The sequence below is a fragment of the Molossus molossus genome, unplaced genomic scaffold (assembly GCF_014108415.1).
Source record: "Molossus molossus isolate mMolMol1 unplaced genomic scaffold, mMolMol1.p scaffold_m16_p_14, whole genome shotgun sequence".
NCBI lineage: Eukaryota > Metazoa > Chordata > Mammalia > Chiroptera > Molossidae > Molossus > Molossus molossus.
In genome coordinates this window covers 31214608-31286255 of record NW_023425349.1, presented here as the reverse complement: position 1 = coordinate 31286255, position 71648 = coordinate 31214608, and the positions used below count along the sequence as shown (strand labels likewise).

The 71648-nt window shown below is 42.0% G+C and overlaps 2 protein-coding genes across 5 annotated transcripts; both read right to left on the bottom strand.

The window, feature by feature from the left end:
* Positions 1–35676: 35676 nt before the first annotated feature.
* Positions 35677–50832, bottom strand: TRMO (tRNA methyltransferase O). Of its 2 annotated transcripts, XM_036261156.1 has the most exons (5): positions 50633–50832; positions 45441–45615; positions 41910–42067; positions 38470–39126; positions 35682–36098 (listed from the first exon to the last, which is right to left on the bottom strand). In XM_036261156.1, exons 1-5 carry the CDS (start codon positions 50766–50768, stop codon positions 35839–35841), a joined length of 1386 nt encoding a protein of 461 aa, XP_036117049.1. In that variant the 5' UTR covers positions 50769–50832; the 3' UTR covers positions 35682–35838. The 2 variants fall into 2 exon arrangements, with proteins under 2 accessions (XP_036117050.1, XP_036117049.1); XM_036261157.1 differs by lacking the exons at positions 45441–45615; positions 50633–50832 and having other exon boundaries at positions 35677–36098; positions 41917–42025.
* A 3115-nt stretch (positions 50833–53947) lies between these two features.
* HEMGN (hemogen) lies at positions 53948–66362 on the bottom strand. Of its 3 annotated transcripts, none has more exons than XM_036261613.1 (5): positions 66312–66362; positions 65404–65529; positions 63328–63421; positions 57659–59136; positions 53948–55612 (listed from the first exon to the last, which is right to left on the bottom strand). In XM_036261613.1, the coding sequence occupies exons 2-5, from the start codon at positions 65480–65482 to the stop codon at positions 55506–55508; spliced, it is 1758 nt and encodes a 585-aa protein (XP_036117506.1). In that variant the 5' UTR covers positions 65483–65529; positions 66312–66362; the 3' UTR covers positions 53948–55505. The 3 variants fall into 3 exon arrangements, with proteins under 3 accessions (XP_036117506.1, XP_036117505.1, XP_036117507.1); XM_036261612.1 differs by lacking the exon at positions 66312–66362 and adding an exon at positions 65656–65807; XM_036261614.1 differs by lacking the exon at positions 66312–66362 and adding an exon at positions 65660–65807.
* Positions 66363–71648: the final 5286 nt, after the last annotated feature.

The following is a 71648-nucleotide window of genomic DNA, read 5'->3' as shown; positions in this document are numbered from 1 at the left end:
TTGGCCCGAGGACGTTTACCACGAAAACCGATTAGGGCACCTTCTCCCGTTTAAGGGTCAAGGTTCCAGTTCAGACAGCAGAGGTGTAGGGGAGCAGGAAGCTGCAGGGGGGTGGGTAGTGGTGGCGCTCCTCTTTCTCCTGGTGATCTGTGTGCCTAGAAGAGGAACTTTGTTGAAATGAATTTGGACAATTTGAACTAAACACCCATGACATGAAGCAGTGGTGTGTTGTTGCAGTTTACTCAGCACATTCATACATAATCTCACTTACTAAGACCCTTGTGAGAATTTTCTTTTATTAAAATTAATTCTCTTCTTAATACAAAATTGGTACACATTCATTTTTTTAAGTTAGAAAGAAAAAAACTCAAAGGAATCTATAGTTCACCCAGAGAAGGTACAGTAAACACCACAGTAATTTTTTTAATTTTAGTTTTCTTTCTCTTTTTTTTTATCCTCACCCGAGGACCTTTTCTGATATTTTGTTCAGATAGAGTGGGAGGGAGGGAGAGAGAGAGAAACATCGACATGAAAGAAACATCGACATGGAGTGGTTGCCACCCACACGACCCAACCAGGGCCGGGGGCAAACTGCAGCTGAGGTTCATGCCCTTAGCAGGAACCGAACCCGGGTCTCTCCGGACCGCAGGTCGACGCTCTAACGCTGAGCCAAACCAGCCAGGGCTATTTATTTTAGTTTTCATTATTCTATGTAGGAGGCCTGAGCCCAAATTTTGACATTGAAATGCAGTGAGATCTTTTTAAAATATTTTTTTATTTTTCAATCCCAGTTGAAATGCTGTGAGATCTTGAACAAGTTTCTTCCTGCACTGGGTAGGCCTCAGCTCCCCTTTCACCATCACAGTCTCTAACTCCTCTTTTCTTGGTCATTTGAATCCAGGATGCACTTCTCCAAGGGCCAGGAGAGGGGCTTGGAGAGGCTTAGAGCTGAGGCGTGCCCTCCCGGCCACTTTACACGAGACTGAGGCCCTGAGGCCTTGCAACTCTAAGTGAGGGCCACAGACCAGCTGCGAGAAATGCAGTGTCTCAGTCCTTACCCAGATCCACTGGACCAGAACCTGCATTTCTGCAAGCCCCTGAGGTGATACATGTGCCCTAGGCAAAGAGGCAGAACTTTAGAGAAATGGCAGGGGGATGTGTTATGTTGTCGATCCAGAATAACTTCCAGGAGTCTCCTGTTTCTGATCCAGAACCCCGATACAGTGCTACCTTGTGGCTCTGTCTGCATAGAGGAGAGAGGAAGACAGGGCTGGAGTGACGCATTTCACCTCCTGCTTCAGGTGTACCTTCTGAGTCTTGGAATCCTAGCCTTCAGAATGCATCTCACCTCATATCCCCAGCCTTATGGTGACTATGACAATGACATTTTTTGAGAGTGTATCTGAAAGTATCTGGAAAGCTGGGGTGCCAGTTAGAGCCAGGGCAAGAACCCAACTCCTGAGGCACTTTATGGACCTTGCATTTTGGTCTTCATACCCTCCCTAAGCGACAGTCATTTGCCCAAGCATGGAATAAACTTGGCCTTTGATCCTTCAGCTCCAGCTCCAAGTCTGGGGTAGTTGGGGGTTTAGGGGAGAAGTAAAACTCTCTTCTCAGGACACAGTAGCCAGCCAGAAGGGGCTCTATCCCTGAGTCCGTTTGGGCTGCGGGATCCTCTAGTAGAGCATTTTAAGTGCCCCTTGCACAGCCCAAAACCCTGGGCATCTGAATGAGTCCCTGCCCCACTCCCCACCTCAAATACACACACCTCTCTGGAGAACTTGGTTTCTGTGCTCATTCTGTTCCTCAGAAGTGCTGACTTCTGGGGCAGGGGAGTGGAGGTGGCAATGACAGGTAGCTGGGGGGGGAAATGTCCTTGATTAAAAGAAGTTTGTGGGGGTAAATGGTGGGAGGAAAGGGCAACATCTGTAATATCAACAAGAAAGAGAGACAGAGAGAGAAGGAAGGAAGAAGGAAGGAAGGAAGGAAGGAAGGAAGGAAGGAAGGAAGGAAGGAAGGAAGGAAGGAGAAAGAGAAGGAAGGAAGGAGAAAGAAAGAGAAGGAAGGAAGGAGAAAGAAAGAGGAAAGAAGGAGAGGGAGGGAGGGAGGAAGAAAGGAAGGAAGGAAGGAAGGAAGGAAGGAAGGAAGGAAGGAAGGAAGGAAGGAAGGAAGGAAGGAAAAAGAAAGGGAAGGAGGGAAGGAAGTTCAAACAGGGGACTTGTCCCATAAAGAATGGGGCCAGAGCCCAGATTTACACAGCAATTCACTGGGAGACCAAGACTCTCATCTAAGTGCTCACATGAGTTCTCAATAATAAGAATAAATGGGAATATCATGAGTGTGTGTAGAGTTTCTATAGAGCTAAAGAAGGGACACATGACCCAAGCTCTCATAGCTAAGTGCCCAAGCTGGACTAGAACCAATCCCCCAAGGGAGACTGCATTTTATTATCATCTTAATGAAAGGCAATGTGACAATGGAAATGATCACATTGGGGTAGGTAAAGGTGGAGGTTGGGGGTGCAGTGCAGCTTGGGAGAATTCCCTCTTAGGGCCCGCATTGTATGGATGGCTAAACTGAACCCAGCACTGGTTTAATAAATAGTTTAGAACAACTTAGAGGACCAGGCAGTGTGGGCTAGTGCTTCTCAGCCCAAACTGAGCAGTGAACTAAAGAAAAAGGGTGGACAGGTGGGGTGGGGGAAGGATAGGAAGTCCTTAATGAGTTTGCCACTGGTCTTTCCCTGACCCTGCCCTCTCTCAACAGAGCTCCTGGAGTGGCCCTAGCTGCTCCCAGGAAAGGATGACTGCTCTTTAGAGTTCCCCCTGCCCCTTTGTCAGCCTGCAACCCCTCTTCTGAGTCTCAGATTTCCAGCTCAGCCCTGAAGGGTTAACTAGGTGCAAAAGCACGTAGTCAGGGATCAACTGTCAGCCCCTCCCAGGTGAGGAAGGGATTGGGAAGCTGGAATCAGGGTGGATCTCAGCTTTGGTGTAAAGAATCAGCTTATCTCTCTATCTGAGTGTGGGCAGAGCAGAACCCCAGCCATGGCTTTTCAGGCTTGGAGGCACTCAGCAATGAGAGATAAAGTGTGAGAACCATAGTCTCATAGAGTCCAACTCTGGCCTCTGCTGTCAGTCCCCAGCAGCCAGCCAGGACCTCCCCATGGGTTCTCCTCCCTCCTCCCTCCATTGTGCCCCACTGCTGAGCTCAGCCCTGGGGAGCAGGCTCCCTGTCTGCAGCAGAAAGCCCGAGCCCCTCATCAGTTACTCAGGACCCTCCATGATCCCTATGCCAACCCTGTGCCCAGCCTCATCTCCCATAGCTTCCCTTCCTGCACCCCTAGGCTTCAGCCAACTTGCTATTCCCCAGACATCTCTCTGTGTTCCTGTCACCATGAATTTGTTCTGACCATTACCTCTCCGGGAACCATCTATCCCCATCTTGCACCCCCAAGGCTCCCCAGTGGGAGGCTCCCTCATCTCTCTCCTAAATCACAGCACCAGCCTCCTAACAGGGCTCTCTGCTACCCTCCAATACTCCTCCCCCAGTCAGTCATTTGCCACACAGCAGCTAGTGTGTGATCCAGCTCAGACATCAACGGATCTTGTCCTCTCATAGAGGTCTAGACCTCAGGACCAGGGAATGAGACTAGGAGCATGGCGTGTCTGTGGGCAGCTTTGTGAAGGGTTTCTTTTATTATTATTACTGATTTTTTAAGAGAGAGAGAAATATAGATTTGTTGTTCCAGTTATTTATGCACTCATAGGTTGATTCTTGTATATGCCCTGACCGGGGATCAAACCCACAGCCTTGGTGTATTGAAACAATGCTCTAACCAACTGAGCTACTCAGCCAGGGTGTGAAGGGTTTCTTACATTATGAGCAAAGTATATTGAGTATGAGCCTTTTCAAAGTTTCCCCCTCCCATGTAACACTTTCCTTTTACCCTAAATTTTCATCAGAGCCTCATACAACTATTCAACCTTGGATGAAGTCTGCTCACTGGTGCTCAAAAGAAAGAACAATGTCCTATCATGGGGACTGGACACAGGGGGCTTGATGGTAGAACTGAGAGTGACCAAATGGAGCATGTTGAGGACAATGGTACAGTGGGCAACTCTGAACAGAAATAAAACAATACACCCTCTCTCTGGAATATCCAAGATGTGCCAGACACTACTAATTGTCTACTCTGCCATCTCCTCCCCTTTTTCTTTTCTTACAAGGCCCTGGTTTCCTCCAGGTTTCAGTTGATCACATGTTTAAGAGAAGCCTTACCCCTTGGGGTACCCCTGGCTCAATCTGAACTTGTCCAAGGTAAATGTGGTGATGACTCCATCGTTCTTGCCAGTGATTATTTAGAAATGGACACATACTTTCCAGGCCAATGATATGTCCAGAAAAGTCTGCTGGAGGCTTCTGGGAAGCATTTCTTTGTTCTTACAAAGAGACAGGGGAAGAGAAACAGCCCTTTGTCCCTCTGAGTGTTGTTGGAGTGTGACTCCTGGAAGTATGGCAGCCACGTTGGACCCAGAGGGAGCCAGCCTAGGAGAACAAACCAACCTGCTGAGGATGGCAGAACAGAAAGGGGACCTGGGTGCCTGATGCCATCAATTGAGCTGCTGAAAGAACCATCCCTTGAGTGATTCATTATACCTGTGGACCCCTACTGTTAAAGATAACAAATATCCTCCAAGTTTAAGCCTCTCTTCTGTGAGCTTTCTGTTACTTGCAGCCAAATGCATCCTAACTGATTCAGAAGATGAACCTTACAGGGAAGAAAATTTGATTCTTGATTTATTCCCTTTGATATTTCCTTTGCCATTCTTATAAATAAACATACAGCTGAAAGGTTACTAGTCTACCTCTTGTGTAAAAGGAGAAACCAAGGACCAGGGAAGATAACTTTCCACGGTGGCACAGTAAGATAACCTCTTAGGGCCCCATCCAGGGCTCTCTTTGCTATTCCTCAGCTTCAAGTGGCTCAGTAGTGGCAGAGCTGACCAATCATAATCCAGACATCGAGGAGTGGCTGTGTTCGGGGTGTACCAAGCACTTCCACATACGTTCTCCTTTGGGTCCTCACAGCGGCCCTGAGGAGCAGCAGGTTTTAGCTGCATTTTTTTCAGGTGAGGAACCTGAGGGCCAAGAAAGGAGAACAAGCTCAAGGTCACATGACCTTTGTCTGGGAGGGACTCAACCCAGGTGTAACAAAGTCCATAGCAAAATGAATCTGAGGATTTTTCCTCCCTGGATCTCGGAATCAGATTTGTGTGTATGTTTTGACTGGCGCTCCAGGGAAATCCTCTCTCTTTGGGCCTCTGAGTAGGGTGGATCTTCCACACGCCCCTCACTTATGTCCACGGAAGTGAGTGAGGCTTAAAGATAATGTTCTGAAGTGTATGGATCTGGTTGCTTCACATCCTACAAAGTAGGATGTTTAGTTCCAAAGCTGAAGGAGTCTGGCTGTTGCTTAAGACAAGCCCATCATGGGACCATGCTTCCTGTCACCCCACCCCGACCCTCCCAACTTCTGCCAGCGCTGGTCCCACCGAAGAGAAAGCTGCAGGAGCAGGCCCGTAGGTTACAGAACACCTGGGAGAGGCTGTGGGCAGCTGGGTAATTTCCAAATTAATTGTAGGAGAAACCTAACAAAACAATCTGCAGGCTAAGCATCCTGGGAGCTCTGCTGTGAGACTGACAGCCTGGAATCCAGCAGTACAATGCCGCCAACCACAGCCGGGAGGGCCCTTCCTCCTGGGGGAGGAGAGCTGACTTCCTTCCAACAGGGGCCCGTCTGGGCCTGCAGCTGCCCGATAGGAGAGCAAAAGCCCAGAACCGAAACAGTCTTTCCACTCAAATCCCAAACTACAATGAACATAAACAGCTTTCCTGAAACACTACTGCCAGGTTGGCCGGCCCAATGAGTTATATGCCCTGGCAGACACCTCGCTTCTTTGCAAGGGCCTTTCAGGTCTCATTTTGAAGATTTCCTCCTTAGTACATCCTCAGGAAACTTGAGTTGTCCCCACTGCCCTAGTAGACTACACACACATGCACAAAAAACCTGGAGTCTATGATATATTATTAATAAAGGTCAAATCTTACCTTTGTTTGGCTCTTTCCTGTTTTCTGAGAGGCTGCCTGCCTTCATTTGAAAAGCACTGATTTGAGTTCTGGGTCTGGTACCTGGAGAAGTCTCAGCCTCAACTTTCCCAGCAATAAAATGGGTACAACACTGCCTTCCCTCTCTAGTAACAATTGCAGTGGCTAACATTCAGTGAAATATGTGGCAAGCACTTAATGCTTTTCAGTCTCCAAAATCTCCCCTAGAAGGTAGTGACCACGAACTAGGAAATGGTGGGAGCAGAGTCTGAAGCCAGGCAGTGGCCCATCAGAACTTCTAAGTAATAACGCTTTGTATCAGGAGGCTCCTGTTTCTCAGAGGGGCACTAAGCTAGAAGTCAAAACACTCAGGACCTCACCCTCCCCAGCCACTATCTTTGTGTGTGACCTTGGGTGAGTCCCTTGCCTTTAGTGAGTCCCTTGCCTTTGGTAGTCTCATCTGTATACTGGGTAGGCGTGTATGACTGGGGGCAATCAGATGGCCTCCAGTGTCCCTTTGGTACAAAATCTGGTGAGTCTGAGTCCCCTCCCCTGAACACGAACATGAGAATGGAATAACATAATGTGAAAGTTTTTGTAAATTGTAGTTTGATAGTTTATTTTACAGACCATCTCCCAAAGTGAATGAGATGGAGGAGGTTTTATTGCACTCATGTTTATAGCATGGAGAACTGAAGTCCAAAGAGGAACCATCAGCAAGTAGGGTGCAGCCCACACTAGACTCTTTTATAAAAATCCTCACCCGAGGATATTTTTCTATTTATCTTCAGACAGAGTGTGAGTGAGACACAGAGAGAGAGAAAAACATCAATGAAAGAGAGACGCATCAATTGGCTGCCTTTGGCACAACCCAAACCAGGGCCTGGGATTGAACCGCAACTGAGGTGCATGCCCTTGACCGGAATCGAACCCATGACACTATGATCCGTGGGCTGATGCTCTAACTAGGGAGCCAAACCGGCCAGGGCTCAATCCACTTTCTTTTGGCCTTTATATCTGACATTAATATTAGGATTAACTGCTCCCAGAAGGAAGTGAGTAACATGCATTACAACCTTAAGTAAGAGGCGTACCTTTGGAGACCTCAGCCAACCCCCATCTGGGCTGAGGTTTCCTCAGAATTATGACCAGGACTTCTGCTTCAAGCTGTGTTTGGACACTATCTGAGAGGGCATGTTTCCTAACCTTCCCTTCTTCTGCACATTGAGAGCAAATACTCCAAGAAGAATCCAGAAACTACCTGACCCATGGTAAGATCTTTCTGACTGTGCCATAGAAAAATTACACAAGATCTGCCACATTTTTAAAAAAATATGTTTTTGTTTATTTTTTTAGAGAGAGAGAAATATCTATGTGAGAGAGAAACATCAATTGGCTGCCTCCTACATGGCCCCTACCGGGGATCGAGCCTGCAACCTAGGCATGTGCACCGACCAGGAATTAAACCGGGATCTCTCAGTCCATGGGGTGATGCTTCATCCATTGAGCCACACCAGCTGGGCAAGATCTGCTATATTTTTAAGTAGCACTGTGAGTTCAAAAAAGAAACAGCACAGGGGCCAGCTAGAGATGCCAGGATGGGTACCGGCATGTGTGAAGACAGCTTAGACAACGCTATGCTCACTGTGAGTCAGGAAGGAGTGTCATAAGACTTTCATAATAATTAATTTTATTTGAGGCTACATTAAAAGAAGTAGAGTACTCAGAGTAAGGAGGTGATGGCCCTGCCTGGCTTTGCCCAGTTCGGAGTGTCTTCTGGATTGTCTGGATTGTCCCTGAGCTTCACATATTTTAAGGGAAACTGATTAACTGGAAAGTATCATGAAAAGACAATCAGGATGGAGAAGGGGCTGCAACCTGTGTCCTTGGAGGAGCAGCTGGAAGAATTAGGTTTGTGTGACCTAAAGATAGTCAGACCACAGCACAGCTCCCTTTCTTTAAGTCTCTGAGGAGTTTCCAGGACAGAGACATTGGGGGGAGGGGGAGGAGCTCATAGATAGAATTAATACTATGTAGCATCAGATTTCAGTTAATAAAAGGAAGAAATTTCAAATAGTCATAGGTAGTAGTAGCCAAGCGTGAAACTGGCTGCTTCTGGTAATAATAAGCCCCTTATTCTGGAGAGATGTTCAAACAGAGTTGAAAAAGCAGTTGGTGGGGATGTTGTAAGGAAATCCATTCCCTGGGTGGAATCTGGGTCCAAAAACTTTTTGAAGACTCTACCAGCTCTAAGACCCTGAGATATCAGGCTTTGTATCTTGCTTTTGCCAGAACAAGTCAGCAACACTTGTCAAGGGAACTCTAGTATCTGTCCCTCCATTTATATGTCAATTATATCTCAATGAAGCTAGAAAATAAAATAAAACAAAACCTGCTCCTTCTATATTTTCCATTGTAGTGAGAGGAATTTCCTTTATCCTATAAAAGGCAGACAAATTGTATCAAGGTAAAGGCCCTGGGTAACACTGACATTTTGAGATGTGGGTACAGACATCTTGATGGAAGAAGCACTAGAACTTCTGTTTCCATCAGCAGCAAGGACCAAACACATTGAAGGGATTTTCCAATGGAAACAATTAAAATATCTGGGTAAAATATCTTCTAAAACCATTGCTGAGCAGGCAAGAAAAAATTTTAAATATCCACAGAAGCCCAGCCCAGCTGGTGTGGCTCAGTGGTTGAGCATCAACCCATGCACCAAGAAGTTGCCAGTTTGCCCTGGCCGGTTTGGCTCAGCGGTTAGAGCGTCGGCCTGCGGTCCTAATAGACCCGGGTTCGGTTCCCGCTAAGGGCATGTACCTTGGTTGCAGTTTGTCCCCGGCCCTGGTTGGTCGTGCGGGTGGCAACCACTCGATGTGTCCCTTTCACGTCGATGTTTCTCTCTCTCTCTCTCTCTCCCTCCCCTCTACCTGAACAAAAAATGGAAAAATGTCCTCGGATGAGGATGATAAAAAAAAAAAAAAAAAAAAAAGAAGTTGCCAGTTTGATTCCTGGTCAGGGCACATGCCCAAGTTGTGGGCCAAATCCCCAGTGGGGGGCCAATCAATGCAGGAGGTAGCCAATCAATGTTCTCTCTCATCAATGTTTCTCTCTCTCTCCCTTTTCCTCCCTCTCTCTCTCAAATCAATAAAGAAAAACTTATATATATATAAAAAGTTCATAGAAGCCCAAAATGAAATAAAAGCAGGAATTCGGGGAGGTGAGCAAGCCTTAAAGGCAGCTCTTGTCCTGAGGGTATCTACCAAATCCCAGAGGCCCAGTGCTGTTCTGTAAGCTTCGTGAGGTGCAGGAGACAAGAGATACAAATCTAGGGCCTGTTCTATAAGAATGTACAGGAAGACTATACAAAGTTGGGATTCCCAAAGGCTTATACACTCAGGGTAAGGGTGAATGAAAAGAAACACATTTCTTTTTGCTTCATGTATCCTGGACTAGAAGCTGAAGAAGCTGGTAATCTAAAAACACCAAATGGCACAGCCAAAAATGGCCCCCAAAAGCCTGCTCTCCTTAGCCAAACAAGCAGAGAAGGGGCAGCTTCCCAAGACAGGAAACTGTTGGATAATAACTGCTCTAGTTCAGCCAATCACCACAGAGAAACTGTGACCCCACCCACACCCACACCCAAAGGTCAAGTGGGGAGCCTGGACTCAACATATGCTGTTGCAGTAGACTAAATGATGGTCCCCAAAGACATCTAAGTCCTAATCCCTGGAACCTGTGAATGTTAATTTATGGCAAAAGGTCTTTTCAAGTGTGATTAAGAATCTTGAGATGGGGAGATTATACTGGATTGACCAGGTAGGCCCTAAGTAATCACCACTGTCCTTATAACAGGGAGGGAGAGGGAGATTTAACACAGAAGTAGGAGATATGACAACAAAAGCAAGAGATTGGAGTGATGTGGCCACTAGCCAAGGAATACTAGCAGCCTCTAGAAGTTGAAAGAGACAAAGAACAGATCTCCCCTGGATCTTCCGGAGGAGCCATCCTTGCCAAAACCTTGATTTTAGCCCAGGGAAACTGATTTTGGATTTCTGACCTCCATAACTATGAGAAAATAAATATGTGGCATTTTAGGCCACCGAGTTTGTGGTAATTTGGTTTGGCAGCTACAGAAACTAATATATCTGTCTACAAGAAACTCACTTCTAATATAGCAATATAGGCAGATTGAAAGTAAATGATCAGCCCTGGCCGGTTTGGCTCAGCGTTTGGAGTGTCGGCCTGCGGTACAGAAAGTAAATGATCAAAAATAGGTGTCATGAAAACATTAGTTATAAGAAAATAGAAGGGTTTGGCTCAGTGGTTAGAGCGTCGGCCTGTGGTCCAGAGAGACCCGGGTTTGGTTCCCACTAAGGGCAAGTACCTCGGTTGCGGTTTGTTCCTGGCCCTGGTTGGGTCGTGTGGGTGGCAACCACTTGATGTGTCCCTTTCATGTCGATGTTTCTCTCTCTCTCTCTCTCCCTCCCACTCTATCTGAACGAAAAATGGAAAAATGTCCTCGGGTGAGGATAAAAAAAAAGAAGAAGAAGAAGAAGGTAGAAAAAGAAGAACAAAATAGCCCTGGCCGATTTGCTCAGTGGTTAGAGCATCGGTCAGTGGACCAGAGAGTCTGGGGTTCAGTTCCCACTAAGGGCATGTACCTCAGTTGCAGTTTGTCCCTGGCCCAGTTGGGTGGAAACCAGTCTATGTGTCTCTCTCACATCAATGTTTCTCTCTCTCTCTCTCTCTCTTCCTCCTGCTCTACAGAATTTATTTCAGAGATGCAAGGATAGTTCAATAGTAATAAAATTAATCATTGTAATCTACCATATTGACAGGCTAAGAAAAAGATCTCAACCATATCAATCAAAGCAGAAAGAGCATTTAACAAAATTAACACCCATTCATGATAAAAATTCTCAGAAAAAAAAGAATTGAGGGGAACTTCCTCAACTTGATGATCCATAGCTGATTATACTTAATGGTGAAAGACTGAGTATTTTTCCCAAAGATCAAGATCAAGGCAAGATGTCCATTCTCGTCACTCTTACTCAGTATAGTAAAGGAAGATCTAGCCAGTGCAAAAAATGATAAAAAATGAAATAAGAGGCATAGAGACTGGAAATGAAGAAATAGGTCCGGAGAGACCCGGGTTCGGTTCCCACTAAGAGCACGTACCTCGGTTGCAGTTTGTCCCCGGCCCTGGTTGGTCGTGCGGGTGGCAGCCACTCGATGTGTCCCTTCACGTCGATGTTTCTCTCTCTGTCTCCCTTCCTCTCTCTCCCTCCCACTCTATCTGTACAAAAAAATGGAAAAATATCCTCGGGTGAGGATAAAAAAAAACAAACAAAAAAACTGTCCCTATTTTCAGATGACATGATTATCTACATTGAAAATCCCAAGGACTCTACATAAAAAAAAATCCTAGAACTAATAAGTGAGTCCAGCAAAGTCACAGGATACAAGATAAACATACAAAAACTATATTTCTATGTACTAACAATGAAAATGTGGATATCATCGGGAGGTTGAGGGAAGGTGAAGGAGGGTATAGGGAGGATAAATGGTGATGGACAGAGACTTGACTTGGAGTGGTGAACACACAATACAGTGTACAGATGATATGTTGTAGAATTTTGCACCTGAAACCTGTATACATTTGTTAACCAGTGTCATCCCAATAAATTCAATAAAAAAAAAATTAAAATGTAGACAACAAAATTAAAAATACAATACTATTTAAAATCATTTTAAAACTGAGATTTAAATCTAACAAAACATGTACAGAACTTGTATGCTGAAAAGTATAAAATGCTGGTGAAAGAAATAAAATCTAAATAAATGGAGAAATATACCACGTTCATGGTTAGAAAACTCAATATATGAAGATGTCAATTCTCCCCAGATTGACATAGGGGATTAATGTAATTCCTATCAAAACCCCAGCAGAGCTTTTGTTGATATAGACAAGATTATTCTAAAATGTATGTAAAGACAATGAATGGAATTAGAACAGTTAAAACAACTGTGAAAAAGAAAAAGTATACCTTAGTCATTTGGGGCTGCTATAACTGAATACTATAGACTGGGTGGCTTATAAGCAATAAAAATTTATTTCTTACAGTTCTGGAAGCTGGAAGTCTAAGATCAGGGTTGCCAGCATGGTTGAGTTCTGGTGAGAGCCCTCTTCTAGGTTTCAGACTACTGATTCTTGTATCCTTACATGGAGGAAAGAGGACTAGAGAGCTCTCTGGGGTCCTTTCATAAGGTCACTAATATCATTCATGAAAGCTCCACCTTCATGACCTAGTTACCTCCTAAAGACTCCACACTTCCTAATACCCTCACATTGGGGTTAGGATTTCAACATATACATTTTGAGGGGACAAAAACATTTAGCCCATTGCAAAGTGAGAGGAATCACTTACCCAATTTCAAGACTTCTTATATATTGCAGTAATTAAGACTGTGCCATAGGTAGAGGAACAGACTGTATCAATGAAAAAGAATAGGAAACCAAAAAATAATAACAAAAACCTCAACCTAAGTCTCAGACTTTATACAAAAATACACTTTAAATGGATTATGGCTTAAGCATAAAATGTAAAACTATGAAACTTTTGGGATGTAGGACTAAGCAGGCAAAAATTTCTTACGACTTGACAACAGAAAAATCTATAAAAGTGAAAATTGCTAAAGACAACATAAAATTAAAAATGTTGTCTATGAAAGACCCTCCTAAAAGGAATACAAGACAAGCTACAAACTGGGACAAAATATTTTCAAACCACATATTTGACAAAATACTTATGTCTAGAATATATAAATATATTCCCAAAACTTAATAGTAAGAAAACAAACAATCTAACAAGAAAATAGGCAAAAGATATACTGCACCGAAGAGGATATACAGATGGCAAATAAACATGTGAAAAGATGCTCAACATCATTAGCCATTAGGGCATGCAAATTAAAACCATAATGAAATATCACTGCATACCTATCTCAATGACTAAAATTAAAAAAAAAAATAGTGACAACATTAAATGCTGGCAAGGAGTCAGATAAACTGAATCACTCATACATTGCTCGTGGGAATGTAAAATGTACTACCACTCTGGAAAACAATTTGGCAGTTTCTTGTAAAGCTAAACATGCAACAACCACACGATTTAGTAATTGCACTCCTGGGTATTTATCCCAGAGAAACAAAGACTTTTGTTCACACTGAAATGTATACATACATGTAATAGCAAAACAACAATAACAACAACAACTGGAAAAAACTTAGATGTCTTTCAATAGGTAAACAGTTAAACAAACTATGGTACATCCATATCATGGAATACTACTTAGCAATAAAAACAAACTATCAATACACACGACTCGGATGAACCTCCAGAGAATTATGCTGAGTGGGAAAAAGCCAATCCAATAGTTACATGCTGTATGATTCCATTATATAACATTTTGAAAAAATTATAGTGATGGAGTACAGTTTAGTGTTTGGCAAGGGTTAAAGAGAGGGTGCAGGTGAGAGTGAAGTGGGTGTAGATATAAGACAACAACATGAGGGATCCTTGTGGTGACTTAAATGTTCTGTATCTTAAATATATGCATGTTGCTATCTTGGTTGTGTCATTATACTATTGTTTTACAAGATGTTACTAATGGGGGAGATTGGGTAAAGGGTACATAGGATCTCTCTGTATTATTTCTTACATGTGCATGTGAATCTACTATTATCTAAAAGCATTATATTTTAATATACAATATGTAAGGTTAATCAAATAAACCTTGTATAGCTGTAATACTATCAGACAAATACATTTCATGGGGGAAAAAAAACCCTTACTAGAAATACAGTAGGTCGTTTCATAATAACAACTTTAAAATCACCAGGAAGATAATGATTCTAAACTTGTATGCACCTAACAACATAGCTTTAAAAAATAGAGTGCAGCCCAGCTGGTGTGGCTCAGTGGTTGAGCATCAACCCATGCACCAAGAAGTCTCCAGTTTGATTCCTGGTCAGGGCACATGCCCAGGTTGTGGGTCCCAATCCCCAGTGGAGGGCATGGAGGAGGCGGCCAATCAATGTTCTCTCTCATTGACGTTTCTCTCTCTCTCCCTCTCCCTTCCTCTCTCTCTAAAACCAATAACAAAAACAATTTTTTAATATAAGAAATACTTAAACAGCTCAATTAATAAGCCCAAGGTCATTTATGGAATATGACACCCAACAATAGGAGAAAACACATTCTGGCCCCTCTACTTGTAGTCCAGTTCTTATTCCTCTCTACACCCCCTGCTGTGGCAGAGCTTCTTTTAAGTTCCAATCTCTTATGCATGAATGATCTGTTAAATGTTACAGGTGAATTTGTCTTTTTTGGGGTGTGTGTGTGTGTGTGTGTGTGTGTGTGTGTTTTATAAGCTTTTAATATTAGCACTTAGCTGTATGTTTTGCACTGTATTTTAAAGTAATTTCCTGTCTCTAGTTATGCTGGCATTCGGGCATAGAAATGGATTAACTGAATAGGAAGAGTTTAATATTACAAGGACAAAGGAAACAAAAGAGCAATTTGGAAAGTTTAGGTGTGTATACTTATGTACAGGGTGGCGCAAAAGTAGGTTTACAGTTGGGAGTACGTGAAACACAGTTTACTCTTACTTATTATTTATAACTGTATTATTTCCGTTCAACAATTGTACACCTACTTTTGCCCCACCCTGTATGTGCTGTATCAAACTAGTTTCTAGATGGTATTATATACTTTTCTAGTATCATATAATATATTGAAGATACTTCTTCAGTACAGTATGTATAAATCTTTTAGGACTCTGTCCTGTTTATTAAACTTACATAAATCTCAGCTGAAATAAAAAGTTACCAGTGAAGGTTGTTGAATCCAGGGTTGCCAGGGTGTGTGACTCCAGGGTCACCATGCACACACCTGTCACCTGGAGGAAAACTTCTGAAAAAAGAAATTTTCCACTGGGTTCAAGACAAAAAGATGGCCTACTCTATGCCAACAAAATCATTATACAAGAGTTTAAAAGGTTAAAACTTCTAAATCTGAACCATTCTCCAACATAGTCCATCTCTTTAGAATAACCATTGTCATGGCCCAGATTTTACCCTTTACAAAACATCTTTCCTCCGTTATCCCAGTCCCACCCAGCCAATGCTTGTCTGGCGGAATCTTGCTCAGTGATGTTCCCTGGGTGTACTCTGTATGTCCCACAGGGCACTCCAGTCTGTAGCCCACTCACATCCAGCCAGCCCCGAGGCCCTGCAGAATCCCCCCAGGAGAAATGGATCTTTGTTACCCCATAAAAGCACTCACTACCGTGGCTGTTTGGCTCTGTAAGTTGGAGCCTCTAGTACATTCATTCATCTCTTTATCCCTCGGTTCTTAAGAATCCACTAACCAGAGTTTTTCAACCTCAGCACTATTGAAATTTGGGGTGAGATTATATTTTGTTATAGGGGAATGCCCTATGCATTGTAGAACATTCGGCAGTATCTCTTGCCTCTACCCACTAGATGCCAATACTTTCCCCCTCTTTCCCTCCAACCTGCTGTCTCCAGACATTTCCAAGTTTCCACTAAGGCTTAAAATCACCCCTCGGTAAGAACCACTGCCCGAGGCTATAAGCACCTTGCGAACAGGGCCGTGCCTTATTCACTTTGTATCCCTACTGTCTAACATTGTTCTGGAACACAGGAGTTACCAGTGTAGAAAACCCAACTTATGAAGCACCTACTATGTGCCAGATACAGTCTGATATGTTTAACTGCTGACCACCCTTCAGTCATTCACAGGCCATGCTGTTTTTTGCAATATCTACATGCAACCAATCTAGTATTAACTTGATATTTTACTTTACATGGACTTATTTTATCTCTGATCAGCCACCCATCATGGTATCTATAGTACCTGATATAGAAAGGGTGTTTTGCTCAGTGGTCAGAGTGTCGACCCGCAGGCCAGAGAGACCCAGGTTCAGTTCCCGCTAAGGGCATGTACCTCGGTTGCAGTTTGTCCCCGCCCTGGTTGGGTCGTGCGGGTGGCAACCACGTGATGTGTCTCTTTCATGTCAATGTTTCTCTCTCTCTCTCTCTTCCTCCCACTCTATCTGAACAAAATATCAAAAAATGTCCTCGGGTGAGGATAAAAAAAAAAAATAGAAAGGGTGAATAGAAAATATTTGTAGACTATAAATAATTTATCTTTCTAACTCAGAGTATCAGCTTCATGGAAAAAAACTGATCCCCTGATTACCTAGTCAATTAGGGAACTCTCTCACCTCTGTAACAAATAAACCCAGAATATTGAAACTTTGACACAATGGGATTTTCTCTCCCACTCATGAAGAGTCCACCCGGGATGTTCCTGGTGCCAGATGACTGCCTTGCGTGACAACTCAGTGCAAAGGGTCCTGGGAAATGGAGTCGCTGGCTGGCCAGCCACTTCCCAGTGATGACTCAACACTGTGGAACCAGGTGCACTCATCTTGTTAGACACCTAGCTGGCCCTGCTTCAGGTCCTGTAAGATACTGTCAGCTCACATCTCAGACGTCTGCTTTCATCCCTAGAATGTCCTCTCCACAGCACCCTATCATCCAGGCCAGCTAACCACACCTCTGATGTACCCAAAAAGGAGTAGAGTAGGGAAACTTGTCTACAATGAGTTCTCAAATCACCATGCCACCCCATCCCACCCACCCTTTGCCATTAGACAAAGGTAAAACCAAGAGCAGAGGAAGGACATACTCAGGATTACCTACCAAGTCAGGTGCAGGACAGACTCTTAGCTGTCTGCATTAGGCTGGCAGCAGGGGGGCCCATCCACCCACCTTCCATGGAAGCAGCCCAGTAAATGAATGCTGATGCCAACACCCTGCTCCTGACACCTTTGCTTGGATCTAGGCCTTTTCAAAAGGAGCATTTCAAATAGGAGCCATCAACACTTATAGAGGGTGGGTCTTAATCCACAGAGGATCATTAGCTTCACCCAAGTGATGGGACATCCATCAGCACCTCCCTTCTTCCACCAATTATCCATCTGCTAATTATCTGAGATTAAGAGTTGACATGAAGTGACATGGTCATTAACCACATATTTGCACGGTTTATTCACGTTAGTGGGGCTGTTCAGTCTCACCCAGCCAATGGACACGCCCACAATGCTGCACAACACATTTACATCTACTTAGCTGTAAGCAGCCAATAAAGGACTGCAGGATGTGTTTACTTCCAAAGGGACTTGGCTCTTGGCAAAAGCTTTCTTGCGGGCACGTTGGGTGTCTTGGCTTTCTGGCAGTACCGACCTCAGCTTAACTCGGAGTATGCATTCAGTCATTTGTCAAACATTCATTAGCTCAAGCACAGTAGCAGCAGGTACGACACTGTCCCCAGAAGGTTTTACCTAGGTGAATGAGGTTTTACACTGTTCCTACAACTTCAGAGGCTTATTTCCAGTCAAGGAAACACATGGAAGCAGAGAGAGCTAAGAGACACGAGAGGGGGGAAAGCAGAATGCCTGGGAATGCAACACCAGTAGGAGAGATCAATTTGGTCTGAGAAATCAGGGGAGGCCTCACAGAGGAGGTAGCATTTTCAGCATAGAGCCAGATAGAGAGAAGAACTACAGGCTGAAGGAACTGCAAAAGCAAGGGGCAGAGATGTGTGAGGAGAACGGGGAGAGATCTAGTGTGGGTGGTACACATGCCACAGGTGGGAAGAAGGTGGCCAATTAGACTGGGCCTCATCATGGGGAACAGAACGTTGACTATTCTGCTAGGTTTAGAAATGCTTCCTCTGGGTACAAGGAACAGGAAAGGAATTCTGTTTTGGTGTGTATGTGTAGGTGGGCATGTTTTCATAAACTTTTTCTTGAAGTATAACACACATAAAATGCTAACATTTTTACTGACCATACCTATGTAAATAGCAGCCTGATAAAGAAACAAATCATTACTAACACTCCAGGGTTCTCTTTTTCACCCTTTCGGGAGCTCCCCAATCACAAGAGAAATCACTATCCTGACGGTAACACCATAAATTAGTTTTCCCTATCTTTTTTATTTTGTTTATTTTTTGTTAATCCTCACCCAAGGGTATTTTTCCATTGATTATTTTAGATAGAGTGGAAGGGAGAGAGAGACACACACATTGAGAGAGAGATACATGGAGTGGTTACCTCCTGGACGACCCCGACTGGGACCAGGGATAAAGCCTGCAACCCAGGTACGTGCCCTTGACTGGGAATCGAACCCAGGACCCTGTCTGAGGGCCGATGCTGTAACTGCTGAGCTAAACCGGCCAGGGCTTCCCTACCTTTTGCATTTGGCTTAACATAATATTTCAAGACTCATCCATGTTGCTATACATACATTAAGTTTGTTCTTTATCATTGCTAATATCCCATTTCATGAATGTATCACAATTATTAATGAGCATGTGTAGTTTCCAGTTGGGAACTGTCAATCATTTTGCACATGTCCTTTGGTGCTTTTATGGATATACATCGGTTGGGTACATATCTAGGAGTGAAAATGCTAGGTCATGAGGTATGCACATATCTACCTGAATAGACACTGCTAGTTTTCCAAAGTTTTTTGTCTATTTACACACACACCAGGAATGCATGGGCGTTCTGGTTGCTCTATGTCCTTGCTAACACTTGGTATTGGCAGTATTTTTATGTTTTATTTGTTTAGAAGGGAGTAACACGATCTCACCTAGATTGAAGGATAGTCACTCTGGCAGCCACACAGAGTATGAGGGTAAGGAAAGGGAGTTAATACAAAGGGAGCAGTCACGAGGTCAGGCAGTAAGGCCCAGGAGAGGGGTCATGAAATCAGTGGCAACCCAAGCAATAAAAAAGGCTGTTTTTTAAAAGGCGCTGTCTATGCTGTACACTTGAAACTAATACAAAATAATATTGAATGCAAACTGTAATTGAAAAATAAACATAAAAAATAAAAATACGCCCTGGCCGGTTTGGCTCAGCAGTTAGAGCGTCGGCCTGCGGACCAGGGAGTCCCTAGTTCTGTTCCCGCTAAGGGCATGTACTGGTTGCAGTTTGCCCCGGGCCCCGGTTGTGGTCATGTGGGTGGCAACCACTCGATGTGTCTCTCTCACACTGATGTTTCTCTCTCTCTCTTCCCCCCTCTCTCCCTCCCACTCTATCTAAAGATACATGCAAAAATGTCCTCGGGTAAGGATTAAAAAGATAAGTAAAACCCAGTGGTGGGGGGAGGCACTGTAGGGTGGAATACATAGATCAAGGACACAAAATAGAGTGGAATTTAGATGGAGATGGAGGACGATTTTTATATGGGTGGCTGGCTGGGCGAAGGGTGTCATGTTTGAAGGCAGGAGAAAACATCCTAGTTTGGTACACACTGCGTTTGAGATGTAGGATGATGAGATGGAGATATCCAATAAACTGTTGGTTATATGGCTCTGTTGCTAAGGGATGAGGTCAAGGCTGGAAACACAGAGCTAGGATTTATCATCACAGAGGTAGGGGTTAAAGCCAGGGGTGTGGTTGAGATTTCCCAGGGTGGTTGTGTGGAATGAAAGAGAAGAGAGTTGAAGACCAGCCACCTACCTTTAGGGGATGAGGGGAGGAAGAATGAGAGACAACATCACTTCCCCCTGAAATGCTGGCAGGGGCTATGAAGCATGAGTCAGGTGGGGTTCATCGCACCAGCCACAGTTTTGTCCTGAATGAACTTACATCACTAACCTCAAAGCTGCATTGCAAAATCCGCATCAGATTGCGTACTCTGGCAGCGTCCTAGGGGACAATGGGCACCAAAGACTCATGGCATCTTAGGCCTGGGAGTCCTCCTCCCAACCTCCACAATATCTCTGCCAATTAGTTATCCAGCACCCCAGGCAGGGAACTCATAGCTTCCCACGGCAGCCCATTCCACCGCTGAGCCAGCAAGGATGTCAGAAAACCTTTTCTTACAAATGCAGTCATGCGATGCTGGAAGTCGAAGGAAAAGATAAAGCTACACTCCAATGGTAATGACCTCAGAGTAAGATGCAAGGACTCTGCACTCTGGAAAATCTGTTTCTGTTAATGTACCTGCCAGCATCTTTCTGTTGGGGCCGGGGTCGTGGCGTTTGACTCCCCACAGGAAGCTGCAGTGATTTCACCCCCATTTGCACATTGGATGGGAATGTGGTCATCGCTGCAGGCATTCCTCTGGCTTCATCAAGCAGTGAGTACTGCCCTGGAACGCGGCCAGTCTCTCAGGACTGCAGCATGCTTCAGCACAGACCCACCAGGCTGGACACGCGGGAAGAACGAGTGGCTGCTAGCTGAGAGCGAGCCCACAGCGAGCAAGGTGGGCACAATGCCATTCTAGTCAACATTTTTTTCCCTAAATATTTACCTGCACCCGACCCTGTCCACACAGGGTCTCTGGAGAAGGAAGACAGGACTATGAAATGGCTCCCACCCTTGGGGAGACTGGTGAAAGAAACAGGCATGCTAGAAGGAAAAGGGGCTGAAACTTTTTTCCTCTCTGTTTTTATGCTTCCAAAATACACGCCCAGCCCTGGCCGGTTTGACTCAGCAGTTGGAGCATCGGCCTTCGGACCAGAGAGTCCCAGGTTCGGTCCCCACTGGGGCACGTACCAAAAAAAAAATACACACTTACAGAGCCTCTGCATAATCTGAAATATGGAGATATGGTTTCTGAAAAGACATCAGAGGAAACCTGCCCTTCAGCCTCAATGGAAAGGGTCTTATCTGCCACTGTTAACAACGGACACAGCATAAAATTCCAAAGTGTTCATCCTTGGATACCAGTTTGCCAACTGAAAAGACATATATCATTTTCTCCTGAGTACAAGATATCCATTCCATTAGGAGACCTCAGACTGATAATTCTTAGGAATTTTCCAGAATCTGAAGACTTTGGAAGTGGATAGCTTCTACTGAAGATGACAGAACAAGATTAACTTTCTGATTCTACAGAATCCTTTTTCTTTCCCTTTGCTTTACCCATCACCTTGCCTACTGTTGTAAACGGATGCTCTCTATTTTCTTAATATGATCCCCATTATCTTCATCCTGATACTTTTGACCCCCTGTGGTTGTTAAAGATTGCCCAATCCACAAGCATGGAATCCCACAAGCACAGCATATGACCAGGGGACTCACTTCAGTGAGTGAGGTGCGGGAGTAAACCCATGGGCATGGGAGGCACTGCTTGATATCCCATATATATATTTCTTATTAATTAATTAATTTTTGTTACAGATGTTTCTCCTTTTCCCCCACTACATCTCCCTCTCCCCCAGCATTGGTGCCTATGCCATTGATTATGCATAGATGCATTTAAGTTCTCTCATTTATCTCTTCCCTCCACCCCGCCTCCCTCCTCTGAGGTTTGTCAGTCTGAACCCTACTCCTTTCTCTGTCACTGGGTCTATTTTGTTCATCAGCTTATTTTGTTCATTATATTCCACCAATAAGTGTTATCATGTAGTATTTGTCTTTCTCTGATTGGCTTATTTCGCTTAGCATAATACTCTCCAGGTCCCTCCAGATTGTCTCAAAGGATAAGAGATCTCTCTTTCTTACAGCTGCATAGTATTCCATTGTGTATATGTAGCACAGCTTTTTTATCCACTCATCTATTGATGGGCTGTTTCTAGATCTTAGCAATTAGTAAACAGTGCTATGAACATAGGAATACGTATATTCTTTCTGATTGGTGTTTCAGGCTTCTTAGGATATATTCCTAGAAGTGGGATCACTGGGTCAAATGGCAGTTCCACTTTTAATTTTTGAGGAAACACCATATTGTTTTCCATAGTGGCTGCACCAGTCTGCATTCCCACCAGTAGTGTACTAGAGTTCTATTTTCTCCACATCCTTGCCAGCATTTCTTCGACGATTTCTTGATGGCAGCCATTCTGACAGGTGTGAGGTGATAGCTCATAGTCGTTTTAATTTGCATCTCTCTGATGACTAGTGACATTGAGCATTTTTTCATAGGTATCTTGGCTATTTGTATATCCTGTTTGGAGAGGTGGTGATTTAGGTCCTATCCCAATTGCTTTTTTTTTTCTTATCCTCACCTGAGGACATTTTCCCATTTTTTGTTCAGATAGAGCGGGAGGGAGAGAGAGGAACAGAGAGGGACAGAAACATCGACGTGAAAGGGACACATCGAGTGGTTGCTACCCGCACAACCCATCCAGGGCTGGGGATAAACTGCAACTGAGGTACGTGCCCTTAACGGGAACCGAACCCGAGTCTCTCTGGACCATAGACCGACACTCTTACCACTGAGAAAACCGGGGCCTCTCCTGATTTCTTAATTGGGTTGTCTTCTTTTTGTTGAGTTGTATGAGTACACTATATATTTTGGAAATTAATCACTTATGTGATGTATCATTGGCAATTATGCTCTCCCACATAGTGGGTTCCCTTTCCATTTTGATGCTTGTTTCTTTTGTTGTGCAGAAGCTCTTTAATGTAATTCCATGTTTTAATTTTTTCCTTTGTTTCTCTTGCCTTAGACATTGTATCAGTGAAAATTCTGCTGTGTGTGATGTCTGAAATTGTTGCCTTAATTTTCCTCTAGGAATTTTATGAATTCACAAGTCACATTTAAGTCTTTTATCCATTTTGAGTTTATTCTTGTGTATGGTGTAAGTTGGTGGTCTGATTTAATTTTTTTGCATGTAGCTGTCCAATTTTCCCAACACCATTTATTAAAGAATCTGTCTTTACTCCATTGTATGCTCTTGCCACCTTTGTCAAAGATTAATTGAGCATAATGTCTTGGGTCAATTTCTGGGTTCTCTGTTCTGTTCCATTGATCTATATGCCTGTTCTTGTGCCAGTACCAGGCTGTTTTGATTACAATGGCTTTGCAGTATAATCTGGATATCCCATATTGTACCCAGAGGCAGCCAGCTTCGTATAATGCTTCAATGCCCTTCTAGAGGCATACTGATGCACCATCTCTGAGGCAATACCCTGAAAGCATGGAGGGGCATCTTTCAGGATGCAGTATTTATTGACTCAGAGACCCCTATGGTGGTGTGCCCCCAGCAGGAAGGATAGATAGACTGGGAACCAAGGGGTGGAAGCAGCACAAATAGAGCAGCTTTTCCAGGGTTTCCCCTCTCTGCACAGCAAATCCCCAAGGCTACTGTCCTGGTTTCTGGTGGTTGATTCCCTCCTAGTGTCTCCCTTTGTCTTATTCAGTAGATTCCCTAATAAGACCAGTCCAAATTCAGGCTCAAGAATCTCCACATCACCCCAGGCCCAGCCCATGCCCCATCCCAAAGTACAGCCCACTCTTATCTCAAACCCTGGCCCAATTCCAGCCCCTACACCTTCGGCCCATCTTCAATTTCTTTCCCACTCTCTCGCCCCCAATTAGGGCCTGTGGAGTGTCCTTGCCTAGACCCCATCCCAAAGGAAATTCAGTCACTGGATTAGCACTTACTACAGAAACAGTTGGAATATTTGTGGTGTTTGCCCCTTTTGGTACAAATATCTCAAGACAGCTTTAATCCTCTAGCTCCCAACATTCTTCAGTGCAATGTTGCCTTTCCACCCCAAGTACCTGACTTCATACTTGCTGGAGAATTTATTAGCAATGAGATCTGGAGGCAGTTGGAGCACCACCTTTGTAAGACCTTCATCCAGGGCAAACTAGCTGGAGTTTCTCTGCCAAAGGGCAAACATAAACCTTAACAGCCCTTCGTGGTGAAGTCAAAGCAGCAAGAAAGAATCTAGGTCAGACGACACTGAGGCATCCAGGAAGTTTCCATGTGAGGGGCCTGCCTGGCAAGTGCCAGCTGGACAATAACCTACAAAGAGTCTGGAGCAGTCTGAGGAAGGGTCCCCAAATAATCTAGGTATTTAGAAAACTACCCCAGGAGGCATCTAGTGTCTGACTGTGAGGAGACAGAAAGTGACTTTTATGTCACTCAAGGAATGATTTATCAAGGGATTCAAGGGAAAGCCTAGACCAGAAGCAACTGGAAAACATCCCCAAGATTTACTTGGACAAGAAGTTGGGTAGATGTCTCCAGCAGGAGCTCTGTAGATGTGTATAGTTCATGGCTTGTTGCCAACTGTACATTGCTCCCCCCTGTGAAGTCCTATAGCCACTGGAAACTGGAAATTCTGCACTTCAATAAATCAGGAACACTGCCTGAATACTTCTTGGAAGCTTTCATCCCTTGACCAGGCATTAAAACAGGTACTGGAAGCCCAGAGTATATGATTTGGGGTATAGTAAAGGTAGAGCTTACCTACCTCTCAAGGTCCTCAAATCCATAAAATTGTTAAGTTGATAGAGACCTAACCATGACCCCTTCCCCCGTCTACCATTCTCTCTCAGCCACACATGTTTCAAGAATGGCTAAGCCAAGGTTGCTTAGCTCTTCAAAAGAAACATTTACAAATCACAAAAAATCAGTCCCCATCCTGGACAGTTCTTTTCCTGCCTCCTCAGCTTTGAGCAAGGAAGGCCAGAGGGCCCTGAGATATTGGTCATGGTTCACATAAGGTCCTTAGTCCAAGGAGAACAGACAAATCTTTTAGCTCCTCACACCCATCCTCATGGATAAATTGTAGCAAAGTGGGGCTGTATGGTGAGGGTGGGGGGACAAGAGAGACAGTCCAGAGCCACTTCAAGTCAAACAATGGCAGGACATGACCCAAGTGATGAGAATGGAGTTGTGGCCCAACAGACTCCAGTCACAGAAGAGCAGTGCTCCAGAGGCGAGAAGAGAGAGGAGTGTCTGAAGATCACCACAGAGGGAAGCATCTTCTTGGAGTTTCCATTTTAGGTATAGGATGTTGGAGATTAATTAGGGATTCCTTCAAGAGCCAAAGAGCCCAGGAAGACTGTCAGTCCTAAGCCACATCTGGAAGATGTCCTAAGAGCCAGCGAGCTAGGAGATCCACAGAAACTGAATGGTTGAGTGGTCAAGGGGCTCCGGTGACCAAAGAATGCCTCCTAACCCAAAAGTGTTGGGTTTCCCAAGATCTGGAATGGCCAAGACTTAAAGAACAGCTTGCTGTTGAACTGAGACTCAGATTGGAGGTAGAGCTGCAGAGCCAGCCTCAGGATTTTTCCACTGAAGAGCCCGTTGCCTCAGACACCCAGCCTACTTCATTTCCTTGAATCTATAAATTTTAGGAGTTGACATCTTAATGATACCACATTGTCCAATTCATGAATATTGTAGGTCTCTTCATGTAGTTAGATCTTCACTTTCCCTCAGCAATATAATTTCCTGTGTACAGATATTACAGATATTTTGGTAAATTTACCCAGTATTTCATATTCTTATGTAAATGGAATTTTTATTTACATTTCCAGTTGTTCACTGCTAATATACAGAAATAAATTGATGTTTTTGACCTTATATTCTGGGACTTTGTTAAATTCACTAATTCTAGTGTCTTTTTTGTTTATTCTAAGGATTTTCTATATAGGCATGTCATGTGTAAACAAGGACAATTACATCACTCTCTTTCCCATCTGTATGCCTTTTATTTATTTTTCTTGCCTTACTGCATTAGCCAGTAACTCCGGTACAACACTGCATAGAAGTGGTGTGGACCTCCTTGTCTTAGAGTGGAAAGCATTCAGTTGTTCACCATTAAGTATGAAGTTGATTGTATGTATTTTGTAAATGCCCTTTATCAGACTGAGGAAGTTTCCTTCTATTCCTACTTTTCTGAGATTTTTCACCATGAACGAATCTTTGGTCAAATGCATCTATTGAGATGATCATATGGTTATTCTTTTTCAGTGTGTAAACATAGTGAATTACATTGATTTAATGTTAAAACAACCCCACATTTCTAGGATAAATCTTATTTGGTCATGATACATTATCCCTTAATATACTGTTGGGTTAAATTTCCTAAAAATTTGTTGAGAAATTTTGCAACTATACTCATGAGAGCTATTAGTCTGTATTTTTCTTTCTTGTACTATTTTTGTCTTATTTGGTATCAAGGTAATGTTGGGCTCACAGGATGAGTTGGAAAGTATTCCCTCCTTTTCAATATTTCAAAGAGTTTGTTTAGATTTTCTTTCTTCCTTAAGTGTTTGGTAGAATTAACCAGTAAAGCCACCTGCACCTGAAGTTGTCTGTGTGGGGTTTTAAACTACAATATCAGTTTTTTAATAGATATAAGGGCTATTTGGGTTATTTATTTCTTCTTGGGGGAATTTGTATCTTTCTTTTTTTTTTATTTCATCTAAGTTTTAACATTTATTGGCATAAAGTTGTAAATAATTTTCCCTTTGAAAATATATGGAATCTATAGAGGTATCACCTCTTATTCCTGATATTGCTAATTGGTGTCTTCTGTATTTCAAATCATTTTGGCCAGAAGTTTATCAATTTTATTGATCTGAAAAAACCAGCTTTTGGTTTTATTGACTTCCTCTATTTTTTTTCTACTTCACTAATTGATGCTCTGAACTTTATTATTTTCTTCTGCTGCTTCCTTTGGGCTTAATTTGCTCTCTTTTTTGCTACCATTTATTGGAATTGTAGCACACAGCAGAAACAAATGCTTTGGTTCACTCTGTGTTTTATACAGGAATTAGAGATGTGATTTAAGGGAGAGAGGTAGTGGTGAATTCCATTTTAGTTCTGCTTTCTGGATTGTCCATTTGTATATATGAAACTGCCATTTGTAGATTCTCCTAGGCTAGAGACCATGAAGTTAGTGTTTAAGAAGGATGGTTCTGCCCTGGCCGATTTGGCTCAGCGGTTAGAGCGTCGGCCTGCGGTCCAGAGAGACCCAGGTTCAGTTCCCACTAAGGGCACGTACCTCGGTTGCAGTTTGTCCCCAGCCCTGGTTGGTCGTGCGGGTGGCAGCCACTTGATGTGCCCCTTTCATGTCGATGTTTCTCTCTCTCTCTCTCTCCCTCTCTCTCTCTTCCTCTCTCTTCCTCCCACTCTATCTGAAGAAAAAATGGAAAAATGTCCTCAGGTAAGGATAAAAAAAAGAACGTTGTTCTGCAGTTTGACATACTCAGGATTTATATCCTAAGTCTTCTGCTTTCCTAGCTACATAATCTTATAAAATAACTTACTGCCCCCTGAGCTTCAGTTTGCTCATCTATACAATGGAACTATCTTTCCTCATGATGAAATAACCCATATAAAATGCTCAGCTGCATACCTGACCCATAGTGCTTGATAAATGTTAGCTATTATTTTTTATTACTCTTTCATGACTTTCATCACAAAAATCCATCCTGCCCTAAAGATCTTTATTATTTTCTTCTGCTTCTTACTTTGGGCTTAATTTGGATTTAAGGATTTTTTTCATGTCAACCGTTCTGTTAAACTCCAGCTTTCCACTGCTTACGAGTGTGGAAGCTAAATTTATAAGCTAGCTTTTGCTTTATAACAAACAACCCCAAAATTAGTGACTTAAAATAACATACATTTTCCCCCTCATAATTCTATGTGTTGAGTAGGCAGTTTTTCCAGTCTCGGCCAACTCAGATAGAGCTGGATAATGTAAGATGGCCTTACTTATGTCTGGTGACTGGTTTCATATCAGCCATGTATTTGCAATCATCCAGCAGGCTAACCCAGGCTATTTCATTTGGCAGTAGTAGATTCTCAGAGGAAAAGAGGGTAAGCTCTAGTGACCAAGCTCCTCTCGCTTATGACCCAGGGGACATTTGTGTATGGCTTCACTGATCAACCCAATTGATGTCAATTGTTTTCCCCTTGCTTGGTCATTTGTAAGCACTGCTTACTCGTGCTGTCCTACGATATTGAAGATATCTTTGAATGAACATTTTATCTTGGAAAATACAGGATATTAGGTACGAATTAATAAAGAAAAATCTCCAGCTCTGATATTTGGGGGTCCCTGCTTTGAAGTCCCTGAGGTCTCCTGGATAACCTGCCTAACACCTCTGGGACTCACTCCTGCCTATTCTCTCTGACCTCAACTCCTCCCCCAACCCTAGGCAAAGCCAGAGTCTCCCAATCTATTGACAGTCCGACTCTACCTCCATACACAAGCTCTGCTCTGCCACCTGCCAACATGCCAGCCTACACTTCCTTCTGGTCTGAGTTGTTTCCGTAGTGTAGTGGTTATCACGTTCGCCTCACACTTCCTTCTGGTCTGCCCCACCCCTACCCCAGCATAATCCCCTTACCCAGTAGGCACAACTGATGCCCAGCTCCAAGTCTCTTCTTTCCTGCTGACTGAGCTTAGAGTTTCCATTCTGACAGTGGGAGGACCAGCCCTGGGGATGCAGGGAAAGTGATACCCTCCAATCAAATGGCCATGAGCTCACTAAATGCATGTAGACAGAGAACCAGTGGGTGGAGCTGATGAGTGGATCCTGCAAGCAGAGACCCATCCCTCAGTCCTGATTGGATGAATAGCACAGCTCTGGCGAGTGCTGGGCTAAGGCACTCTTGGAGGCTCAGCCCTCTGCCAGCAACACCATCGCATGGGCGCCTATCTTCTGCCCAGAGGCACAGTGCTTTACCCAAAACCCTGTCTTTGGAACCACAGAAAACGTCAGTGCTCCCAGTGCACCCTCAGGGACAAACTGCCCCAAATTGGCTCAGTTCCACAACCACTGTATGCCCTGGGTGGTTTCTAGTTCAGGGATCCTATGTGATACTCCAGGAAAAAGTAAAAATGTCTTTAATTTTATTTATAAAAACAAATACAAAAGTTTTTGTGTGTGTGTGTGTGGGGGGGGTATAGTTATGTATTTAGATATATAAATCTAACTAGTTAGAACATTTTATTCTCCTTATGCTCCATGTATAAAAATGATGTGTGCTCATGATTAGGAAAAATAAAATCCACAAAATACTGAAGAGAATAAAATGAAAAGTTCCCTTCCCCAATGAGCCCCAAAGACCACTTCCTAGAGGCAACCACTGTTAGCATATTTTTGTTTACTCTTCTAGAAATTTCCTCTATATGTGTAACATGTGTTTGTATAATCTTGTTTTACACATATGAACAGGATAATACATACTTACAGATAGTCCCACCCTGGCCGGTTTGGCTCAGCGGTTAGAGCGTCAGCCTGCGGTCCAGACAGACCCTGGTTCAGTTCCCGCTCAGGGCATGTACCTCGGTTGCAGTTTGTCCCCAGCCCTGGTTGGTAGCGCGAGTGGCAGCCACTCGATGTGTCCCTTTCACGTCGATGTTTCTCTCTCTCTCTCTCTCTCTCTCTCTCTCTCTCTCTCTCTCTCTTCCTCTCTCTCCCTCCCACTCTATCTGAACAAAAAATAGAAAAATGTCCTCGGGTGAGGGTAAAAAAAATAAAATAAAAAATATAGATAATCCCTGCCCTGGCCAGTGTGACTTGCGGTTAGAGCATCAGTTGTGCACTGGAGGGTCTTGGGTTCAATACCCAGTCAAGGGCACATACCTAAGTCCAGCTTAGGTCCCAGAAGCAAAATTAACCCATAATAATCTTGCTAAGATACCAAATGAGATAACATGTTTAAAATTGCTTTGTAAACCATAATGTCTTTACTGGTGTGAAGAATTATCCGTTCTTGCCCTGGCCGGTTTGGCTCAGCGGTTGGAGCGCCGGCCTGCGGTACAGAGAGACCTGGGTTTGGTTCCCGCTAAGGGCACACACCTCGGTTGCAGTTTGTCCCCGGCCCTGGTTGGTCGTGCAGGTGGCAGCCACTCGATGTGTCCCTTTCACGTCGATGTTTCTCTCTCTCTCTCTTCCTCTCTCTCCCTCCCGCTCTATCTGAACAAAAAATGGAAAAATGTCCTCGGGTGAGGATAAAAAAAAAAAAAAAAAGAATTATTCGTTCTTGATCTCTTATCTTGTGAGATGACATGGAGGGACCTAGAGAGTATTATCCTAAGCAAAAAAAGCCAAGCAGAGAAAGACAAATATCACATGATCTCTTATTTGTGGAATATAATAAACAAAACAAGTTGATGAACAAAACAGACCAAGAGACATAGAAGTAGGGTACAGATTGACAAACCTCAGAAGAGGGTTTTGGGGGGAGGGAAGAGATAAACCATAGAACTTATATGCATGTATGCATAACCATGGACATAGACGACAATGATGGGAACAGGGCAGGGTGGGAGGAGGACTGGGAGGAGGGTGTCAATGGGGGAAAAAGGAGAAATATCTGTAACAAAAATAAATTAATAAAAAAAAATTATTAGTTCTTTAGTGTTTAGCATGTGGGTATTTTTTTAAAATAAAAATTGTTAATACTGATTAAAACATTTTACATAATTTGAATTCCATAAAGAATTCATGAAGAATCTGAATAAAATTCTCAAGTAATTTACAAAGCAGAAAAGGTAGATAACACTGTTACATCTGATACTCCTTTTTTTGTCAGCACAACATTAATACACATTGACTCAAAGTTGGTTTGTGTGGTGGCCCCCTGCATCAAAACACAGTGTGTATATCACTGAGTTTTTGCCACCCGTGGGCACTAAAAAGGCTTTTCATATGCTTGCTATGCACAGTCACATGTACTGACCCAAACCTTGACTCCTCTGAGTTGCACCTGCTGGAACTTATACAGGCAGAGAAGGGGCAGGGTGGAATAGAGAGGATGCTAAAGAGTCATTTGAGTTTTTTTATTGTTGTTAATCCTCACCCAAGGACATTTTTCCATTGATTTTTAGATAAGAGTGGAAGGGAGGGAGGGAGAAAGAGAGAGAAACATCGATGTGAGACACATTGATTGGTTGCCTCCTACATGACCCTGACTGGGGCTGGGGATTGAACGTGCAACCCAGATACATGCCTTCAACCAGGAATTGAACCTGAGACCCTTCAGTCCCCGGGCCAATACTCTAACCACTGAGACAAACCAGCCAGGGCTGAAGAGTCATTTCTAACTATCTAGATTAGGAACCTTATTTCCCTAACAATGACAAAAAATTCCCTATTACAGTTCATTGAACTTTAATCCTTATGACTTGATTTTTTTCTGTCACAGAGGTTAAACTTACCTCAATATACTTTTCACACCATGATTACAGCTTTATTTTCTTATTAAAAAATGCAAAATTTTCCCGAAATATCTGGGATGAAATCAGGAGAGATGGTAGAAGAGAACAGAAAGGGTGCTAAAAAGGATGATGTGTGAAAAAGGGACCTAGCTGGTGACTGCATGCATGGGCAGTTCATGGTACCTGCGCAAGCCCAGAAGGGAAACAGGTGGGAAGAAGTTGCCTTGGGCATGTGGCATAATGTCAATTAGGTCCTTAAGGTGGGGACACTTTGCGATATCTCCCTTAGCAAAAGATCCTATAACTTGCTAAAAAGCAGTCCTTTAGCCCTGGCCGGTTTGGCTCAGCGGTTAGAGCGGTCCAGAGAGACCCAGGTTCGGTTCCCGCTAAGGGCACGTACCTCGGTTGCAGTTTGTCCCCAGCCCTGGTTGGGTCGTGTGGGTGGCAACCACTCGATGTGTCTCTCTCACATCGATGTTTCTCTCTCTCTTCCTCCCGCTCTATCTGAAGATAAATGCAAAAATGTCCTCGGGTGAGGATTAAAAAAAAAAAAAGCAGTCCTTTAAAAAAATACACACACACACATATATATATGTATATATACATTTCTGTAATTCAAAAAAAGAAAAAAGAGGCACCTATACATTAGATTTTACGGACCCCTTGATTCCCCTGAGTCTTCTTGTCCAAACTGGAGCAAAGTAGTAAAGAAAGGGTTTTAATGATTGTAGGCCCAATAAAAATATTACCTAAGTTTAGACCATTTAAGAGTTTAGAAAAATTCTCCCAAGCATTACCCTTGTAACAACTCTGTGAGGTCAGAAAGTTGGAGATGGATGCAGTGACTTGCCCAAGGTCACACAGCTAGCACAGGGCAGAGCAGAAACTAGTACTTGAAGTTTCTGAGGCCAAACTTAGTGTTCTCCACATCTCCCACCCTGCTTCCCAGGAGGTTCTATGCAGATCTGATGGGAATGGACATTTCTGCCTTTATTCCTCTCTCTATTCTTCAGTTAGTGGTCAGGTTCCCATGAACATCACTCTAAGTAAAGTGGCTTGTAAGGAATGAATGATCTTCAAATAAACCAGCTGGGTTTGCTGAGCATCTACATCTGCACAGGCAGTAGAGTCAAGCAAGAAAGGGAGCCAACTCTGGGGCAAGACTGGGTGGGTTGACATTTTCGATGCATGCTGACCAATTGTGTGAGCTCCAGCATGTGACCTAACCTCTGATCAATGTATGAAAAGCATGTAGTCCAGTGCCAAAGACATGACAAAGGTTCAGTAACTAACAAAATTTAATTATTATTGCATCTTCATCTGCTTTCTTTGAGACTATATCATCGTCTGCCTTCTTTGGGACCATATCATAAAAAGAAAACTATCAACAAGAGGTGAATTCATTTCTTCATCTTCATTTTCTTCTTTTCAAAGAAAACTGTCACCAACATAAACACAATGATTGACTTGTACACACATGCTTATAGATTTGGATAAGGAGTCTTCTTGGTTTTGTATACATGCTAGAACAATGTATCCCATCCCTTAAACCAAGTTCCAATTAAAAAAATTAATAAATGACACTCATCCTTCCAAAATCTTCCTATATGTGATTGACAAGCATCAATATCTCTTGTGGAAATTACTGTGCTGAAAGCTGGGGCAGGAGGGCAGTAAACCTAAACTACCTGAACAGCTTAAACTCCTGGAGTTTATCTTCAAGCTAGTTAAAATAATCAGCTATCAAGGGCTCCACCTACAGGCACCAAAAAGGAAAGGCTAGCCCTGGCCAGTTAGGCTCAGCAGTTAGAGCGTCAGCCCATGGACCAGAGAGGCCGGGGTTCGGTTCCCACTAAGGGCATGTACCTCGGTTGCAGTTTGTCCCCGGCCCTGGTTGGGTTGTGCGGGTGGCAGCCACTCGATGTGTCTCTCTCACGTCGATGTTTCTCTCTCTCTCTTCCCCTCCCTCTCTCCCCCCAACTCTATCTGAAGATAAATGCAAAAAAAGTCCTTGGGTGAGGATTAAAAAAAAAAGACTTGCTTAAAACTACTTTCTTTCTGAGGGATGGAAGTTCAAGACCTAGAGATTAAAATGTCTTCACAACAGGACATTGGGGTCTCAAGGACTAGGGTGGAGAGAGGCTTTCAAAAATACTATGTGAGAAACAGCTGAAGAAAATAGGGGTGCTCACATAAGAGAGGACTGAAGGGTGGGAAGCTGGAATGGTACCTACGTGGAAATGAAATTAGCCGTATGCTATGTGGTCCCACTACAGCAGGGGTGGAGAGCCTTTTTTTCTGCCAACGGCCATCTGGATATTTGCAACATTATTCCAGAGCCATACAAAATTATCAACTTAAAAATTATCCTGCTATATTTGATCAGGCTAATTTGGTGATGCGTGTGACGCTGGTATTGATTTTGATACGGCCCTCAGGCCAGACGTTCCCTACCCCTGTACTAGAGGGTGGAGTTACTGAAGAACAGACTTAATCCAGTTACTGAAGAACAGACTTAATCCCATATAAAAGAAGGACATTTTAGCTCGCGGGTGTGGCTCAGTGGATTGAGAGGTCCTGCCCGGTTCGATTCCTGGTCAGGGCACATGCCCGGGTTGCAGGCTCAATCCCCAGTAGGGGGCATGTAGGAAGCAGCTGATGGATGTTCTTTCTCTCTTAAAAAAAAATCAATAAAAATGTTTAAAAAGATTTTTAAAAAAGAAGAAGAAGGACATTTTAATAATGAGCACTGTCCATACATAATGAGGACAGGGGTGAAAGATCCATCACTGAGGGGTTTAAGTAGGGGCTAGAAGGTCAACCACCAGGAATATTGAAGAGATCGGTAAGCTGGGAGAGAACTAAGCTGGATTATATTTAGGATTTTAGTTATAAAGTTTGAGTATGTATATTAAAACGCCAAACTGAACAGTCTTCTTGCTAGAAGACTGATTGGTATTATCCTCAAACTTATTTTTTCCATATTAAGTATCAACATTTTGTGCTTCAAGCCCTGATTCAGTCTCAAAACAATTTTAAGAGAAAAACATCAAAGTCAAAATTTAGGATAGACTATATCAATGTCAACTTCCTAGTTTTATCATTATACTATGGTTATGTAAGATGCTACCACAACTAGAAGCTGGGTGAAGGGTACTTGGGACCTCTGCACTATTTTTGCAACTTCTTGTGAATCTGTTATGATCTCAAAATAAAAAGTTTTTAAAAATCAAAGTAAAGATACTTCCCCACGACGTTCTAAGTAACCTCAAAGACAACCAGTTTGATTCAAGAGTACAGTGCCATCAGTCACAGATGACTCTGTGCAGGTATGTGCAGGCAGCAGGGCTCATTTCAAACCATGATCAATCAGCTATTAAGATTTACAATTATGATTAGTCATTTTTATAACTATCTAATTTGATTATACTGACCATAAATCTTGTTATCTGAGGTCACATCAATAAAATCACTTATAGGCAATATATTCTTACAACTGCTTCCTACGTGGTAGGTACTACACAGGAACTAGGTATATGCAGACTTAATTACTGTATTTATCTAACTATAATATGACAAAGTCCTTGTGTCTTCTTCCTTCATTAACTATAATTTGCAATAAGAACTGCATCTTGTTCATCTCATATCACCAAAATCTAACCCAAAAGACAGTCACAGAATAAATAAGAAACAAACCAGTAATTAAGTTATTTTCTTTTCTGGGGGTGACTTTTCTTTTTTTTTTTTTATCCTCACCTGAGGACATTTTTGCATTTATCTTCAGATAGAGTGGGAGGGAGAGAGGGAGGAAGAGAGAGAGAGAAACATCGACGTGAGAGAGACACATTGAGTGGTCGCCACCCATACGACCCCAACCAGGGCTGGGGACAAACTGCAACCAAGGTACATGCCCTTAGTGGGAACCGAACCTGGGACTCTCTGGTCCATGGGCCAACGCTCTAACTGCTGAGCCAAACTGGTCAGGGTGAGGTGACTTTTCTTATACAAAAAAAATCTGAGTCTCTATTTTGGAATCAGGATTAATATATATACATACACGTGTGTGTGAGAGAGACAGTGTCTGAAGTGAAGGTGTTTAATCTCTAAAGATCTTCTTCTTCTTCTTTTTTTTTTTTTTTTTTTGGTAAATGCCCCTCACAGGAACCGAACCCGGGACTCTCTGGTCCACAGGCCGATGCTCCAACTGCTAAGCCAAACCTGCCAGAGCTCTAAAGATCTTTATAATCACTTGTTTTTGATCTGTTAATTTCCTAAGATATAGTAACTCAGCTTGACTTAGAATGAAATAGAGAGGTCAGGCTTTTCCAAACAGGAAAACCAGGATGAATTGTTGAACAGGTCCCCTCAGCTTGAAAGTCCCTGCTAAAATGATCTCTGCCCAATTTTATCAAGTGCCAAGAACAATCAGCTTCTTTCAGAAATCACTGAGACAGCATCATTTTGGATTCTTCAAAATTTACCAATCAAGAAGCATCTGTGGCAGTTTTTTTTAATTTTATCTGTTTATTAAAATACATGTTTTTCAAATAAATATTTGAACAACTCAAATCAATCAAAGCAGTGAGACCACAAAGTGTTACTTCTTTCTGCAAAGAAGGCACATCATTAGCCTGTACAAAAAATCCACCCAGTCACAACCAAAGTCAAATAGGCTGTCTTAAAGATGTGATGGAAGCTACTTTACGATCCCAGAGACACCAAGGACTCCACAGGGTCCGTCATCTGAATAGGTTCAGAAGCCGGCTTGATCCTTAGAACCTCTGCAAAGCCATCACCAAACCAGCAAGTGACGTGCGCTGTGTCTAAAGTAAAGTAGAAAAGGCGGTCCTGGCAGAGCTTCCGTCGATATGCAGACCTAGGGTCGGCGGACAGTACAGCCTCAATGGCAAGCCTTGCTTCCGCTGCTGATTGAAAATACTTAAAAGAAGCCCGACCAACATCTGCAATGAGAACAATACAATTTAACGTTCAAAATCACGCAGGTCAAATTTTACTACAGTGAACTTCATTGAGGAGTTGGGTTAGTCCCTTGAATATTACTTGAAATGAAGAGGGCTGGAAAATCTACTCAGTCAATACAGAGAATGTCACCTTCCAGTGGTATTTAGATTAATACCTTTTCCTCCAGGAAGCTTCCAAGTGTCATTAAACTTATGTATCTTCCAAATTTTCACTTGCTGAACAAAAAAATCATGGTGATATTTTTCCTTAGTCCCCTAATAGGAGGGCTGAGCTTTTGTTTTCTAGCAACCTAATTGTCACTTTTCTGTGCTCAGTGTAGGCTTTAATTCAATTCCTTGTCATTTTCTTCTCAGAAGAAACGGAGGCATGTCAGGGAAATAGATGACAGGCCCAGCATTCTCAGAAAGCCACAAGAAAGAGGACTAAACCCACACATACCCAGGCAAGGGAGGTTGCCTCAGAGAGCAGGTGTCACAGCCTACAGTTAAGTGATGCCATATTCTTTAAGGAACAAGGACATGAGAGAGTCCTTGTGAAAACTTTGAAACAGATACACTGAGAAAGTTCAATGCCATCACTAAAGAACAGGCCACCCCATTTCACACAGGCGTGTATTTCAGGCAAACAGATGTTTACCCTGCCAAATGGCAAAGCTTCCTACGTTTATGGCATTGTAGATATTTTAATTTTTAAAAATAGTCAAATTAAAAAAACTGTGACCTAATTATTAATAACTACAACATAATATATACATTCAAAAGAAGGCCGGGCCCTTCCAGAAAGGCATGTGCTTTAAACAACGTTGTCCCTGTTCAAAATATCTAGAGTGGTTGTGGATTTATATTCTTCTGAAAGTAAATTCAATTTTTAGAATACAGCCAAAATTCATTCTGGGCTGTATCCAATAAATAAGTTGGTAAGTAAAGCCATGAAGTTCAACTTTTGGTCAAATACCAAAGACCAGTTACACAGTGCTAAGATTCCTTTGTTACATGAGTCAGAAAATTACTCTAAGGCCACTCAAAACAGCAGAGTTCCAAAAACATCACACAACAAAGAAGAAAAGAAAACAAACAAACAAAAAAATCATACATTTCATTAACAGTGTGTCTGGTAGAAGCTCCAAGCTGTTCATTTGGCAAAGGTGCCTTCTCTCACTTCCCTGCCTACTTATCCTTCTGGGCTCAGCTCAAATACCTTTTCCTCTAGGAAGCCTTCCCAGATTATCTCCCCACTGCCCAAGTCAGAACCCTTCTCTCCCTCATGTTCCCACAGCATTCTATTCCAGTGCCAGTCTCCCTCCCCTTGTGTCAGTATCTTTCATCTTTCCTAGACTCTGAACTTTATGAGGTCATTTCTTATTTCTATTCTGGCCTTAAATTCTGCTGTCTGTTATGAATCAATCCCTGTTTTATAGTTATATTTTGTAATTTCTTTTTAAGCATTTTAGTCAAGAAAGTACAACACTGTAGTTTGAAAAAGAGAAAACTCTCCAAAGTAGGAAGCATTCAAAAATAACCACAAGACAAGGAGTAAGTATAAATATACAGTATCTTCTAGGCAGCACTGTTTTGTTCTACAACAAAAATCCTTTTAAAACTGAACCTCCTCCTCCCAATCAACTGCATAGAGTGATAAAATAACTTTCATAAACAAAACTTTAAAGAGATCAATTTAAACATCAAATGCTTTGTTTAAACATAAAGTCCTAAGAAAGAATGAGAGGCATAACCCTCCAGAGGCAGATAAAATCTGGCATCTCGTTCATAACTGGCTACTTCTTACTGGAACCACTGCACCCACCTCTTAACAGCTCTGTCCTTCATTCTAGATGGCTGCTTGGGATCTGCTGTGGGCTGGAGAAACCAGGTAACAATGTTTTTAAGAACCATGTGTTAGAGTAAACAAGCTTCACCCAGCCGGTGTGGCTCAGTGGTTGAGCGTTGACCCATGCACCAAGAGGTCGCCAGTTCGATTCCTGGTCAGGGCGCATGCCCAGGTTGTGGGCCCGATCCCCAGTAGTGGGCATGCAGGAGGCGGCCAATTGATGTTCTCTCTCATTGATGTTTCTGTCTCTCTTCCTCTCCCTTCCTCTCTCTCTAAAATCAATAAAGAAAAAATGTTTAAAAATAAATAAATAAATGAATAAATAAACAGGTTCCAAGTAAAGGCCCTTTGGCCTTTGGTCTCTCTTTATTTCTGCAATAAAGTGCATGTCTCTAGTGCTGGGACTATGGGAACAGTTTCTGTGCTAAAAGACCTGGCCCACATAAACACCAAATTTGGGAAATCTCCTAGTAAAAGCTCATCTCTCATTCAGAAATAAGAAATGGAAAGTACCTGGTTTACCTTCTGAACCAAGGTGCTCAAGCTCCATCTCTGCATGAGGAGTAAACCGGACTTCCAAGGTGGCCACAGGGGCCTCTCGCACCCAGGCGGGAACCACGCTGCGGTGGGCTGCGCCAGCCATCTTGGGAGGGCAGTGAAGAGCCAAGGGCTGCACTTCCACACTGTTTCCTTGGGGGGCCACTGCTTCTTTCCCTCTCCTTGGCCTCTTATCTGTACCCTCCTCTGAAGAGCTCTTCTCCAGGTGATGTGGGCCAGTTTGCTCCTCTGCCATACTTAGTCTCCGATGACTTCTCGATTCTAAACCCAAGTCTGCTGCTATCTCCCTGCGTTTAGGCAAGCTTTGCTGCATTTTGGCTGTATCACTGCATTGCATGTCGTTTTCTTCTGAGGTTCTGCCTTTGGGACAACTAGGTTTCTCTTCAGTGTGACTGCAGGGTTGTGGTTCATCGTACTCTGAGAGCTGCTGCTGAGCACAGCTGTCAGTCTTGTCATCAGACTGAGACACTGTTTTTGGTTTATATTGGTTGTTCTGCAAATTACACTCACCTAAAGGCTCAATCAAATTTTGCGGCGAGTCATAATCAGCTATGTAGGGCTTTATGTCCAGTACAGGTGTGCCATGAATCATGTCAATTCCAGAAAGGTATATAGCTCCACCTATAATATGAAAAATATCTTTTAGAAATAATAACAATGAAGAATAGTGCCAATAATTGGAGAACCAGAATAATCTATGCCTCACCAAGCTTGCTCACAATTCTCTTATGTACCAGGCTCTCTTACACCTGGTGCTGACATATACTGGAAACTCATCCTCTTCTTTACCTGTTAAACTCCTACTTGCTCTTCAAGGCTCTTCCAGACTAAGTGGTTTTTCCTTTGGGTTCCAGAGGAACCTGCATACAAACCTCTCCTAGAGCCCTTTTCATATGATCTGGTAATGACCTGCTTAGAGTCTCTGTCCCTAGACAGTGAGCCCTTCAGCACTGGTTGAAACCAACTCATTTTTGTATCACTGGGGCTTCTAACTCTGTTGCAGGTACATCACTGTCCTCAGTGTATTTCTGTGGGACTGATGAGGGTTTCCATGTGGCAAATAGCCTCTAAGGTGGCCCCCATGATGCCCACTCCTGGTGTTCGCAGCCTCGTACCATGCTGTCCTCTTGAGTCTGATTTGGTATTACTCCAGTGACTATACTATGTTATCTAAGATTCCTGTGCTTGCTGGCAGATTCACTCAAGACACTCTTCCTGTGGGCTTGATGAAGTAAGCAGCCACACAGGGAAAGGCCGGGTGGCAGGAACTGCAGGCAGTGTCTAGGAGCTGAGGGCAGCCACCAGCCAACAACCAACAAGAAGTTAAGGCCCTCAGACCCACAGCTACAAGGAAGTGAATTCTGCCAACAACTTGAGTGAGCCTGGAAGCAAATTCTTCCACAGTCAAGCCTCCAGGTAAGAACTCATCCTAGCTGACACCTTAATTACAGCCTGGTGAAAACCCTAAGCTGAGGACCCAGGTCCTGATCCACAAAAACATAATAATGTTTCAAACACATAAATGTGTGTTGTTTAAACAGATACCTGCATACTTTGTTATGCAGCAATTGAAATATAATACTCCAAAAAGACTCAATTAAGCAGAACACCAGTCACCATTACCAAATATTAAGGACAGGTCTCTTGCTTTCTCACTTACACAGCTGCTATCTAGTAACTACTACTGGTGTGAAGTCTACTGACTTGATCCTTGTGAAAGTGGTTAAATGAGAATAAAAATCTGCACCTGATCAATTCTGATTCTGTCTCCATTTAAGAAAAACTAGTGGACTTTGATTTTTATTTTTTATCCTCACCTGAGGACATTTTTCCATTTTTTGTTTAGGTAGAGTGGGAGGGAGAGAGAGGAACAGAGAGAGAGAGAGAAACATCGACGTGAAAGGGACACATTGAGTGGCTGCCACCCGCACAACCAACTAGAGCCGGGGACAAACTGCAACTGAGGTACGCGCCCTTAGTGGGAACCAAACCCGGGTCTCTCTGGACCACAGGTCGACAGTCTAACCACTGAGCCAAACCGGCCAGGGCTGGACTTTGATTTTTAAAATGATGCTTACTATGACTAAGCCTGGAATTTTGGAAAGATGATTTTGCACTTTCTTAATGATTTTGTCTAACAGAAGAAAGGCACTGTACCAAAGATAACAGTTCATGGGATTTGGAGTCAGACAACCCCCTGGCTAGATGCTATTAGCAGTTTTGATTCCCAGTCAAGGGTATGTTCTTGCGTTGCAGGTTTGATCCCTTGCCCTGACTGGGGCACATGCCGGAGGTAACCAATCAATGTCTGTCTCTGTCTCTCTGTCTCTCTCTCTCATCGATGCTTCTCTCTCTCTCTCCCCCACACCCCCAATCCTCCCTCCCTCTCTTCTACTCTCTAAAAATCCATGGAAAAAGTATTCTAAGGTAAGGATTACCACCACCACTACCAAAAACAAAACTAATCTGGTATTCTACACAGGTACTTCCACAATCTGACCGATGTTTGATCCTATAGTGTGATTCATCCCAGACCCTCTGCCACACATCAGTTGACGAATGCACTGCAGCCATGATGCATGCTCACTTCCTCTAGGCTGCAAGGAAGAAGCTACACTACCATCCTATGTGCTTACCACATATACATGTATAACCAGTTACTGTGCGTTAAATTTTGAAAGCATCCAATTATTTTTGAGTATTTTGTATTTATTGCATTCCAAGTCAGATAAAGTCTGGTTACTAATTTAATGATTATGAAAACTTAAATGCTACTTTTAAATAATTTAAACTTTTGATAAATGAAACAACATAAACAAGCACCGAGTAACCTCTGAAAGCTTATTTCAAAATGTTTCAGTGCCAACATTCTTTTAATCATGTTATTATCTTCAATGTCTGATGGTTCTCAGGGGTTGACACCACTGGTACTTATCTAAATAATAGCCAATGCTGAATACTATGTTGATTTTTTAATTTTTTAAATCCTTACCCAAGGATATTTTTCCTTTAATTTTTTTTTTTTTTTTTTTTTTGGTGGTAAGTGCCCCTAGCGGGAACCAAACCTGGGACTCCATGGTCCGCAGGCTGATGCTCAACCACTGAGCCAAACTGGCCAGGGCTTCCACTAATTTTTAAAGAGAGTAGGAGGTAGGGAGAGAGAGAGAGAGAGAAACATTGATGTGAGACAGACACATCATCTGGCTGTCTCCAGCACAACCCCAACCAGGGCCAAGGATCAAACCTGCAACCCAAGTACATGCCCTCGACCGAAATCAAACCCGCGACCCTTTGGTCCACGGGCTGACGCTCCAACTGCTGAACTAAACCAGTCAGGGCCACTATGTTGTTTTTATAAGACTTTTTAAGAATAAAAAGGTAAAAACAGAAATTACACTTGTTACCTTCTACCTTTTCCAGCTTGGCCAGGGTCAGTCCTATTGCATTGGGACGATGTGGGCTCCTTGTGGAGAAAACTCCAACCTTCGCACCATTCAGCCTAGGAGGCTGAACTTTTGCCTTACAGCTCAAATGACCATTTTGGTGAAAAACAAACAAAATCCTATTGAAGAAAAACAAAACCACTGAGTAAGAGAAAAGCATAAGTTAACTTATCATAATGAGTTGAAGGGAAAAAACTTTAATCTCCACAAATTAAAACAGAAATAATGCTTTTAATGGTATTAAAATATAATCCATGAAAAAATAGGAGAGATAAGTCAACAAATTTAGACTTCCAGTCAAGATGGTGGCGTAGGTAAATGTATAGCGTCCTCCCACAACCACATCAAAGTTACACCTAAACTACAGAACAACCATCATTCAGAACCGCCTGAAATCCAGCTGAATGCAAGTCCTACAACTACGGAGCAGCCACATCGAGACTGGTAGGAGGGGCGAAGGCAGACGGGCTGGTCCCACACTCACGTGTGGTGGATAAAAATCAGGAGACTACCTGGGCTGAGAAGGTCCTCCCTGAGGACTGAGGGGTCCCTGTCCCACACCAGGTGCCCCGCTCAGGGTTCCAGTGCCAGGAAGAGAATCCCCATAACTTCTGGCTGGAAAAACCAGCAGGAACTGAGGCTCAGGGAGGCTGAAGCAGCTGGAGCCCCAGACAGCTCCCTAAAGGGCCCACGCACAAACTTATAGGACTCTCTCCCTCTAAGCTTGGAGGGGAGGCAGCTCGAGGGGCGCCAGAGACATACAGGGAAGAACTGAGCTGTTTGGCACTCGAGGGAGGGCTGTGGAGGGGGCTTTCACCGGGACAGATGTGCTGTCGGAGGCCTTTGTTCCTTTGGTGAGCCTTTCCCTGGGGCGGCAGACAGCGGCCATATCTGGGACTCCAGCAACCTGGCTCACACTGGTAGCCCCACCCTGGTGACTCCCTGAGGCCCCGCCCCACCCAACTTTCAGGCCCACCTAAGCTGTTTCCAGTTGCTTAACCATAGTATTGGCCTGTCTTGGATCCTGCTTCAGGTTTTCCTAAATTCTTTCAAACAAGCAGCATCTGGTCTCAGCTAGCCCCATACCCTTCGTTAAGTAATACACAGAAACAAACACAGGGAGGCCGCCAAAATGAGGAGACAAACAGGTCCCAGATGAAAGTACAGAAAAAATTTCCAGGAAAAGAACTAAGCAAAATGGAGATAAATAACCTAACAGATGCTGAGTTGAAAATACTGCTTATAAGGATGCTCAATGTACTTAGTGAGAACCTCAGTGAACTTAGTGAGGGCCTCAAGAGCATTACAAAAGACCAGTCAGAAATGGTGGATGCACAGTCAGAAATGAAGGAGGCACTAACTGAAATAAAGAATAATTTACACAGATTCAATAGTAGAGTAGGTAAAGCCAAGAAGCAAACTATCAATTTGGAATATAAAGAAGCAAAAACCATCCAATCAGAACAGCAAAAATCCACATCAGAAATCCAAAAAAATGAGGTTGGTGTAAGGAGCCTCTGGGACAACTTCAAGTGTGCCAACATTCACATCTTGGGGGTGCCAAAGGATAAGAGAGGGAACAAGAAATTGAAAACCTATTTGAAACAATAATGACAGAAAACTTCCCTAACTTGGTGAAGGAAACAGACATACAAGTCCAGAAAGCACAGAGAGTCCCAAACAAGATGAACCCCAAGAGGTCCACACCAAGACACATCATCATCAAAATGCAAAAAGTCCAAGACAAAAAGAGAATCTTAAAAGCAGCAAGAGAAAAGCAGTTAGTTACCTACAAGGGAGTTCCCATAAGACTGTCAGCTGATTTCTCAAAAGAAACTTTGCAGGCCCAGAAGGGAGTGGCAAGAAATATTCAGAGTGATGAAAAGCAAGAACCTACAACCAAGATTACTTTATCCTGCAAAGCTGTCATTTATAATCGATGTCCATACAAAGAGTTCACCACCACCAAACCGTTATTATATGAAATGTTGAAGGGTCTTTTTGAAGAAAAAGATAAAATATATGAACAAACAAAATGGCAATGAATACATATCTATCGACAATGGAATCTACAAATAAATGAACAGGCAGAACAGAAACATTCTCATAGATACAGAGAACATTTTGTTGGTTGCCAGATGGGAGGGATGTTGGGGAAATGGGTGAAAAAGGTGAAGGGATTAAGAAGTACAAATTGATTGGTAAACTGACAAACCTTAAAGAGAAGGGGGTTGGGGAGGTGAGAAGAAATAAACCAAAGAACTTACGTGCATAACCAATGGACACTGACAACAGAGTGGGAAAAGGCAGGAGGGGGACGGGAGATCAATGGGGGAAAAAATAAGGAACATCTGTAATACATTCAACAATAAAGATAAAAAAAAAGACAAAAAATTTATATTCTCCTGAGTCCATTTTTTTATATATCAGCAATGTTTTAAAGTTAAATAATTCAACAAAGATCAAACATAGGTCAGAACACCCATGTTCTTTCTACTCTACCCATGTTCCCAAACTAACATTAAAAAATTAACTATTTCAGAATAGACACTTAATTTTAGGTCTTCACCAGTAAAATTAGACCATTTCAGAATAACACTAATATAACACAGACTTTAACATAGGTAATGCTTTATTTAAAGTATTCAGATTTCTAAGGTCTCTTTTGTTTTTGTTTGTTTGTTTTTATCCTCACCCAAGGGCATTTTTGCATTTATCTTCAGATAGAGCAGGAGGGAGAGGGGGAGGAAGAGAGAGACAGAAACATCTAAGTGAGAGAGACACATTGACTGGCTGCCACCCACATACCCCAACCAGGGCCAGGGGCGGGACAAACTGCAACCGAGGTACATGCCCTTAGCGGGAACTGAACCCGGGTCGCTCCAGTCCTTGAGCCAAAGCTCTAACCGCTGAGCCAAACCAGCCAGGGCTGTTTTTTAGAAAGAGTAGATTTAATTCTTCATGAGTTTAGGGCAGGGTCAGCAAACTTTTTCTGTAGAGTCAGATAGTAAACATTCTAGGGTTTGCAGGCCAACCAGTCCCTGCTCTAACTATTCAACTCTGCTGCTGTAGCACATTTACAAATCCATGTGGCTGTTTCCATAAACTTATTTACAAAAACAGGCGGTGGGTTGGATTTGGTCCATGGCCGCAGCTTGCTGACTTTCAGTGTAGAGGACAGAATGACTAGCCATAGACAGAATAGAGAAGGTCTACAGATTTCAACTCAACATAAAGGCGTTGATCAAAATTAGAACCAACTGCAAATAGACTGTGATCCCTCAGTGAATCCCGAGCTTCCCTCAGGTTGTCCAAAATATGCAGACAATCATGTGTACGAATACAGTATAGGAATTTCATGCAATAGACAGGGTGGTCTGGATGGCAGGCTCCAAGGCTGCCTCCATCAGTGGTTGTACATCAACTGGAATACTTTTAACTCAGGGGCAAACTCTGGTCCAAAGTACCACTTCTAACTGTAAAATAACTTACCAAACATGAGAAAACTGTTCTAAGCCCATCAAGGAATGTTCAGGATTATTAAAGATGCTCTTTCTAATTCTCAAACAAGCCCTTGAATGGCGACAAATGGATGGCTGCCTTGGAGTTCCATTCTTGGCTGAGAAACAGGATTCCAAGTAGCCAATTGGTTCAGTTAAAAGATTTCCTACAGAAGAAAATTAGATAAGAAACCATTAGTCAAAAAGCCATCAAAGATGTAGAAAAACATGTTTTTTTAATGCACTGATTTTATAGTTTCTAAATCTATAGGTGTTATATCATGATAGAACATAATTCTTACAGTATTCATGAATATATATAAATATCCTCATCCTTACATACACATTGTTATATCCCAGTGATTTTCAGCTGGTACGCCACAAGAATTTTTTTTTTTTATCCTCACCAGAGGACATTTTTCCATTTTTTGTTCAGATAGAGTGGGAGGGAGAAAGAGGAAGAGAGAGAGAGAAACATCGACGTGAAAGGGACACATGGAGTGGCTGCCACCCACACGACCAACCAGGGCCGGGGACAAACTGCAACCCAGGTACGTACCCTTAGCAGGAACCGAACCCGGATCTCTCTGGGCCACAGGCCAATGCTCTAACCGCTGAGCCAAACCGGCCAGGGCCATTTTTTTCACATTTCATCAAGGTTTTATTCACTTCTTTTGAAGGATGATATAAAGATACCTTAGATTCTCATTTTATGTTCAGCTTTCATTAAATCTATCCTACCAACACAGATGGTAAGACTTTAGGCCAGGAGCTGTACCTCACAGAACCTTTCATTTCTTTTCACTTTAAAAATGAAATTGATACATATAAAATATATGTAATACATATGTAATAAAGCATACTATTGAAATCCTGTGCACTCACCACCCAGCCCAAGAACTAGAGCTTTACCAACAACTTCCATCTTTTTATGTTGCTTCTCTCCTACCCCACACCCCTCCTTTTCCTTTGAGATAAACAGGAGCCTGACTGTAGTCTTTATCATTTACTCCTGTTTTTTAATTTTATTTCTTCCTTTATTGATTTTAGAGAGAGAGGACGTGAGAGGGGGAGAGAGAGAGAAACATCAATGAGAGAGAACATCAACTGGCTGTCCCCTGCGTGCCCCCCACTGGGGATTAGGCCCACAACCTGATCCTGGGCATGTGTCCTGACTGGGAATTGAACTGGCAACCTCTTGGTGCATGAGTTGACGCTCAACCACTGAGCCAAACCGGCTGTACTTCGTTCCTTTTTTAATATAATTTTATCATATGCATATGCATAAATAAACAATATTTCATTTGTCTTTGAGAGCTATAAAAACTGGTTTAAAACTATGTTACCTTCTGAGACTTGCTTTCTCCCTCTCAATATTATGATTCTAAGACCTATGCATAATGTACATGTTCTTTAGTTTAAATTTCTTTTTCTTTATTGATTTTAGAGAGAGAGGAAGAGGGAGAGAGAGATAGAAACATTGATGAGAGAGAACATCAACTGGCCATCTCCTGCATGCCTCCCTCTGGGGAGCAGGCCCATACCACAACCTGGGCATGTGCCCCAACTGGGAAATGAACTGGCGACCTCTTGGGGCATGGCTCAACGCTCAACCATTGAGCCATACTGGCCGGGCATTTTCATTTTAAATTTTTTCCAAGTATGTTTATAGGCATGCTCTCCTGTTTTGTTTTGTTTTGTTTTGTTTTATCCCTATATATGCTCTAAGGAACAGATATAGTAAATATCTTAACGATGAAGAAACTGAGGTCAAACAATTCTCTGGTATTCATTAAAATGTCATGAAGAAAAATGGCCAAAAGGGACTCCTAACCTAATCAGCTGGGATCCCTGTGTCCCGTTTTTATTTGTTTAACAAACACTTTCCAAGCATCTACAATTGCCTGACATTGTGCTAAATTTGGGGAAAAGATACAAAACAGGAACTCTTATCACAGTGGAGTTAATAGTTGGCTGGGGAAAGTATCACAATGTTTCATTTTCTTTTTTTTTTTTTTTAATCCTCACCCGAGGACACTTTTCCATTCTTTGTTCAGATAGAGCAGGAGGGAAAGAGAGAGAGAGAAACATCGACGTGAAAGGGACACATCGAGTGGCTGCCACCCGCATGACCAACCAGGGCCGGGGACAAACTGCAACCGAGGTACATGCCCTTAGCGGGAACCGAACCCGGGTCTCTCCGGACCGCAGGCCGACCCTCTAACTCTCTAACCGCTAAGCCAAACCGGCCAGGGCCACAATGTTTCATTTTCATTACCTGCAGTAATGATCAAAGACTCTGTCCCTGACTATCTGATTTGGAACCTACAAAATTATAGCTAAATGAGCTACCACTTCATTGAATCAGTCTATATCTGTTTTTCACAGGTTACACATGTGCTATGATAAATATAAATTGTAATCAGTTAGATGTATTCCACTCCTCTTCATGCACCTCTATTAAGAACATAAGCAAGCCCTGGCCAGTTTGGCTCAGCGGTTAGAGCGTCGGCCTGCGGTCCGGAGAGACCCGGGTTCGGTTCCCGCTAAGGGCACGTACTTCGGTTGCAGTTTGTCCCCAGCCCTGGTTGGTCGTGCGGGTGGCAGCCACTCGATGTGTCCCTTCACATCGATGTTTCTCTCTCTCTCTCCCTTCCTCTCTCTCCCTCCCACTCTATCTGTACAAAAATGGAAAAATATCCTCGGGTGAGGATAAAAAAAGAACATAAGCAAGATAACACTGGGTTAGCAATTAACTGAAAGCATACTCAGGAGCTATGTTGTAGAGCTCCCTCAACTACATCACTCTTAAAATTTGGGGCCACTCTCAATGCATCAAACGTCCATTAATAACCAAGTGGAAACTTACCATATTCTAGTATGTCTGAATCTTCTGGAATTTATTTATATATATTTCTGTTCCCTGTTATTGGCATTATATAAATGCTATGAAATACAAATGCTCAATACTTTCTAAATATAAATGCTATTTGAATGCACTACTTGCAGTAGAGGTCTAAGTACATCCACCCAGGGGAATTCTGATCTCCTTCCTCTCGCTTTATAAAAAACAAAACAAAAAACCATTAAGCACCTACCATTTGATCTAAGTGCTGTGCTAAGTGCCTGGGTGCAGACATAAATAAGAAAGAGCTCTTGCTCTCAAGGGTGTCCAGTACATTGACAGAGATGACAATCAAAATTAAATCAAACTGCCTTGCATACAGGATAAGGATAAACACAGGTATGCCAGGGTAGTACTGGCAAGAGAATCACATGGAAATGTGGTGAAGTGATTCCCTAAAGTAACATGGGAGGTTGAGGACTAATATCAGAAAAGAGACAAAAACAACACAGGGCCACTACACTAGCTGTGTGACCTTGCGAAAACTGCTTATTTCTCTGAATGCCAGTTTTCTCATTTATACATTAATACCTATATTGGAAAGTTATAAGATTACTAAAATCTATAAAGCACCTAGTATAGCAGAAGGTGCTCAGCAAAGAGCAGTTTCTAAAGCCCTTGCTCAGGCTTTTCCTTCCTTTTAACAATATTACAACTGTATCAACTGTGTAATAAGAAAGAAACCAAGAAGTTATTAATGTAAAGGTCTTGTACACAATGTTTACTTACAAGTCTTGTGCAGGCAGAGAAGTTCAGGTCCTTTCCACTTCTTGCCTGGACTATTAAATCACCTTTGTTATCATTTGTCTCCATTCTGCCAGTCCCTCCCCTCCACAAAACACACACTAATGCTCCAGACTGAGTTCCTTATGCGGTGCTACTCACTTTTAACTTTTCATGTTTTCCACTGTTAACAGATGGTGCATTTCTTAGCCTGGTGCTCAAGGTTCTCTACAACCTGAATCCAGTCAACAGTTTCCAAAACTCCCTGTTCCACCCAATACTTCGGGATTTACAGCTCCCTAATCCCATCCTCTGTAGAACTCTGAGCCATGCTCTTTCCTGCCTGTCAAAACATTAGACCCATAATCTGGCAGTGTGCAACTTTTTAAAAATCAGCACAAACTGTGACCAGGTAACAGTACTTTTAGGAAATTTAGGTCAAACGTTTAGAACATAAACAAAGATTTTAGTTTCAAGAACTTCCATTTAGAACAATGAAAACTGGCAGTAACCTAAATGCCCAACAAAAGGGAACTTGTTAAAGGACATCTATAAAACAAAATAGTGTAACCATTAAAATTAAAACTAATTGCCGTGGATTTTTATGAATCTTAAGATTTTTGATTGATTGTTTGTTTTAGTTTATAAACAGTGGGGTCATAGCCCTGGCCGGTTTGGCTCAGCGGTTAGAGCCGGCCTGCGGTCCTGAGAGACCCGGGTTCGGTTCCCGCTAAGGGCGCGTACCTCGGTTGCAGTTTGTCCCCGGCCCTGGTCGGTTGTGCGGGTGGCAGCCACTCGATGTGTTCCTTTCACGTTGATGTTTCTCTCTCTCTCTGCTCCTCCCCCCACCCCCACTCTACCTGAACAAAAAATGGAAAAATGTCCTCGGGTGTGGATAAAAAACAAACAAACAAAAAAACAGTGGGGTCATATATCAACTCATATTTCTAGGGTGTATGCAGTGAAACAAGTCTGGAAGGTAGACATCAAGAGATTAACAGTGGTTTTCTCTGAGTGATGGCCAACTACTTTAAATTTTCTTCCACTTGCTTCCTCTACTTTCTAAAGTGAATATATTTTGCTCTACATAAAGAGAAGAAAATAAAGAGAAGCAAACTCATTTCCATCTTTCCGGGCCCAGTTTAAAACGATTTCCTCCACTGGCCTTTCCCGTGCCCTCCTCACTTCCCACAGCACAGGATGCTTCTCGCTTGTGGCATTTACTAATTCCAAACAGCATAACACCAGTGGATATCCTATCTACCCCGCATGAACGAAAACTCCCTAAGAAAGAGCCCGCCACACTGGACGTGGCTATTTCAGCCACCGAGCCAAGCCCAGGCGGACCTTAGCTACCGAGAAAAAACGTGAGCTCACGTCATCTTGCTCGCCTCAGACACGTCACATGGTCGACTGAACACGTGACCCGTGCCTTCGCAGCAAGCATGACGCACATTAATTCAGGGCTCGCATTTCCCGTTCCTCTCTGCTGTCAAGTGAGCTGCCCACACCTAGGCCTCTTCCCACTGTGAAGCAACCAGTGTCTCAGAAGTTACCTGTCTCCAGAGCCGGCTTCACGCACCCGCACGGGGTCGCTGTGGGGCGTGGCCCTGGTTCCTCCAAGCCGGGCATGGCTCCTGGTAACAGAGGTGCCCACCCGACGCGTTCTAGCCTTCCGCTTCCGGTCTCCATGCCTGGCGCCTGCGCAGTAGCCGTACCTTCAAGGTGGTGCCGGTATCGGGCGCAAGCGCAGGAAGTGGGGCGCGCGCGTGGTGTGCGCGGGCAGCCTGGAGGTTATTGTAACGGTACAGAGGTGTGTGTCATCCTCTGGTGCTCTACGAACCGGTGTCCTAGCTGTCTCAGCTGTCTCGTGCAGACCCACTGCCGTTGCCTACCCTTTCAGGGCAGTCAGCGAGTCCGAGTTCCCGCTCTTGCCGAAGGAAGAAGAGGGGGGCACGTCAAGGAAGATTTAAAAGATATCAACGTATCCAGTGCATGACGCTAATTTCGAAAGAAAAAATGTGTATGTGCAATCATCACATAGCAAAATGATCGGATGTTAGGAAATGTTTAAAGTTCTCCTTGGGTGGCGGGAATACCCATACAGTCATATTTGTATATGTGCTCCTATTTTCCCATAATAAAAATGATGATTTGTCAGAAAGGAACCCAAGTAAATCTTATTGCAAATAAAATGGATGGGGAACCCCATGCCGGATTAAGAGTTAAGAAGTGGGGACTGTTTCTTGTGTTTCCTACCTCAAGGAAACTAAAGTGAGAATGAGAGTCAACATGCTATTTACATTGAAGGGATTATGGTCGTTGTTTCTGGACAGCTCTGAAAAGTTGAGGGCCAAGAAGAATACCTTTTTCACCCCATGCGATGAACAGTTATCCCTGCATGGATAGCCTATCCTTTTACCCACTTGTAACCTCGTCTCTCACCTATTTTAAGTTTCTCTGTACTCATATTTCTGTTTCTGGGCTTTTTATGCTGTTGGTTCACGTGGTGTGGTGGTGGGGTGGAGACATATTGCCTGCAATATAAATTATTCAAAAGCAAACAGGTCCACAGATTTAAAAGCTTAAGAACCATTAAAAAAAAAATAGCTGTTTCTAAACCTGTTCATTTGTCATGGACTAATAGGTCTCTAGTAGAAAAGAACCAGCAGAAAGGGCCAAGGATTTAAAGAGAACATTGTGGTTTTTAAAAGGCACTTTAAAATTTGATCAAATGTATATATGTGTCCGCTGATAGGTCTTCTCTAAATGACAATTTGGAAAATAATGTTATTATTCTGTTTCCAGTTGGAAAGAGCTCTGTGTAGCTGAAGAAACAAGTTTAAGAATCAACTAGCTAAATACACACTGTAAAACTGGGGTGGTAATAGCTGTATTTGCCACTAGATGGTGGTGCTGCGGAAAGTGACAGTCTTCCTTATTTTGTGGACAGATTAGTGTAGAAAAAGAGGTATTTGCCTTCCTGGCCTTAGATATATCTAATGGCAATAACACACACAAAAATACGGTACTGAAATGCAGAGCAGACTTGGAAACACTGGTGGAGTAAATTGCTACCTCTTTTAAAGGTAAAAGTTCTCGGGGGCGGGAAAGGTAAAATTTATGTTTGTGGAAAACAGGAACTTAAATATGTAGTATTTTTAATATATGATTTGAGGTTTTTATTGTCCTGTCTATAATGAGATAGACAGGACCAGTTGGTTCCTTGGTGCATAGCTCAACCACTGAGCCACACTGGCCAGGCTAGGAATCTGCCTTTAAAAAAAAACACACCTAAATGATTTTAATATAGGTGGTCATCAGCCTATACTTTGAGAAAAATTTCTCAGTTTAATGACTCTTAATCTTTCATTTGGCTGGAGGATCCCTTTGGAAATCAAGTAAAGTTTTGGACCTCACACATCATTTTAGATTTAATATTATAGGGTTAATGGCTTTTTATTTTTATGTTGTTGTTGTTAATCCTCACTCGAGAATATTTTTCCATTGATTTTTTTAGAGAGAATGGAAGGGAGGAAAGTATGGAGGGAGGGAGAAACACAAGTGTAAGAGAGACACATCGATTGGTTGCCTCCCACACATGCCCCAACTGGGGCTGGGATTGAACCTGCAACCCAGGTAATGTGCCCTTGACCAAAATCAAACTGCTAAAACCCTTTGGTCCGTGGGCCCACACCCTAACTGCTGAGCCAAACTTGCCAGGGCGGGTTCATGGTTTTTAAAGAACTACTATTATACTTATCATGAGAGGAAGGCAGCACCAAGTAGAGCTAGATATATTCTTTCAAAACTTGAATTATGACTGTGACCTCAAGGTTCCAAGCCAAGAAGAAAACTGGAAAATATTTAGATACTCACTGGTGTTTGAATGAGAAGAATGAGACAGCAGAGGTTGTATGTATATAGGGAGTAAGGTAAAGAGGGAAGGCAGAAAGGGTCCTAAAAGGTGGAGAGAGATGATTCCTCCTTCTTCTAATGTTCTATATTCCTCATTCCATCTCCTTCCCCCATCCTTGTTCCTCTGTACATTGTACATATGCAAATCTCTTACGGTTCATCTTAATGCAATGCTAGAGATATCAGTTAATTTTTTTCCCCCTCTAATCTTGACCCACTCTGGCAGGGGAAATTGAGACAAAATTTCCAAAGATTGAGCGCCGTCATGTAAAGCACTGAGAAAGTTAGATGTGACTTTGGTTGAGCGGCCCAGCCTCTCTGAGGCTATTCCCTTATCTGTAAAATGGGAATGATAATCATTGCCCAGCCTATCTCAAAGACTCTTGTACAGATCAAATTAAAAAGTCTATTTGAGAGTATAAATTCTGAAGTGCCATCTAGATATAAGGGACTGTCATATGATATGCTGCCCTCAATATGTCACTTGAGTAATATAATGGGGTATGAGAAATTGTATAATTAATATATCCTGGGGTGGTAAAGTTTGTGGGTGGAGGTGTGGCAAATAGGAAGGAAATAGCATTGTAACCTCCCTCTATACCAGTGGTCTTCAATCCTAGCTGCACATTAGAATCATCTGGAGAGCTTTTAAAATACCCCAAATACAATATTATATTCTAGATTGGATCCTGAAACAGAAAAAGGACATCAGTAGAAAAATTAATGAAATCCAAATAATATCTGAAGTTCACGTAAAGGAAATGTAACAATCTTAATTTAAGTTTTGAAAAATGGACCATGGTTATGTAAGATGTTAATATTAGGGTAAACTGGGGGAGAGGTATACAGGAACATCTGTACTATCTTTACTTTTTTATAAAATTATTCCTCAAAAAAGTATTTAAAGCAAAAGTAATTAAAATAAATATGACTATGCCTGGATGTCACCCTAGGCAGGTGCATAGAAGCCCCAGGAAGGTGTCTGAGCATCTGTAATTTTGAAATCTTCCCCAGTGGTTCTAATATACCATGAGGGTTGAGAACCACCATTCTACACCATGAATGCTTGATAGACTGGGATTGTCTTGTTCTTCACTGTAGCCTAGTACTTACATGGAGTGCCTACATGGAGAGCTTATGCAATTGTGCCCTTGCCGAACCAAACTTTATTTGTAAGAATCTGTGTCACAAACGAAGGAAAACTGAAAACAATCCCCCCACCCAAAAAAATACCGGGCGATTTCAGACCTCTTCCCACACAGAAGAGTGTCTGCTCCTGCCCATAATCTCTTTTGTCATTTTCAGTTAATCCTGACCATTATCACAGACAAATATTCCTAAAATACTAAAACTGCCACTTCATTGTTCAAAAGTCTTATTTAGTTCCCCATTCCCTAACAAGTAAGTGATATATTTCTTAATTAAGTATGCAAAATTCTGGACTCTAATAATACAAGATTTTTAACTTACTAGCCTGCTATTCCACATAGACTGAATGTCTTGAACACCTGAATTCACCCCTCTCTGTGTCACATACAATAGTAATCCTATTATCCTCACCTATAATACAAATCCTCTCCATCTTTCAAGGCTCCATTCATGTTTAATTTTTTCAGGTCACTCCAGCAAAATGTGAGCATTCCCTTAATTGTATCTACTGTTCAAATGGCACTAGCATTTACTGTTTTCTTTTGTAATTATTTGCTTTGGGTTTTAGTCCCCCATAAGACTAGATTAAACCCCTGGTGGGCAAGGACTATGTGTTCTAAGTCTTCCAACCTTCAAAATGCTTACCATGATGCATGCCACACAGTTAAGCATGTAATAATTATTTAATGTACATTTTTGCACAAATATGTAAAAATAGAAAATCAAAACTCAAATACACAAGTAAACTACATTCAGCACTCCAAAATATCCTTGGTGTCCCAGAATGATAAGAATTGTTTAACTTAAAAAGCCAACTGAAGCCTGGATAAAATTTTGATGCTAGCCCTGGCCTGTTTGGCTCAGCAGTTGGAGCATCGGCCTGCAGACCAGAGAGTGCCAGGTTCAGTTCCCGCTAGGGGCACGTACCAAAAAAAAAAAAAAAAAATTGATACTATTGTTACATTATTAGTTCAACAAAGTTTACAAGAAAACTCACCCAAATTTTAAGTGTTCAGACTTAATTTTTCTGTTCTTAAAATTTAATCAAAGAAATGTTAGTTCTTAGGGTGAAATTAATTATTCAGCCCTCTCCTTTCCCATTTTTGTCTCTTTCCACCGCTATTCTCACCCCAATATATATATACATACACATACACACATGCACACACACACTGCAGGATATTGTCTATGTGGTAGAGCCTAAAAAAACACATTAGTCCTCTCAAATATAGTCTATACATGAAAAAAAAAAAACACTATTAAAATGTTAAAGACTATTGTAGAGATTTCTACAATATTTTGAGAAAAATAACATGTAATAAAATGTGTATTTTGTTGCACAACTGTGATGACTGAGCATTGTTAAAACAAAACATAACTATAAACATCATTTTCTGGGTGAGTTGCTTGAGGAATGTTTGGAATTGCTGGTATCTCTGGTTCTTGTGCTTTCAGGGTTTCTTTCGTTTCTGTAAAATCAAATAAAATACAAAAATAGGTTCAATAAATGGTATTGTTACAATTGACTATCCACTTGGAGAAAATAAGTCTACCTCACACCTTGCACAAAAACAAATTTCAGATGAATTAAGTATTTAAATATTAAAATACCATGAATGTTGTAGAAACAATAGAATATTCCTATAATCTTAGGATTATAAAGGCCTTTCTAAGCAGAACACAGACCAGAAACCACAAAGAAAAAGACTAACAGGCTTGAACAACTTAAAATTAAAATTAAAATTTTATCATATATTGCCCTGGCCGTATATTTGGCTTAGCGGTTAGAGCATGGGCCCATGGACCAAAAGGTCTTGAGTTTGATTTTCAATCAAGGGCGTGTACCTGGGTTGCAGGTTTGATCCCCAGCCCTGGTCGGGGTCATGTAGGAGACAACCAATTGATGTGTCTCTCTCAAATCGATGTTTCTCTCTCTCTTTCCCTCCTTCCCTCCCTCCCTTCCACTCTATCTTAAAAAAAAAAAAAAAATCAATGGAAAAATATCCTCAGGTGAGGATTAACAAAAATAAATAAATAAATAAGATTTTGTCATACACAAGACAAAAACCACTATAAACAAAGTTAAACCACAAACAACTGGAAAAATATTTACAACTTATATGTAGGTAGAGGTTTAATAACTATTATTTAAAGAGATTTTTAATCAGCCAAAAGAGATAGACACCCCAAATTTAAAATGAAACAAGGATTCAAACAGGCAATTCTCAAAAGAAAATTCAAATTCATAATAATCATGAAAAGATGTCAAGTAGCATTAGTCATCAAAAAAGTAGAAATTAAAAGTTTTTTTTTTTAACCTAGCAGATAGGCAGAGATTTTTAAAACATTATTTGAACCCTACTAAGCCCATGATTGTGTTGCACTCTTTTTTAGGAGGAAGAGCAACTAAACTATCAAAGGAATTTCTTTAGAAAACAATTCCCTGGAACTATGGTCTGACAGTCTCAGCCCATTTTCTTATAGTACACTCTATAGTATTATACAAAGAGAATCTAGATTCTCAGTTATGTCCCTGAGGCAAGTCAAATTGGAGAAAGGTCACATTATTTTTTCTTTCTTTCTTTCTTTCTTTCTTTCTTTCTTTCTTTCTTTCTTTCTTTCTTTCTTTCTTTCTTTCTCTCTCTCTCTCTCTCTCTCTCTCTCTCTCTCTCTCTCCTTCCTTCCTTCCTTCCTTCCTTCCTTCCTTCCTTCCTTCCTTCCTTCCTTCCTTCCTTCTTTCCTTCCTTCTTTCCTTTTTTCTTTATTGGTTTAGAGAGAAAGGAAGGGAGAGGGAGAGAGAGAAACAGAAACATCGATGAGAGAGAACATCGATTGGCCAACTCCTGCATGCCCCACACTGGGGATTAGGCTCACAACCTGGGCATGTGCCCTGACCAGGAATTGAACCAGTGACCTCCTGGTGCATGGGTCAATGCTCAACCATTGGGCCACACTGGCGGGGCATGTCACATTATTTTCAAAATGCTGTGCTAGGAAGAAATCTTTTCAGGAACAAATACTGAGATAGAAAAGGTTTTCAATAAAAGTGAAAAACCCTAGTAACAAGGATCATATTTGACACCTTTGTATCTCCCTCGGTACCTTATACCATGAATATACTTGCCTTTTGTTTGCTAGGAAATTTTAATTTTCAAGAAAAACTTTATTCAAATTTTCTTGTAAATCTAAACTGAATTATCCTTTAAACTATATTGGGTTCATCTCTTTTCACTGGCTAAAGCTTCCCAAAATGGATAGTTGTATAAATACCTGTATAAATACCTACTATGAACACTAATATTTTCAATTATTTTCTTTTAATTCTTTGGAAATGTGCCAAAAGATATCAGTTGAATGAAAAATTAGCCAATGATGTTAATGATACCCCTTGAGATAATAACCTAAGATTGTCAAAGAAGACTATAAATTACCATTCTGAGGGAGATATATCTATTTGGTGTTCTAATTATAAATGGAAACATGTCATTGTTTTATTCCCTATAAACTACCCCTACCTTGAGGAAAAGCATAAACATCCTTAGCATCTTCCTGGTGTGCTTTAGGATCCTGGCCTTGGAGCCCAACTGCTTCTGGAAAGCATTCTTTAGGCAGATCCTTATTTTTATATGTCTTAGTAGAGAGGTCTTCAGGCCCAGGTATTTCTTGATATATTTCAGATGCACAGTCTTCAGGCCCTTGTTTTTCTTGGTGTATGTCAGGTGCACAGTCTTCAAGCCCAGATGTTTCTTGGTAAATGTATATTTCAGATGGACATTCTTCATGAGCAGGTGTTTCTTGGATTGTCTTCTGAGACAGGGCTTTAGGTACAGCAATTTCTTCATATGCTTTATGAGGAAAGTGTTCAGGTTCAGCTGTTTCATGGCATGTTTTTGTAGAAAGGTCTTTAGGCACAGCTATTTCTTGTTGTATTTTAGAAAGAAAGCTTTCAGTCCCCGCTGTTCCTTGATCTGGTTCAGTATTGTCTTCCTTGGGTTCAGCTCTTTTTTGGTATGTTTCAAGAGCATAGCCTTTAGGCACATCTGGTTTAGGGTGTGCTTCAAGAGAGCGTCCTTCCATGCCAGCTATGTCTTCATATGTTTTAGAAGGAAGGGCTTTAGCTATCAATGTTTCTTGGCACATTTTAGGAGAGAGGTCTTCAGGTTCAGCTATATCATGGCACATTTTGGAAGAATGGTCTTGAATTACAGCTACTTCTTGGCACATTTTGGGAGAGAGGTCTTCAGGTTCAGCTATATCATGGCACATTTTGGAAGAATGGTCTTGAATTACAGCTACTTCTTGGCACATTTTAGGAGAGAGGTCTTCAGGTTCAGCTATATCATGGCACATTTTGGAAGAATGGTCTTGAATTACAGCTACTTCTTGGCACATTTTAGGAGAGAGGTCTTCAGGTTCAGCTATATCATGGCACATTTTGGAAGAATGGTCTTGAATTACAGCTACTTCTTGGCACATTTTAGGAGAGAGGTCCTCAGGTTCAGCTATATTGTGGCACATTTTGGAAGAATGGTCTTGAATTACAGCTACTTCTTGGCACATTTTAGGAGAGAGGTCTTTGGGTTCAGCCATATCATGGCACATTTTGGAAGAATGGTCTTGAATTACAGCTACTTCTTGGCATATTTTAGGAGAGCAGTCTTCAGGTTCAGCCATAGCTTGGCCTATTTCAGAAGAGTACTTTTGCATTATTGTTTCTTGATATTCAGAAGAATTTTCCTGATGTATAATGCTTTCTTGACCTATTGCAGAACATTTTTTCTCAGGTACAACTCTTTGAGGGGAGGCAACCAAAGGGAGAGCTTCAGTTACACTCCGAGGTAATTCATTTTCTTTCTCTGTGGGTGCCAGTGCTTCCTTTATCATTTCCTTTTCTAATTGTGACTGAGGCTCCACCTTTAGTTCTGTATTTTGTTGTCTCTTTCTGCCTCTTTGATTTCCTTTTCCTGTTCTCTGCCGCTTGTGTTTTTTCTCTCTGTGGAGAGAGATCAAAATTAGTGTCAGCAACAGGGCCATAGAATTCAGATAAATGCTTGGTAATAACAGTCCAAGTCTCCCACTGCCTTGCTTTTGCACAACCTTTGACCAAGTCACTTAACCTCTGTGGGCCTCAACCTCCTTGTTTGCAAAATGAAGGAGTGGGCTAGCTGTTCTAAATTGTCAGAAGAAGAAATGTCCCTCAGGGACTTGGTGTCTCTGAAGCTTTGCTTACCAGGAAGTGGAATGTATCTGTGTTTGAGAGCATACATACACTTAAAGTTTGGTTATGGAAAATGGATAATTGATATTATAAGTGAACAGATTAGCATTCTGGTTTATACACTAGTCTCTTTGGGTTTAGTCTGTGCAAGTTAGTCCCACTATGCCCTGGGTAAACTCATACATTTGCATTTCTAGATCCTCAGTTTAGGCACAGCTCCTGTCTCTGCAGCCTGCAGGTGGATGATGTATATGGCTTGCTTATCTAATATAGTGTCTCGTGTGAAGAATGTTAAGTAGTTATAATATGTGTCAAATAAGATATACTGTAAGCTGGGTCATAAGCTGCAAAAAAAACAAAACAAAACAAAACACGTTTTTGAGGTTAACAAGCCTGGTGGAAAGTCACGAGTGGTCATGTCATGCCTGCTCTGAAGGAGTAGCTAGATCAAAGATCTAAAAGATGAAAGGATGCACATGGAAATTGCAGCCAGTGACAAATTGTTGGGTACTGCAAATATAACCAAATACAGATGGCCAATACAGATGGGCCCAGGGGGGAGGAAAAAGTACTATAAATAAATACTTCATCATGTTTCTAAACCCAATAAAATTCTGTCCCATGTTACCTGCTCCATGGAGCCTTCTCTCACAGGCCACAGGGCTGAAATGCTCTCCCTGCTCAGTGCCCCTATACAATTTACTAGGAAGACTCAATCTATAGTTATTTCTGGAGAACCCTTATTTTTTAAATAAACTAGAAATTCTTTAGTGATAAAACTATTGTCTTTTATATTTTTGTAGTTCCTTGTACACCTTTAAAATGTATATACCTTATTTTGTGTATGTTTGAAAATTTTCATAATCAAAAAATAATTTAAAGATTGCCTCAACAAAACCAGTTTAAAGTCAGTATACAAAAGGTATATATGTGATAGAACAGTCAAAATATTAAAAGTAAATGAGTTTGGCCAGTGTGGCTCAGCAGTTGAGCGTTGCCCCATGCACCAAGAGGTTGCCAGTTTAATTCCCAGTCAGGACACATGCCCAGGTTGTGGGCCCGATCCCCAGTCGGGGGCATGCAGGAGGTGGCCAGTCGATGTTCTCTCTCATCAATGTTTCTATCTCTCTCTCCCTCTCCCTTCCTCTCTTCCTAAAAGCAATAAAGGAAAAAAAAATTTTTAGAGAAGAAAATGTCATCTAAAAATGGTGGTTTGGCACCTCAGCATTTTGAAGTATAACTCCAGGTAACCAAGGTATAAGATAAATTATAAAAACCTTATTGTCAAATTATCTGAATTCTTCAGGAAACACTTATTTTTTTTCCCCTAGATATTACGTCCTAAATAATTTGTTATGTAGATATCTAAATGAGAAAATCTGAGTAATATAATGTTCCACATTCTTCCTGGTAGTTTTTCAAAAGATACAAAAATGTTTATGTGGCCTAAAATTTAATCTGTACTCTGTCATTTATCAACTATGTGATTATGGGCAAGTCACTTACCCTCTCTATGACCTGGTCTCTTCATAGGTTAAATGGAGTATATAGTATCTGCCCAATCTTATGTGGTTGTTGTAAGAATTGCATGTAATAACTTATATGAATGAATTATTCAAATATAAAGAAGCACTCCTATAATCATATAGGAAACATTTATAGTGCTTCCTATGTGCCAGGCACTGTTTCAAGTAATTTCTTTATTCTGTTATTTAGTCTTCACATCAATTTATGAGGTAGATACTATTATCTCCATTTTGCAGATGACAAAACTGAGGCTCAGAGAGAGTGAGTAAATCGTCCGAGAGCAAATGGCTATAAGTAAAGGAGCCAGGCATCTAATCTAGTCATCATGGCTTTAACAGCCAGGCTCTTAGCCATTACACTCTGCTACTTCTCTCTGGAACTACTAAGGTTTCACTGTGTGGGTATGCTGTAGTGAGAACAACTCTCAGTATAGAAATGTGTTACCAGAGCAAGACCAGCCATCTTGCCAAGAGGCTCACCAAGGTGTCATCTACCTCAGTGGTTTCCTCAGCCTTGGTTCACCAGTCCAGCAAACACACAAACCCAATTCTATCAGTACACTAAGACTAGCTCCATTTACTGGGGGCAGAGCTCATCAACCAGCTCATATAGACTGATGTGTAAACCCAAAGACCCATTTTTAAATGAACAGTAGAAAATGCAAAGTCACACAGCAAGGAATAATTACGCTGACAAACAAATGCACTCTTTCTCTGTAGCAAGTACTTGGGAAACCAACTAATGATGAGAACATTGCTTGGCAAGTATAGAATTAGGGGAGCTAACTGGATACTCTTCAACAGAGTCACCTGCCACAGACCCAAGTACAGACGTTTCTGCTAAAAAAATAATAAACAAATTACTGAAAAAAACTCACTTTCTGAAAATCATGCACTAAAAGTAACAGTGCTTATGGGAAAAAATAGAGTTGGGGGCAAATGACTCAGAACCTGTGCAACTTTTTAACACTAGTAGAAACAATAATTGGTACTTGAGATAACTTGAGTAGTCCAGACAGGTAGCTTATCATGACTGGAGGCGGCCTCAGGGGATAGTAAAAAATGCACAAAAGCACTAGTGTAAGTGCAGGTTTGAAGGTGCTGAGATCATGCAAATAAGGGAGGCACTCTGAGCCAGCAGGGCTGCCATTATTTGGGTACGGGAGGAAGTGCAATCTGCTACCCTTCTCTTGGGGAACAGCCCTGGATGCAGGCTTAAAAGGATCCTGCCTATACAGCAGCCAAGCTGAAGATTTTTTTCTTTCCTGCTAAAGGTTTTAATTTTATTCCCACTATTCTGGCTCCTTTGACTAAGAAAAATCATAAATCAGCACAACTTCCACATTGTATTGACATCATTCTCCTATTTACCAATCATATTCGCACTAATTGGTATTGTAGCAGAAAAGACAATAGTCAATCCCTATAGGGAATAGTTACCCTTTATTTATTTATTTATTTTGGTACGTGCCCCTAGTGGGAACCGAACCCAGGACTCTCTGGTCCCGCAGGCCCACGCTCCAACTGCTGAGCCAAACCGGTCAGGGCTAGCTACTCTTTCTTAAGAAGAGTGTGTAGATCATTCTCAACTGGCGGCAATTTTGCCACCTCTCCATCTGCTGTAGGAGACATTTGACACTGTCTCTTGGCATTTCTGGTTGTCACAACTGCGGGGGAAAGAGTGCTATTGGCCAGAAATGCTGCTAAATACCCTCAATGCGCAGGTCAGCCTCTCACACAAAGAAGTATCCTGCCCACAGCGTCAGTAGTGTGGAGGGATAGAAACACTGGCTTTGATGGATGCTGCACTCCTTGGTTCCTTGGCCTCCCCTTTTCTATCTCCAAGCAAGCAGTACCTCTGTTTTCACAGTCGTATTCTAAATGGATGCAGTTTGGTGCTGCCTAATTTATAATCATGTTCTTGTACTCCCTCCCTGAGATGACAGGTGACTTAGGAGATTTAGGAACTCCCAAACTGTCCTATTCACAGCACTCATTTACAGTGTTTTGGTTTCCTTCATGGAGAGTGAATCACACTCATTTGATAAGGAGTACTAATAGAAAGCTCGGAGAACAAGCTCAGAGATTTCCTCAACAGTGTCTCCGGCTCCCAACAACAAGATTCTTCTGAATTTATATTACCAGAGTGGTTGAACACCAGGCCTCTCTCTATAGCATAATTTGATTACTTGATATTTTAATTAAAAGAGACCAGAGATAAAATTCTGTTCCCATCACTTTGTTAGCTGTGTGACTTTAGGCAAGAGATTAACTCAGTGGACACTTGGTTTCCCCTTTGTTTGTAAATAGGGATAATAGCTCCCCACTTACAGTATCATTGGAATGATAAAATACAGTGTCTGAAAGTGCTCAGTAGTACGTGGCACAGAGCATTTGCTGGATAAATACCAGCTCCTTTCCCCCTGCAAGGATACCATACCCAAATTGCCATTGTGACGTTTGCTTTTCTTGTGCTTCGGCTTTTCTTTTCCTCAGTTGCTCTCTGTTTCGCAGACTCCACGTTCCAATGACTTCTGTAGGATCAAAATGAAAGTTATAGGAGATAGCAGTGAATTCTGACATTTATCAGCAAGAGTCCTATGTGGGGTATCTACCTTCTCCTAGCTTTTTGAAGACAAGGACTCTACCTTATTTATCCTTGTACCTCCAAAGAATGCCAAGAGCAAACAGTAAATCTTCTAAAATGAAAAGGTCAGTATTTGTATGTAATTGTGCTTCTAACCTATTAATTTCTTCAAAATAATTTTTACATATTGTACAAATATAAAATAAAATAAAAAATCAGCCATGTTCTGCTATCCTTAAAATTATAACCTGTCTTCATTTTACTCCTCACATTCATCTAATTCCTATGTTACACAAAATTGTAATGAGAGCATACCATAATTTTATCATTTATTAACCTAACATTATATCAGAAATATTTTCCATGACCTGGTCTTCATAATTATAACTTTAATGACTGCATGATACTTAATCAGGTTAATGTATTCTCATTTACCTAGTTATTATACTTGTATTGAACATTTAGGTTGTTGCCAGTCATTTTTTTGCCATTGTAAATCAAACTATAATAAACATACTCATATGTACAGCTTTCTTTTTTTTCTTTTGGATTTTTTCCATAGGATGGTATTTCTCTAAGTTCTATGGAATTTTTTTTTTTTAATCCTCGCCCGAGGACATTTTTCCATTTTTTGTTCAGATAGAGTGGGAGGGAGAGAGAGAGAGAAACATCGATGTGAAAGGGACACATAGAGTGGCTGCCACCCACACAATCCAACCAGGGCCAGGGACAAACTCCAACCAAGGTACATGCCCTTAGCAGGAACCAAACCCGGATCTCTCCAGACCGCAGGCCAATGATCTAACCGCTGAGCCAAACCAGCCAGGGCAGTTCTATGGAATATTAAAGGTATCATCAACAAAGGTTCTATTTCCATCCCAGTTTGAGAAAAGTTAATGGTCTTTGATGTTGAATTTCTCAGAACCTGTGGAGTGATAGCAAATTTGCTATCTTTTGGGACCCTGCAAAAATACAGCATACTTCTTGGACCATAGTACCTTTTGTTCTTAGGATAGAAGTCTTTACTGATGAACTTGAATAGGGAAAAATTATATCTTTATTTTACCAATCTCTAATTAAAATTACTATTTCCTTCCATTATGAATGTTGGTAACAAACCACAGTAGTTTTAGTAATATGTGTCTTTGTCACCAAAAGAAATTACAGATTTTTTCACATTACATTATAGTCATTCCAGATACCTTAAAATATTGTTTATTTGAGATGATAAATTTGATTTCATACAATCATTATTAGATCCATTATTGGATCTTATTATTTAATGCATCTATAAATGAGCACATATGTTACAATATCACAGCTTTCCCTTTGACAATTGTATCTTAATTGTTTCCTTTGTAAGCCTAAGTATTTCCTTCTGTGCATTTAAAATATTAACTCTAAGAAGGAATCTAGGGGTTCATCAAAATGCCAAAGGGACCCACAAAAGTTTAAAAACACTGTCTCAAGGCCTAGAATTCTGTAAAACATTTTGAGAAATGCTGCTTTAGGATAGACCCAAAGAGTAAAATTAGTGAACCAAAAGAATAAGCACTATAGTTTCTGCTACCCATTGCTATCTCTCCTCATTACACCAAATTTACACTACCACACAATCCTTATGCCATAGACATAAGGGTGTACTTGTTTTACCACAATCATCCAATACGGGGTATTTTCACTCTCTTCCATTTAAATGTACTGATTATTAATAATTTATTATTTCCTTGTGTTTCTCTGGCTTATTAGAATCTTAGCGCTAGAAGGTACCTCAGGAAGTTACATAGCCCCAATTCTTCCTACCTATCATTATATGTATGTACTCAATCATGCCTCTTTTATTCATTTCTTTGCCAGATCCATAAAAAAAGAGGAAAATAATCATAGATAGCCCCAATTCTTCCCAATAGCTACAACCTCTTTCATTACCTGGAATGTGGTTCTTTTCTTGATGAGGATCAGAGGTTGGATGGAGTGTCAAACGAGATTGGTTCTTTCCCAAATCCATCTTGCTGCAATACCTTCCTGCTATTTGGTCCGACTTCCTCAAGCTGCCTTTTAAAAAAATATCAAAAGCAATTAGCAGTTTAAAAACACACACACACACACAAGTTCACTTGTCACTTGACTTCCCGCCTAAAAATTTTATCTGGGTGGACCACAGCTGCTGGCTATTTCTACTTTCTTTATCACACTGCACAGGTGTGAGTAGGGGTCATGGCTGCTGCTCTGTCCTCATCCTCTAGCACAGTTGCTCGTTCTACAGGAGCTCCACGGCCCCAGCCTGGCATGGCACAGCCTCCAGAATAGCAGCCATTTGAGTCTGTCCTTCAAGAAGTGCCTGAGTCTGAAGTTCTGTTTTACCTATGGGGGCGACATAGTGTAGAGAGAACATTAGGTCTAGGATCTAACCAGATCCATGTCCTAGAACAAGTCACCCACCCCTTTCTGTGGCTCTCTTTCCTTATTTGCAAAGCAGTTAAAAATAATTCCTGACTTGCCCACCTCACACAGTTTTTGTGAAAGTAAAAATAATAAATGTGAAAATTATAAAGAGTGCCATGCAGATGTGAAATTAATCTTATATTGTTTTTCTGCATGTGGCTTTTTTTCACCTTAATTTGTTGCAAACTAATTTAAAGTCTTGCTGTATATGCTGTTATAGACTTAGATAATAAACGTAAAGAACCAAAATAGGAATTCAAAGCAAATTTGAACCCGATCATTCACAAGTGACTCAAGATAACTAGTGAAGCCCTGGCTGGTTTTCTCAGTGGTTAGAGCGTCAGCCCTTGGACCAAAGAGTCACAGGTTGGATTCCAGTCAAGGGCACATACCTCGGTTGCAGTTCGTCCCTGGCCCTGGTCAGGGTAGTGTGGGAGGTAACCAATTGATGTCTGTCTGTCTGTCTCTCTCTCCTCTCTCTCTCTCTCTCTCTCTCTCTCTCTCTCTTTCTCTCTCTCTCTCTCTTTCTCTCCCTCTCCCCCCTCCCCCCACTCCATCTGAAGATAAAATGGAAAAATATCCTCAGGGAGGATTAAAAAAAAAAAGGTAACTAGTGAAACCCACTGTTACTCATCCAGGTAAGGTCAAGAAGCATTTCCTAATGGAAATATCACCACAATACGTCACAGAAATAAAGTTGAAGCCAAAGGAATCACCCCATCTCCAACTGGTTACCTCACTGTGAAGGCAAAAAGCACAGAGAACCAGTGGTTTAACTGAGGAAGGAACACTGATCACCTCCTGATTCCTGCAGCCCGTCTGGAGATGCAGGGTTAACAACATGCTCTAGAGTCACAGGTTGAATTGAAAAGTTTAAATTCAGTGTAGCCACCATCCCTAATTCAGTGACCTTAGGCAAGTTAGCCACTTTACCTCTCTGTAATGTGGACAATATCATCATCTACCTCATGGAGTTATTGGGATGACAGAATCAAATAATAAAAAAATAAGACATTTTATGTGCCTGATGTTGAATTTGCTTAATTGTTAGTTGCTTTTATTAATAATAAAAATATAGTAATCAGATTTTGGAAAATCAAGTCATAGTTTTTTTTCTTTAACTTTTTAAAAATTTATTTTAGAGAGTGAGGAAGGGAAAAGGAGAGAGAGAAACATGCCTCCTGTATGTGCCCCAGTCCTGGGGATAGAACCTGAAACCTGGGTATGTGCCCTGACTGGGACGCTCCAACCAACCGAGCCACACCAGCCAGGGCAGAAAACCAAGTCATAGTTTATTTTATTTTATTTTTTTTATCCTCACCCGAGGACATTTTTCCATTTTTTGTACAGATAGAGTGGGAGGGAGAGAGAGGAAGAGAGAGAGAGAGAAACATCGATGTGAAAGGGACACATCGAGTGGCTGCTACTCGCACGACCAACCAGGGCCGGGGACAAACTGCAACCGAGGTACATGCCCTTAGCGGGAACTGAACCCGGGTCTCTCCGGACTGCAGGCCAACGCTCTAACCGCTGAGCCAAACCGGCCAGGGCCCAAGTCATAGTTTAAAGGCATTTAAGAACAGAGAAAATTTTAAAGAGATCCTTTATAATGTGAATAGGTGCCCCTACATAGACTTTTAAGGCATTAGAACTGAAGGGCCCCTGGAATCATCTAGTGCCTCCACCTACGTTATATACACAAAGAAACTGAGAACTAAGGAAGGACTTATCTGTCCCAAATGTTCTAACTTATTACTGACAGCATCTTTTACTAATTATAAGATGGGCTATCTTCTTACGCTTGATCTTGCCTGAGTACAAAAATGTATGTGTGATGTGAACATACACACTGAAAAGTATTGAGAATTATATAACACACACACACACACACACACACACACACACACAAGTACCCACTGCCAAAACTTAGCTTTAGCTTCAAGTTCCTCATTTCCTCATTCTTTCTCACAAGTCTCTATCTAAAAATTCAGATAAGTTCAGGGAATCCCTATTCAAATGAGTCCTGTGGGGAATGGAAGACATGCTTTGCAATTTACCTCTTGATTATTTTTGGATTTTCAGATAGAGGGTTTAAAGAAATCACATGAAAATTAAAAGAAACTTTGAAAATTATCAAATAATAGCACTTTATAATTTAAATTGGCATTTTAAATATCGGTCCCTTTATTTGAGATGTTTTAATTCTTACTGGTTAGGTTGCTTCTTATGACAGCTAAATAAAATAACCTTATAGAATACCTCTGGGGCACCTTAAAGGAGATATGAAAGTGCTTTTTAAACAGGATTATCCTGACTCAGAGCTGGTGACACCCACACCAACAATCCAGCAAACCTAACTGAATGCCCACTGTGTACCACATACTGAGCAAGGCTGTCAAGTCACAAAGGTGAACAGATGTAGCCCCTGAGTTCTATGTAGTGTAGATTCATAGAGAGAGATGCACACCTTTGTCATAAGGAAATATTTAGATTATTTCCTATTGCAACCTTCCTAAGTTGATCCCAACCCTGCCTCATGTTTTCTGTATCTAGGAGCAGAATGTGGAGGGACTATAAGAGGGTGGTCTCTCAAGTGAACAGTTAATTAGGGGGTGGTATTGGGTAGAGGGGGCCAGTGGAGGAGGGACTTTGGAGCAAACTAGATTGGAAGTCAAGCAAGGTGTCTCTGGTGTGATAAGCAGGCTAGAGCAGGAACTTGTCTGGGACAGAAATAGCCACACAGTAAGTTCACAAACCATAGTTCATTGTCCCTTCTCTCTGTAGAAAACTCAAGCGTCACTGCCAGAATGTGAGATGTTAGGCATTAAAGGCTGGATATTTTTAACAAATGTTGCCTTGTTCTAGAGTTATTTGCATAAATTTATGAAATCTCCCTCTAGGCCACAAACTCTTAAACATGCTTTTCTATCCCCACAGTTTAGTCTAGTGGGAGGCTTGGCCCACAGTAGTCGCCATAAATGCCCTCTCTCCTGTATGCAGGACCGGCTTTGTGGGCATGCGGCCTGTGAAAGTACTGTATACGCTCAGAGGGGCTGATGCAACCATAACCCAATGATAATGATAACATCACCTGTTCCAGAACTTTCTACCATCATTTACTGGCACTGTCCTATGTGCTGGAGATGTAGCAATTAAAAGACAAAGTCTCTATATGCAAATAAAAAAAAAATATGATACATGGCAGATGGTGATAAGTGCTTTGGAGAAAAGTGAGCAGGTAATGACAGGATGGGAAGTGAGGAGGGAAAGTTGATGGTGGTTGCTATTTTAAAACAGGGGTTCGGGAAGGCTTGACTGATGGGGGACAGTCGAATAGAACTGAAGGAGGTGAGGGGCCAGCCAAACTGATATCTGGGAGGGCATTCCAGGCAGTGGGGCACTGACAAATGGCCTGAGGTGAGGGACTGGTAAGAGGAGGGTTCACAGACGTGGCTTGGTCCTCCTGTGAGGATTTCTACTCTGATTGAGGTGCATATTCATGGGATGGCTCTGAACAGAAAAGTGATGTGACCTACTTCTATATTTTTTTCTTTATTAATTTTTAGAGAGAGAGAAGAAGGGAGAAGGAGAGAGAGAGAGAGACATCGATGAGAGAGAACATCGATTGGCCGCCTCCTGCATGCCCCCTACTGAGGGTTTGGCCCACAACCTGGGCATGTGCCCTGACCAGGAATCGAGCTGGCAACCTTTTGGTGCATGGGTCAATGCTCAACCACTGAGCAACACCGGCCGGGCCCGAGTTATATTTTTAAGGGATTATTCTAGCGACTGTGTAGAGAACAGACCACTGAGCACAGGGGAGGAGGTAGAAGCAGGGAGATGAGTTAGGTTTTGCAGTAATCCAGGTGTGAGACTTGGACTGTGATGGTGGTGGTGAAGTGGTCAGATTCTGGAGCAGCTTACAAATTGGATGTAGAGTGAGAGATAAAGAGACCAAAACTATGACAAGAGTTTTGGTCTGACCAATTAGAAGGATGAAGTTGCCCTGAATAGATGAGAAAGACTGGGAGGAGCAGGTTTGCAGGACATGATCAGGAATTTTGTTTGGGAGTGCCAACGAACACATTCAAGGGACGTGTTTAGGGAGAAAACAGCAAAGGAGCAGCCCGTGAGGCAGTGCAAAACCGGAAAAGTATAGTGTCCTGGAAGCCAAGTGGAAAAATGTTTCAAAGAGGAGGGAGTGACAACTGTGTCAAATTTTGCTAGTAGATAAAGGAAGGACAGGGAATTGTCCTAACAATTTAATTCAAGTCATTATAGGCTGTAGAGCTCCGAGAGGTTTTAAATGATTTGGCCAAGGGCAAAATTGGGACCAGCTACATAATTTGCAGGGTTCAGCACAAAATGAAAATGTGGAGTTCCTCCTTCAAAATTTAAGAATTTCATCCAGCCAGTGTGGCTCAGTGGATTGAGTGTCGTCCCATGTATCAAGAGGTCACCAGTTTGATTCCAGGTCAGGGGCATTTCAGGCTTGATCCCCAGTAGGGAGCATCAATGTTTCTGTCTCTCCCTCTCCCTTCCTCTCTCTCTAAAAAATAAATAAAAACATATATTTTTTAAATTAAGAAATTTAAGACAGCGACAGAAGAAAAATAAACCCATCACAGGGCCCTACTTTCATAAGTATTTTACTGGGTCCTTGCAGTCGATTTGTAAAATAGCTATTATCATTTTTCAGATTGAGACACTGGTGTGCAGGCTGCCTTGTCTGTGGATTAGCCCATTCTTTGTCTCGCTGCTTCACTAATAAATTCATTTTCACTTTAAACTCTATAAAAACAAAAAAGACACTGGTGCTCAGAGTACAGAGTGATTTAACTAAATCACAGAGCTAGACTGGAAGTTTGAGCATGGAACCTGAGCCATCAACCTCCAAGTCTGACCTTCCTACTAACCCAAACTAGATATCGAGGGAGATTGCTTTCCTGCCTCTTGGCCCACCTGGAGAAGGACAGGGCCTTGCTCATGCATTTCAAAGGCCTAATTGGACTGAGCAGGTGTCAGGGTGAAGGAAGTACATTGCTAAGAACTTCTGTCCTCGGGCTGTTTACAATGGGGGTGAAAAGGGAGCACTAGGTACTATTTAGTCACAAATGTGACCTGATAAAAGTGCCCCAGACCTAATGTCGTTTTAGGCTATATTAATAAAATTATAGCACCCCGAAACCAGAGAGGTTTGTCATTCCATACCTAGTGTTATACTGTGAAAATCCGGTGAATGGTATTTGAAAACATATACTAAAAAGAGCGAGGGGTATGGGACTCTGCCATTTTCTGGGTGTGTAATTTGGGGAAAATCGCTCAATTCTTTTGGATCCTGTTTCTTCCCTTATAAAAAAATAATAATACCTCACAGGGATTCTGTGAGAATAAAAGAGATTATGAGCACTTTTTATAAAATGAAAAGCACTTTGCAAATAGAAGTGCCATAAACTTGGGTGGTGGTAACAATATATTATTAGCACATTCTAATAATACACCTGGGTATTTTTCTTGAGTGCATTTGGGTGGAAAAGACAAGAAGGGGAAGATATTGTACACTTCTTTTTCTTAGTGTTCCTTCCCTGCTAAAATGCCTTTTCAACGTGTTTGAATTCTTTTCAAAGAGTGGGTCTAGCTTTGTTTTCCTGCGTGGGGAAGAGTTTCTTGTTTCCCTCTCGCAGTCTGTGGCTGCATGATAAAGGAGGCTGTCTCTGCCAGAGCAGATG

Excerpts from the sequence above, each read along its gene's own strand:
- TRMO (XM_036261156.1), bottom strand. The coding sequence starts at position 50,768 with ATGGAGACCGGAAGCGGAAGGCTAGAACGCGTCGGGTGGGCACCTCTG. Across the intron at positions 45,616-50,632 it reads GAAGCCGGCTCTGGAGACAG|GAAATCTTTTAACTGAACCA; the intron begins GTAACTTCTGAG and ends TTTCTTCTGTAG. Across the intron at positions 39,127-41,909 it reads CAAGCTGGAAAAGGTAGAAG|GTGGAGCTATATACCTTTCT; the intron begins GTAACAAGTGTA and ends TTCATATTATAG.
- HEMGN (XM_036261613.1), bottom strand. The coding sequence starts at position 65,482 with ATGGATTTGGGAAAGAACCAATCTCGTTTGACACTCCATCCAACCTCT. Across the intron at positions 63,422-65,403 it reads AGAAAAGAACCACATTCCAG|AAGTCATTGGAACGTGGAGT; the intron begins GTAATGAAAGAG and ends TTGATCCTACAG. Across the intron at positions 55,613-57,658 it reads TGTTTATGCTTTTCCTCAAG|AAACGAAAGAAACCCTGAAA; the intron begins GTAGGGGTAGTT and ends TTGATTTTACAG.